General features: G+C 36.7%; 1 pseudogene; it reads right to left on the bottom strand.

Moving 5' to 3' along the window:
- Window positions 1-20,844: 20,844 nt before the first annotated feature.
- On the bottom strand, window positions 20,845-57,519 carry LOC140509252 (myosin regulatory light polypeptide 9 pseudogene; annotated as a pseudogene).
- Window positions 57,520-72,089: the final 14,570 nt, after the last annotated feature.

Here is a 72,089-nt window from a genome sequence, read left to right as displayed (position 1 = left end):
GTTTGTGATATCTAGGACCTTAGATGGAAGGCACTGCAGGAAGTAGAAACAAGAGCAGTTTAGGAGGCATGAATAAGCATGTGTATGAAGCACGATCATGAAACCCTGTGAAAAGACTGGCCCAAATGGAATGGAGACTGTAAAGTGGCAAATAAAACAGGATTGACAGGGCAGGGTCAGATAAGCAATGACTCTGAATGCAGGGCATGGAGATAAATGAGTTGTTTTTGCTTATGTTAAGAAAAATACAAGAGAACATGTCTTGTGCTCTTTTGGATGGTTCCAGGCTTTGCAGCTATTGTTATCATTAAAATGATTTAACTGTAATCTATGCTTAAAAGTGTTTTAGGTGACAGGTTCACGATCTGCTGTGTCCAAAAAAAGACTATCTCTAGTCACTGAATAAACAATTTCAAGGCACAATTTGCAGGGAATTTATTATATATAACCTGTTCCATTCTCATGGGAGCTGTCCAAGTTTTACGTGTTACTGAGCACAGAAAAGTGTTTTCTTTCAACCTGATGGTAGAGGAGATGGAGCATAGGCAGAATGAATATTCACAATATGCAGGAGATCATAGGATCATCAATTTAGAGAGATATGACCTTAGACGTCACCCAACATAATCTCTTCATTTTACAGATGAGAAAATTGAGGTCCAGGGAGAAGGTAATGAGATTATAATATCTAAGTTATAAAGGACTTGGGAGATTTTTTAGCACAGCCTGACATTTTATAGATGAGGCATATCATTCACAGAGAGATTTTTATGTTACTAGGTAATACAGGCACCAAGCAACTTAGGTTCTCTGAAGTCCAATCTAGTATTCTTTTCATTATAAAATAGTGGGAATCTAGCTCTATAACATTTGAAATATTGTATATTAAAACAACAGAGTTATATTTTTGCCCAGTGAATTCTTCGGGGCTAGTTGTTAAATATGTAATAAAGTCTATTACTTATATTATATACTCTCCCCTGACAAGAATGGCCTGAGGACACTAAGTACCCATCTCATTTTTCTGGTTTATTGCTGCCACTTAGATGATCTGGAAATCCAAATGTCTTTTACATCAGTTCAAAAACGTGATGGAAAAGGAGTCCCGAAGGACTTCAAATTCTACCTGAGATATTCACTAGTCATGTAATTCTTTATAAATCATTTAACCCACTCTCCATCTTAATTTCTGCATCAACAAAATGAGTGTAATATGGCTACCTTACAGGGTTGTGATAATCAAACAAAAGATTGTTCAAGTGCTTTGCAAACCCTAAATGCCAGTTCTTGTTATTATTGTTATTGCTGTTAAAACATAAACAGTTATTAGTTATGTATTAATGGAGATAAAATTCCTCAACCACAAAGTCTAAGAAAGTAGATGATACTAAGTATCCTGAAGGTAATCTTCCCCAAGGAGACCTGTATAATCTCAATGAGTTCAGTGATATCCTGGGTAGGGTTACAGGTGTTTGAAATTTGGTTATGTGTCCTTCATGCCACTAACATTACTTCAGATCTTTGATACAGCATATTTGAACTACATACTTCCCAAGAACTTTTTAATGCATGCTGAGTTAAGATGAATTTAAAACAATGCTCATATACTCCAACCCTTACACAGGAGAGGGATAATGTATAGACAGGGTCTGTGGTACTGACAGAAGCTCTCTTGCATTGAGGGACAGGGGAGAGATTTCAACGTGGACATTTTGCAGCAGGCAGGCTTTAGAGGTAAGGTAAAAGAAGAGGTAATCAGTAACACAAGGTGGAGAATAGAAAGAACCAGGTAGTTGTCTTGTCTCTAGCAAAAGCCAAATTTGATAGCCAGGCTTGTCAATTGCAGAGCTCAAAGGACCAAAGGTAATAGTGGTTTCTAGAAAGAAAGATCCATCAAAACCAGGAGCATATCCAAGTCCAGTAGAAATTGTCAATCAATTATAATTTATTAATCTCCTCTTATGTATCATGCATTGTGATAAGCTCTTGAGAATACAAAGAACGATGAAAAAAATAAAAACAATCCTGTTCTCAAGGAGCTTATGGTCTAATGAGGTTGACAATATCCAAGCAACTATGTACAAGCAAAATGCATGCAGAATAAACTGAGGGTAGCCTCACAGGGAAGATGTTAAGACTCAAAGATTTCTTGCAGAAGATGGCACTTACAATGAAACTTCAAGGAAGCAAGGGAAGCCAGGAAGCAGATATGAGTAAGGAGAGCATTCCAGGATTAGGGAACAGCCAGTGGAATTTTCTGGAGTCATATCATGTAGTGTCTGAATGTAGTCACTGAATCACAACTATGTGGAGCAAAGGACCATTTTATGAAGGGCTATAAAAGATAAACAGAGGGTTTTATTTGATCCGAAAGGTGAAAGGATGCCACTGGAATTGATTGAATGGCGTAGGAGAAAGAACAGTGATATGCTCAGATTTGTACTCCTGGAAGATCAGTTTAGCAGATGAGTGGATAGATGGGAGTGGAAAGATATTTGAGGCAAAGCCCAGGATTTATTAACCAAGGTTTCAGTACCAGGTACGATAGAGGCTTTTGAGCTTAGACAAGTAAAATTCCAATGTGTTAAACTTGAAGTTCTCTGCAGTCAAATGCAAGATTTTAGCACCAGTCTTGCAAATCATCCTAGCACTCCTCTTCTTCCTATAGTTTTCCCTCTAATCCCTTCAGGTAGAGAGCTCCCAGCACTGATGCCAGCTGTTACCATCTTCTATGCAATTTCTTTCATGGTAATCAAGAATTTATCTAGTGGTGGACAACCCATCAAAATAATTTGTACATATTTTGTCATAATTCTCATTTCCTTGAAAATCATAGAATTTTTAAGCCACAACAGACCTTAAACTTAAGCTAGTCCAACTCTCTCATTTTAGAAAGGAGGAAGACAGCCATCCTGGTCCCCATTCCTACTTCTGTTTCAGTGTATCACTCAAATCCAGAGGATTCAGATAAAAACATTTAGAAACACAGGAAAAAGTAGCCCTTAAAAGCAGCTAAAATCCGTCAATAAGACAAAAAGTAAAAGTAGATATAAGCAACTGGCAAGGAGATGAAAAACAATCATCATGGAAGTTCCCTGGGGTCTCAAGAACACCCTCCACAAAGATCTAATATTATTTTTGCAATCCCCTTGTCCAAGGGCCCGCATCTGGGTTCCACATCAACTTACCCAGGGGCAAATTTACTCAAAATGCCCCAAATCTGTCCACAAAGTCTGAGCTCACAATAGTGTGGAAGTATCCAGGTGAACTCAAGCCAGCTGTCCCGGCCCACAAAAATAATCTTACGTTTTCATGGGATTTACGATTTTATTGGTAAAGGGAGTTCCTGGTGGAAAATTTCCCTCTACCAATGGAGATTGTCATGTGCTCTACAAAGTAGTCCTAGACAATTGCCTGGTGAAACTGAGAGATTAAGTAACCTGGCCAGGACTACGCAGAGGGCATGGGTCAGCAGTAGGACTTAAATCCAAGTCTTCCTGACTCCAAGGAGGCTGCTCACTATTCGTTACTTCATGTTTTCTACTTCCTGTCATTTCTCATGTCACCAAAGATATTCACTATTTCTCTGAAGAATATAGGAAATGAATTTTAGGATGAAGTTTTACACAGTAAAGAAAAAACAACAAAAGAACAGCACACACAGTAAGCTATGCGTTTGGAGACAACTTTAAATGGTAACAAAATTCAGATCAAATACAGTGGAATTTTTTTTTAATGTTCAAGTATGCTAATATATTAAAGTTTGATTTTCCATCTTTCTCTTCATTTAACATTCAGTAAACCACTAAGGTGTGAGATTCCACATACCATTAATTGAAATTTTATTTTTCATACTGTTTTGCGTAGACATTGTCAGGGATATTTTATAGGGGGTTCAGTTGTGAGTTGTTAGGTTTGTACAATATATTAAGCGGAAATAAAACGTTTACTATTAGTGAAGCAATTTTTCTTTAAAGAGAGGCAGCATGGAATAGTGGGTGGAAAATTTGCTTTGGATCTAGGGAGAACTAGGTTCTGAGCTACCTTTGACCTACTGCCTGTATGACCCTAGACAAGTCACTTAGCCTCTGTATTCTAGGTAACTCTCTAAAATAGTAAGTTGCAGAGAAAGTGCCAGCCAGCTTTGAGAGACAGAATTCCATCACCTGGAATTCTCTATTCTAATGAAATGGCAGGTCCAGTCCCTACCCCTGTCTTCCTCAGTAACTCAACTTGACTAAGCATCTGTAACATGCACTATCATGAAAAAGGTTTGTACTGTAATAATGTGAGTACATGTCTTATTTTTCTAGTAGAATATAAACTTCTTGAAGGCTCTTCTAGTGAGTTAAGAAATAATCAAAAGTCTGTTTCTTCTTTTTTTCCTCTGTTCTCTGTCTTCTCACTTTGTGTTAAACCTTGGGAATTCCACTTGACCTCATGTTCAAGTGGACTTCATAGAGCCAAGGGAAAGTATTGACCTATTAAGAACTATTCATTTTATGTGTTTAGGATTATCACTAAATTTTTACTTTTTTTCAATAAGAAAATGATTGTTGATTAATGTATATGTTGGTTACTGGAGTAAAATCTCTCTTCTGGTCAATACACTCATGTTCCCAAGTGGCGAAACATTGGCTCTGGTGTTTTAATCTCTACTTCTGATTCTTAATACATGTGTGACTTTGAGGAAGTCACCAAGTCACCTAAAGCCTCTGTTTCCTCATCTATAAAATGAGGCAGTTGGACTAGGTGACCTCTGAGGTCTCTTTCAGTTATAGGTCTATGCTCCTCCGAAATACTGGAGAACATAATTGTGTGGTAACTGTATGAAGGTTCCCATTTCCACAAGTGCGGTTCCCAAGACCTAAAAACAAAATCACAAGAGAACTGTTCCCCAGCAAATTCAAAGTTATGGCAAAATTATAGCTGCTATAACTCAGAGTTTTGTCTCTTCCAGCAGACTTTCCAACAACTCTATGCATGTCTAACAATGGGAAGGGGATACAGCTCTAGATAAAACATAAGGAACATATTACCATGGCCTCTAAGTCTTTTGTACATCTTATAAGGCAATGGAGGAGATAATCTGTGTTTTGTTAGGTAATTTAGATGTACCTATCTTCCCAAACTGGGTAGTATTTTACTTGCCTTTTTATATATTTAGATTACAAAGTCATTGATTAAGCAGTTATATCCTCTGTTATTTGTCCTAGAGAGTATATTTCTGGGGTTTTATCGGAAAACATCACCAATAGAAAGACTGGTAAAATGAATTCCCCTGCAATTACTGGAGCATCAGTAGGAGCTAAAGTGAACATTCCTGCCTTCCATAGGAAGAGACACAAAAGCTTATCGTCCTGTAAGGTTATCATGTTAGGCTTGGATTAGCCCCTACACATTAATTCCCATAAATGAGATAGAGGTAGGCAAGAGATTGAGTTAAGGGCAGAGGTGTGCTGGAGCCAGTGCCTATCATCTTTTGAGAACTGATTAAATTTTAGGTATTAATATTTATTTAAGTATTAATATTTATTTCACTGAAATTTGCAAATGCTGCATATCAGGGCTTGATTTATTATTTTGATGATGACTAAGTAAAGTGATGGAGGAAATGGTAATGCAGATTAAACTTAAAAATATGCCAGGTATACACATTTTATTCAAAGAGTAGCATTTTCTAGCATGTTCCTTGGTAAGGGTGCAAGTGAAAGGAGGAGATATTTGAAAAAATAGCAATATAATAGAATGAGAACTAGAAGGAAAGTGGGAGAGCAGCTAGTTTTCCAACTTCTTTGTAGTAGAAAAAAAATCAGACCCCCAAATGTCATTAGATGATTTGCCCAAAATCACACTGAAGGGAGAAATGAACCAGCTCCTCCCACACCAGGATTAGTATGCGTTTGAATACGGTACAGCTTTTCTCTTGATTTCCTAGGAAATGAAAGAGTCCTTTGAAGTCTAGTAATCACCTATCTTTATAAAATTATATTTTCTCCTGCTGATATTTTTCACATTATCTCTAATAACCTTGGTGTGTTTTTTACCTATTTTTTATGAAAATGGAGAAATTCCTCTCTGAAATCAAATTAGCTTTTAGAACAGATACAGCACCAAGAATGCTTGAAGTCAGAGCTTTGAAAACACACATAGACTTTGTAAGAACGATTTATAATTCCAAAACATTTGTAATTCATTTTCCTAAATCAGGACATAGTTCACAGAACTGCAATCTGGGTCATAAACATGTGCAAAATTATGAAACAAGTGGAGTTTTTTCTTAGTTCTCCTTGATTGCCCCTTTCCTAAGGATGACCAAGCACTTCTGCATCACTTAAATCCAACTCACATACAAGTCAAGACATCACCCTCATTGCTCCTCTTCGAGAACGAATGACAAACAACAATTTTCCCTGTGCTAAGTTCTTAATAAATGCTTGATAGACTTCCTTCCACTAGTGTTAAACTACCTTCTCCCTCTCCTCTACACCACAAGGTGTTAGGCATTTTAATGTATTGTCACTCCGAGGAATATTTTCACTCAGTGAGGGTGGGAGGACTGGCAAAGATTCTAAAATCCCAAATTACTATTTGCTAGTTAATAGTGAAATTTTAGAAATTCTTGAATATTGTTTGGACCAGCCTTCTCTTGCACCCCTCAATTCATATTGTTTAGGTGGCTGCCCCCAACAACAAAAACAGCAATAATAAATGAAATTGAACAGTTTTCAATGACAAAAAAAGTCTTTAACATACCTTATTTGAACTTCACAACAACCCCATGCACTAAGGTTTCTCAAATAGTAACCCTTTTCTACCAATAAAGTAATTTAATCTCAGGGAGTTTATGTTACTTGCCAAAAGTCACAAACTTCATTTAGCACAGAAGTGGCAAAGTCAGGATTTAAATACTGGTGGTCTGATTTTAAGTGCAGTATTCTTTCCACTACAATGGACTGCCTCTATTATGCATACAACTTTAAAAAGGAAAGCAGCCACCACAAGGAATAGGTTCTTTCCATGGAGGGACCATTCACCTGAGCTGCAACTAGTGGAATGTGTGCTGACATGGTAAAGAACCTTCCGCTGGGGACAAGATGCCTAGATTCAAGGTCCAGACCCAGTATGGTACAATCTATTGATTGAGTTCTCCAGATCTTTAAGACAAATCTAATGGTAGATCAGACAAAAGGCATGTTATATATCCTTTACTATTCCCACACAATTTTGATTTTCCCAGCCAGGTTTCTGTATTTTTATAGTTTTTCATCTTATAACTTTGACATGATGAATATTTGGAATGGTACCACATATTAGAACATTCTAAAAATTTTATGAATTAATATTAGTGCAGTTGTGGACAACATTTTGATATGTAATAATGATCTACTTCAAGTACCATTTGTTGGATGAATTCTCCAGAATATTTTGAGATCTATATTCATAAAATGTGAATTTATCATCTATTGATCCATGAAAAATAATTAATTTCCAATGAGTAATTTTGTTCACCAAGTCTTTGCCAGGTGGTCAGCAGGTGCTATACTTTTATTACCTGTAGTGATGTATTACATTGCCTCTGTTAATTCCTTGAAAAATCTATGTTAATTACCATCTGTGTTGGGTCTTTTTTTAAGCACAACTCTCTTATAGTTTCTGGTGGCAATAACCTGATCTGCAGCTAGATGGCATAATGGATAAAACATTAAGCTTAGAGTTTGGAATTAGGTGGCGCAAGGGATAGAGTGATGGACTTGGGGTCAGGAAGACCTAAGTTCAAATATGACCTCAGGCATTTACTAGCTGTGAGACTTTGGGCAAGTCACGTAACCCAGTTTGCTCTAGTTCCCACAACTGTAAAATGAGCTGGAGAAGAAAATGTCAAACCACTCCAGTATCTTTGCCAAGAAAACCTCAAATGAGGTCATGAAGAGTTGGACATGACTGAAACAACTGCACAACAATAAAAAGAGAGTTTCAGAAGACCCAAGTTCAAATTTTGCCTCTAACGTTTGTGTGACCTTACATAAATCATCATCTATTTCAGTTTGTTCAATTATCAGATTGATAGCAAGTTATTCTTTAAAACCTTAGGACTTTTTAAGCACAGCTTTTTAAATTCTGCAGGGGATATTTGGTTTTCTTGTATAGGAAATGTATTTCTCTATATACAAATAATGTATATATATGTATTGTATGTCAAAGTTGTGTACTATGTATATGATATATCAACACGTAATTGGTCTGTATTTGGAAGAGTCATTAGACTTTTTACCCTTTGGTAATAGATGTGATACTTTCTGTTAAGAAAGGTAGGATAAGACTTAAACCTAAGAGGAAACTAGCATGATCCTTGTTAGTAATTTGTTCATTCCTCATTATCATCATCACCACCAACGTCATCATCCCTTCCATTTTAGCTGTTAAGCATTTATTTAAAGAGAAGATGAATCACAAAAATAAATATAGCACATTCTTAGAGATTGTTTTTAAAGGTAATCTAGCTTGAGAGTCCAGTGATTTTTTTAAGTAGCTATGGAAATAGCTAGTGGGCAATTAATTACCTAGTTGTAACATAACTGTGAGTAACCTGCTTCTTATTTTAAGAGTCTAGAGCAAATGTGTTTTCATTAAAGGGTAATGGAGAAGGTGTAAAAGTGAAAGGCTTCGTAGAGGTCTAGTGGAAAGTTGGTCTGAAAATTGTGATCAAAATCTGTTTTTCCATCAAGGCTAAATGACTCAGTGGGGAAGACCATGTGGTGATATATTGGCTTTTTATACATGTTAATATCATTACTGCTGGATAGACTAATTCAGACCTTCTCATTTTAGTGACTGTTGCCTCTATTGGTCCAGGAGATGAAAATCCTTCTTTTCTTCTTTCAGCAAATGTACCAAGATCTGCTTATATCATTCCAAGTCAGCATTGTCTTTAAATTCCCAACCCAGAGCTGCATTATGTAAATTTCCCAGTTTGTAAATATTAATATGTATATATTTACACATATGCACACATGCATATATAATAATACATTATATATACTTGCATTTACACATGTATATTCATATATACCTATACATACATATGTGTATGTATTATATATATATATGTATGTATATAAAAATATACACATTGTTGGTTTCTTTTCTGCTACCTTTTTTCCATATGATAGCCAAAAGTGGGCAAAGCTGTGACACAGGTGAAATCTGTCACCAGTTTATTAAATTTCCTTGATTCATGGCAGACATTCTCCATTCCCACCAATATATCAGTGTCCTTTGCTCTGTATATTTTCTGCTTATAAAAGAATAATCATTCCCCTAAAAATATATTTGTCTATTGCACACAAGTCACAGTTACATTAAGTCATGAAGGAAAGGGAAAGAAGGGGTGTGATCAACCTACCATCATTCCAGCATAGGTAAGTGCAAATGTAGATGAAACATTAATTTAGCTAAAGTATCTTTGACTTTGATTTTGCTCTAATTTGCAAATATTTGCAAATTTCTTATTGAAGGGTTCTGCTTCAATTTTGTTAATTGATTTTCTTGTACTTTGTTATTGAAATTCTAGCTGCTTGTCTTTTCCTGGAAGGGAATCTCATGTGCCCAACTCTGCTCTTGGATTGGGGTTACATCTGTGATTATTTTGATTGGATCTGGCAGGTATGTGTCTGATTGCTCTGCACTCCTTTCCTTTTGTTTTTCTTTTCCATGCTGTATATATCAGTGGAAAGTATATATCACTGGATTGTAGTCAGGGTCCCTGGATTCAAATGCCAGTTTTACCACTGTGTGACATTGGGCAAATTACTTAACTTTTGTGAATCTTAGTTTTCTTTATTTATAAAATAATAAGATTGTTCTCAATGATTTTTAAGGTCCCTGATAGCTTTTAACATATTGTTCACTTATTCAGGATTAAAAGAAAATCCTTCTAATGGGTCTGTAGGTAAACTGCTGGGCACCTGTCCCTCTGATTCTGCCTTCTCTCAATAGCACCAAACCTCAACTTACCATAAATTTTCTTTTGAGGTTTAGTATTACTAGAATCCACCATCTTGGTTACATTTCCTTTGGAGGATCCACCCTGTCCTATTCAAGAAATTCAAGATTTATAAGTCACCCACTATGTGCCAGGTACTGTGCTAAGTGTTAGGTTTACAAAGAAAAAAGTAATAAAACCATCCCTGCCCTCAAAGAACTTAGATTATACTGAGGGAAGATGCATTATGTAAACAGATAAGCAAATACAAAATTATTCAAAATAATTTCAAAGGGAAGAGAACATTAATAACTGGCAAAGTCAAGAGGAAAGGCTTGGCATAGGAAATGGCTCAAGCAGCTGATGGGCACAGGGCACCAAGTACACAAAGGTAGAGAGCCCAGAAATGGAATGGGAGAGGTATCTAGAAGGGAAGGAAATCCTAAATGATGGGGGTTTCTCCTTGTTATCATTTTCTTTGATAAAATGTTTATTTTTCTGTGATTTATTCCTTGAACCACTCACTCTTTAGGATGACATAATTTGGACTCCAGTTTAATCTTCCTTTCGATTTTCCTTATTGATTTTAATTTTTATTGTGGTCTATAAATAATGAGTTTAATATGCCCTCTTTTCTTTTTCTTTGCTGACTTAGCAAAGCAACAGCTGGATAGTTTTGAGGTCAGCTCTACTTGGAAGCCCTGAAAAAGTACAAAGGGGAACTAACAGGACACAAAAGGAGTAGAACAAGGTTTGATGAGCTTGGCCTAATGAAAAGACTGCGCTGGTAGTCAGGACAGATCTTGAAACTTAGTAGTACTAGCAGCATGAAGAATTCTGTTAAGTAATTTGAGGTTCAGTTTCTCGTATATAAAATGGGAACAATTATGTCCTTAGGAACTACCTCACAGATGTTTTGTGAGGATCATCAAATAAGATGGTGCACAGAAAACCATGGGAACTTTAAAGCCCTAAGTATATTGTAACTATTATTATGAGGCAAAGGTCATGTGCTCTCTTACTGTCACCACGTTGTCATTACTATCTCTAGTGCTTATGACATGATCTAGCAATTATTATTCAGGTTGGATATATGACAGGGAAATATCTTTTAGAAAAAGATAACCTCCCCTTTCTATCACTAAAAGATCAACGTATGATTATAGGTTGGATCAATGTTTTTTCCTTCAGCTTGACCCAAGTGAAATTTTATCCAAGTAGAAAACTCTTGTTAACTTTTTTTTCAAATTCTCAAAACTATCCTTTATACATAGCACTGATTATAACATAATCAGTTAGAAGTATAGAATATAAATTAATATATAAGAATAGAATATAAATGAAAATATAAGTTAGAATATAAATAGCATAAGCCATTTCTGGCAGGTGACTGATAGCCGCAAAATGTTGCAACACAAAAGAGAAACTAAGATGAAGACAGTTCACAGGAAAGCAAGTCAAAAAACAAACGAACTGCCACAAAACATCTGCAATATAATGAAATACGATAAACTTTACATTTGTTTCACTGAAAGAACTAAAAGTGGGAAAAATTATGTATTTTTAATGGTTCCAGAAATTAGGAGATTTTTTAGGACACAAGATACTTGAAGATCTTAATAAGATTGGAGAAAGGCAGTAGTAGCCTGCTGTGGGTAGTGAGCTGACTTCATAATCAAGAAACCTGGGTTCAAGTCTTGCCTGTAACATAATCTGGATGTGAGTTTACTGGCAAGCCACACGATCATACTTAAAACTGAAAAGGACCATAGAGATCATCCAGTTCAACCTTCTTATTTTTTATAGATCAGAAAACCAAAATCCAGAGAGGCCAAATCCATTGGCCACAGTCACACAAATAGTAAGTGACAAAGTTGGCATATGAACTCCTGTCTTTTGAACCAAGTAACTCTTAACGATCATATGTTGCATTCCTTGTACAACCCAGATGGTGCAGCAAATAGAGTTTTGTGCCTGGAGACAGGAAGACTCATCTTCCTGAGTTCAAATCTGGCCTCAGACACTTACTAGCTGTGATTCTGGGCTAGTCACTTAAACCTGTTTACCTCAGTTCCTTATTTATAAAATGAACTGGAGAAGGAAAGGGCAGACTATTCTAGCATCCTTGCCAAGAAAACTACAAATAGTGTCACAAAGAGTTGGATATGACTTAAAAACAACTGAACAACAATAAATTGCATGCCTGGATAGAGTTTTGTACTTTTTATCTGGTATGTATACTTTATATCTGGTGTGTATGTGTGTATATATATATATATGACATGATCTAGCAATGACGTAATGCTAATGGGCCATCTATTACAAGCTCCTTCATTTATAGATAGGGAAACTGAAGCCTAGTGAAGTTAAGAAACTAGCCCAATTTTATCTAACTGAATGTCAGGCTCAAAATTTGAACCCAGGACCTTTGTCTCCAAATATAGTACATTTTCTCCAAACCACACTTCCAACATAATTATCCTTCCAGAGAAAAATGCAAAACAATGACATGAAGAGGTTTTTAAGGGCTCAGGTTACTTTATATTGTTCTGGGACTGGAGACTTGACTGTCCCCACAATGATTATGGGTCCCCTTTGCCATTACCCTACTACAAGTGGCCCTGCCCATAACTCCAGACCCCACACTCAGGATAAAAGGAATGAATCACAGGTGTCCTATTAAGCAGAGGAATCTAAAAAGCAGTTAGAAATCTGTTGCATATTAATGTGACTCTCCAATGGAAATTACTCCCTGCCCCAGAATCTGCTCTATTATTTTAAGAGCTTGGCTTTTCTTTATTTCTGGTCTGCCCTGGGTCCTTTCTGGTGTAGTTGGAATGGTTTCTTGTGGTATTTGAACATTCTATCTTTGGTCCTAGGAGGAATCTATTGGTACAAAAGTACACAAGAGGCTAATAATGGCCCCATAATTTGCCGAGCCTTTTGGACTGTCTTCAAAAGTTAGAGTGGGTCCACTCCAAAAGAGAAAGAACAAATCTGAGGTTATTATCAGTAAAGGCATTCACTATGACCTGCCACGTATGAACGTGAGGAGGGTAGGCAGTAATGTGACCTTTTGTCTTTGGTCTCCTTAGCTCTCTCTGTATGTTGTGGAGCCACAACTATTTTGAACAAAATATTGAATTTTGACATTCCCATGCCTTCTAACTAGCCAGCAGATCTTACCTTTCTAGTTGTCTTACAACTTGTACCCTGCCACATTCTCTGTGATTCAGTGTCATTTCAAGAAATATTCCATCTCCTGACTCCAGGAATTTTCGTTGGTTGTCCTTCATGCCTGGAATGCTCTCCTTCCTCATCTCTACCCCCTGGCTTCCCTGGTTTTCTTCTTATCTCAGCAAAAGTCCCACCTTCCTCCTGTAGCCTTTCCCAATACTTCTTAATGGTAGTACATTTCCTCTGAGATTAACTGTAATTGTGCATATGTTCTCTATCTTGTTTGGTTATAACTTCTTCCTTTCTCCATAGATCTGACAGATAGATCATTCTGTGCTCTTCTAATTTGTTTATGGAATCACCTTTTATGGCTAAATCCTATATACCCATTTTGACCTTAGTGTGTGGGTTCACTTCCTTTGAGTGTCTGCAATTAAGCCGTGGGGTATTCCCTTTGTGTTTTAAAGCTACTAATCCAATTCACACACTTATGAGTCAGATCCCTGGACTCTGGCTATTATGTCCTCTGAAGGCTCTAAGGGCAGCCTTGAAGGGTTTAGTGTACATTTTCTGGGACTATATAAATCATAAGTTGTCATCAGTGTGCATCTTTCCAAGATTTTCTGTTGAGAATCAGCTGGCCTCAATAACTTTTATGAAGTGGTATTTACTAAAGTGGGCAGTTAGGTGGTGCAGTGGATAGAATGCTAGGCCTCAAGTCAGGAAGACTCTATCTTTCTGAATTCAAATCCAACCATAGACACTCACTAGCTGAATGACCTTGGTAAGTCACTTAGACCTGTTTGCCTCAGTTTTCCCATCTGGAAAATGATCTGGAGAAGGAAGTGGCCAACCACTCCAGTATCTCTGTCAAGAAAACCCTAAATAGAGTCACAGAGAGTCAGACAGGACTGAAAAGTAACTTAACAACTAAGATGGTACAAGTCAGAACAGTTGGTGCAAAATATCTCATAAAGTCTATGAGATACTTTCCTATTTCTATGTATATAATTCAGAATAAAGTGGGCTCAAGCTTAGAGAGCACACTTTTTTCTGTGTAATAGTGGGAGAGTATGTCACAGACTTTGTACCAGATATTCCTACTCAATTTGTTAGAATGTGGGATTCATGAAACATCAATTACAAGTTCACTCTTTGTATAGTGAAAAATGATTCCAAAATCCCAGACTTCATTTTCTCCATTTATGGAGAATTTGCCCATTTAAGAAAAAGCAGGCAGGAACAAGAGGGAACACCTCAGGAAATCCTTTGATCCCCTTCAGAAGGTGCCTCTTTTTCGAGACATGAAGCTGTATCCATTATGTCCTTGGCTTCTGATGCAAACTCTGCCGCTACTCTGTTTGTCCAGGGGAATGATGCTAGGATGGGCAGATGGGAGGTCCAAAATCCTGTAGGTACTCTAAAAGTTACATCCTTTTTCTATGGTGGGGAAGGGTGCACTACTTAAACACTTAGACTGAGGTCAAAGTTGAGGCCTCTCCTCCTCCCTTTCCTCAGGGATTTTTCTAGAATGCTACACTCCCTCCAATCTCTGGGATAACTCCAGTTCTTAACTAGTTTGATATGTTACAGAAGACCCCTATAGTATGACCAAATTTCCTCATCCAAACTGAATACTATTCCTTTGCAATTCCAGGTCCAAGGCTTTTTGTTGGTATTGTTCAGTTGTTTCAGCTGTGTCCAACTGTTTGTGATTCCATTTGGGGTTTTCTTATAGTGGTTTGCCATTTCCTCCTCTAGCTCATTTGACAGATGAGGAAACTGAGGCAAACATGGTTAAGTGACTTGCCCCAGGTCACACCCTTAGTAAGTGTCTGAGGCCAGATTTGAACTCAGGTAGATTAGTCTTACTGACTCCAGGCCCAACATTCTATCCACCTAGCTACTACATTTTCACTTAGTCCAAAGATTGTGATTGATTGAAACTGAAGTCTAAGATTGAGATTGATTGAGACTTTGTCTCAGAGACTTCTTATCACTTAATTTAAGTGGAGTTGGATGACATGATTGATCTACTCTATCAATACGCCACCCTTACATATATAAACAAGCATATATGAGATAAATATAGAATAGATGTAAGGTGGCCTTAGAGGAAAAGGCACTAGTATCTAGGGAATTGAGACAGGGCTCCTGAAGGAGGTGGAATTTGAACAGGTCTTAAGGAAGCCAAGGATTCTGAGAGGCAGAGGTGAGGAGGGGGAACATTCCAGGATGAAGTCCAGCAGGTGCAAAGGTGGAAAGACTTGAGATTGAGTGAATAGTAACTAGGCTGGGATGACTATAAATAAACCATGGAAAGGAGTGTTGTGTTAGGTGAACAGCACTGGGAGAGGTGATAATTGGACCAATTATTTTTTTCAACCATATGAAGATGGAAAGGACCTCCTTAAAAAAATCTTAGCTATCATGACCATGCAGTTGTTATTTTGCTGACACTTCAGAAACCCACACAAAATATTATAATATTCAGTTTCCATGAATCTGTTACTTTTGAGAGATCACATACTTCATTGACCTGAGCAGCAATAAAAATTCAAGGGCCACATACCTCTGCTCAAGTGATTTAACCTCCGATTTCTTCCTATTAAGCCATTCTTGTAACATACCTCTCAATGTATGTGTGTGTGTGTGTATGTGTACGAGAGACAGAGAGAGAGAGAGAGAGAGAGAGAGAGAGAGAGAGAGAGAGAGAGAGAGAGAGAGAATGGTGAATAAAAGTCCTTTCAATACACTTTAAAAGATGCAAAAGTAATAAAAGGCAAGTGATTTGATTTCTAAAAGCAAAAGAGAGGTAGTGAACAGAATGAACGTCCCTTCTAGATTCTTGAGTCCTTTGGTCGTGGTAACCCCATGCCATGATTCATTATTTTGTGTTTATATCCTCAGTGTAAGCCACAGTACCTTGCACATAATAGGCACTTAAATGCATGTCAAATTGAATTGTTCCAGGAGAAAACTAGTTTGGAGTGTTCTTACATTGTGCCATTGTCCTTTTCTTACAGATTTCACAAATCATCCAAGCCACAAGAAAACTCTTCTAAGAGGCAGAACTCTATATGCCAATGAATAGAAAGGCTAGTGTTTATTTCTCCAGAGTGACACATTATAAAATAAACCACCAGTTTTGTAGACAGCACACCTGTGTTTTCTGAACTTCTGTTCTCAAGAGACTGTTGAGTCAGTTTGAATGCCTCGTTTTGCAATCTCAAGAAATATAAAGGGTGCTACAGAAACAACCCTAACCCATCATTTCCCCAAAACCTCAATGCAAAGATCCAACTCTCACTTCACTCGTGCTACTCATAGACACTGACAGTTTCCTCTCACCACAAGAAGCTGAGCCAAGGCAAATGCAGATGAAGCCTCTTCATATGTATAACATTTTTCTTTAAAAAAATAACTAATGAAAATCCACATGATGCAACTTTTACAGGCAAAGCCCCAGAGAGTGTACCTGCCTTCAAGGAACGGACCACCTGTGATCAAACAATAGATCTTTTATATTATTTACTCTGTCAGAGAAACAGACGCAGAGAGAAAGAGATACAGATAGAATGAGACAAAAACAGAGAGACAGAGACAGATAAACGTAAATGAACACTGATATCTCAAGGTTGATGGAAAGATGGGGTGATAGGAATGTCTTCTAACCCCTGCATGACCAACCCTTGGCCAATTTTTATCAGTCTACAAAACTCTTAGTATTACAGATCTTTCTTCAATTTTTAAAATGTATACATTTAAAAAATTAGCTGTTCCTCTTCTTTGACTATTTCTCCTCCCACCACTGATGTTCAGTCCCCTCTCCATGATCCCTCAAGAGTAGTTGAACTAAGGCTACAGAGAGTGAGTCAATCTCAGGTAGAAAATGTACATGATTTTACCTAGCAACAGCAGCATAGTTCAATGAAAAGCATCCCCAATTCTCCTTCTCTCTTACTTCCCTTGTGGTCTTCACCTTCTTGTGCCACCATGTTCTCCCCTATAATATCAAGGGGATGGATTTACATACCCTCTGAGGACCCTTTCAGCTATTTGGAAAACAATGGACTAGAGCTGTTCTCCCTAGATTATTTTTTGGTCGGGAGAGGGAGTCAATGTGGGTTAAGTAAATTTCCCAGGGTCACACAGCTAGTAAGTGTCTGTGCTTGGATTTGAACTCAGTCCTTCTGATTCCAGGCCTGGTGTTGTTTCCACTTCACCATTTAGTTGCCTCTTCTGCTAAATTATTTTTTTAAGAAAAGAAAACATTGTCCTACCAGGAGTGGGGAACCTGTGGCAGATTGTAACCTCTGTTAGGCTACAAACTTTACATCCTCTTTCCACAAGATATTTCAATTTGACAGTTCAGCATTGGGGCTTTATGGTTGAGGCTAGGGTGACAAAGAAAAGCAGGTGACCCTTTCATCTGGTCCTAAAACATAGTGATAGCATTTCCCCCTTCATCATTTCATGTCCCTTCTTCAAGCTTCACATTTCTTTTGGGAGCTTTTGCCCTTAAAATATCTTAAGATTAATAAGCTTTCACCAATATAAAAATATTGCATTGTGCTGTAGGAATAAGAGCTCTGTTCTTGGAGTCAGAGAATTAGAGTACCAAACCCAACTAATTTTGTGATCTTGGACAAAGCACCTAATTTCCTTGGGCCTCAGTTTCCTCATATGTAAAAGAAGAGGTTTGATCATCCACAATTTCAGAGGATCAATGATGAAACATACTATCTACTCCCTGAGAGATGATCCACTCAGGATATAGAAAGAGACATATATTTTTTGGATGCAACCTTTGAGACAATTTGCTTTACAAGACTATGCATGTCTGTTACAAGGAATTTGGTTTTTTCTCCTCTTCTCCCCACCTCCCATCATGAGAGAAGTTGGAGGGAGAACAAATAGATTTCTACAAATTAAAATATAATTTAAAAAATTAAAAATAAAAGAGGGCTAAACTAGATGACTTAAAACGTCGCTCTTAATTAGTGACCCTAGGTAAAGGTAAGACAGTAGGATTTTTTCCCTGCTACTAATCACTACCAGTAGATATAGGTCTCTGACCGCACTACATACAACCCACAAAATATATTGATGAAAAAATTGAATTGGGAAAGATATGAGGATCAGAGATTTAAAGCTGGAAGAGAACTTGGAGGCATCAAGACAAATGCCCTCATTTTACAAATGGAGAAACTGAGGGTGAGAGAGGTTAACTGAATTGTTCAAAGTCACAGAGCTAATAAGTAACTGAAGCAGGATTTGCCCTCAGATTTTCCTGACTCAAAGTCCACTGAACCACTTTGCTACCCAGGAATTTGGGGAAAATCTTAGATTGGGGGAAGAGGCCAATACAGCATAATTCCTATGGAAGTGGGAATGAGGATACCTGGGATTCCTTATCCTGGCTTTGCCACTTAGAAATCATGTGGCCTTAGGTAAGTCATCATAATCATGACCATCACAATGACAATAAGAACTTATATATAATAATATCTACTCAAAGGTTTGCAAAGCATTTTACATATATTCTCTCATCAGATTTTCTCATCTATAAAATGAGAGAGTAAATACTTCTAAAGAGAGAGTAAATGACCTCTAAAGTTCCTTCCAGCTCTGAGGGCAGGATTTTAGTCCAATAGCTCATAACTCCCTGTTACGAGCCTTGGGTGTTTGGGTAGTTCTTTACTATAGCTCACTCAAGAAATTGACCCAATTTATTTTTCAAACTAATCTCAATTAAGTCTATTAATATACTAAATCTAAAACTGAACTTGTAGTTGCACCTAGAGACCTCAACAAAGTACTGCATTTATTGGAAGAATTTTGAAGTAAAAAAAAAGGCTTTCATAAATTAGTGTGAAGCAAATAATCCTTTATTCTATAAGACAGTAGTCCCTCAGGGAAAAGCCTAAGCTTGGTATTATTAATGTAGCAGTTTTGGAATTTAGCCAGTTACACTTGAAACCTTTCCAGGGGAGATCAATTAAAAAGGAAATGTATTGATTGGTTACAGTGCTCAGACAGCTGCCTGTTATTGCTTTCATCAGCTATGTCTGCAGCAGATTAATACAGATGAATTTGAGTCATTGAGTACTTAGGTTCTGTGCTTGGATCAGCACGCTCAAAAATAAATTTCTAATTAATTTGTGCATGCAAATTGTTGCTAAATAAATAAGTCCACATTCCTGTGTATGGCTATAATGCCAATTCTATTGCAAACATTTCAAATCTGGTCCAGAATTGAGGCAATGCCTTTGGTCAAACTTTACAAATAATTTATGTGTAGTTTCAGTAGTACACATAAATAATCAGCCTTTGGAAGTATGAGCTTAAAGGCTGTTTCCATTTAACTAGACCAATCATTCAGGCTGCTCCTCTACCAGTTTCAATAGGTCTTCAAACTATTAGGAGCACAAAAGGCCATTATGAAGGTGGTAGAATACCTCATTCTTAGAATACGCAGTTTCTAAAGTTGGGTTATATGATTGTGGTGGGATATTATTGTGCTGCAAGACATGGTAAGCTGGATGATTTCTGAAAAAATTTAGAAAGACTTAAATGAACTGATGCAAAATGAAGTGAGGAGAAACAGAACGTTGTGCACACTAACAACAATATTATAAGATGAAAAACTGTGAATGACTTAGCTCTTCTCAGCAATACAGCGATCCAAGACAATCCGCAAGGACTCATGATGAAGCATGCTGTCTCCAGAGAAAGAACAGATATTGTCTGAATATAGACTGAAGCATACTATTTTTCTTCTTTCTTCCTACTTTGTTTCTTTTTTTTCTTTCTTCTTTTGAGTCTACTTATACAAGTAATATATACAAATAGTATACTCCAGCTATGGAAATGTTTTACAATATTTCACATGCATAACCTATATCTGATTGCTTACTATCTCAGGGAAGAGGGAGGGATAGAATTTGGGACTCAAAACTTTAAAAAGAAAACAAATGTTAAAAATTGTTTTAACATGTAATTGGGGGAAAGTAACTTTTTTTGAAAAGTAAATTATTAAAAAATAAATTTTAAAAAAAGAGTACCCAGTTTCTTTCAAAATGCTGTACCATCAGATGCCTTTTTATGATATCTCTCCTAAATACATTGCTGGTGGTGGAGCTCTCCCACCAAAAGAAATTACCTTACATTTGGTTTGCATATATCCAGTGGACATGAAAGGCAGCACAGTGTACAAGAATAAACGATGATTTCAGATGCAGGAGGAACTGAGTTCAAGTTCTGCCTTTTACACAAACTGGCTTGACCATGGGCAAGTCATTAACCCCCTAGCAATCTGGGCCACACTTTAAGAGTATAAGTTGCAGAAAAGGTGTTGAGTTGTTTGTCTAGGGAGTTTCAACTAGGGGTTTCCCTCAACCAATAAAATCACAGGGCCAGTCTTTGTCTTTTTTTTAATTTTAAAAGTATTTATTACAAAAAGTGTAAAAAAAATTCAGCTAAACCAGAAATTTGATATTTTTTTCCCTTTAGACTTTCGCAAATCCATGATCATTTCTCCAATTCTATTTTAAAAAGTGATAACCTTTTTCCAGTCAGATTACAGAGGTGCAAGTGTACCTCAAATGGCTTGGAATAAATACATGAGAGGCAAAAGAAGTAAAGCTGAGTGCATGTAAGCAGTATCAGAAAGTCTCAGTAATAAACAAAGTGAAAATAAGAACTGTTGACATGAATTTGACATTTCCTTTTAGCCATCTTTGTCTTTTGTTCCATGTTTAAGAATGCGTGTGAACTCTATATAACTGAAATTTCCCTTTTTGTCAATAGACGTCTCTCTATACAGCTCATCTACTTCTTCATCTGTGAACCTGTCTCCCATTGTTTTTTTCAGCAATTCTCTCAAGTAATCTTCCTGAATGGTACCTGTAGCTTCTTCATCACAGCAAGCAAAAGCATTTCTGATGACGTCTTCGGAATCTGTTCCATTTAATTTTTCCCCAAACATTGTGAGGAACATAGTAAAATATACAGGACCTGGAGCTTCATTCATCATGGCATCTAGGTACTCATCAGTTGGATCCTTTCCTAAGGGAACAAGCATATCATGTAAATCTTCTTGTCAATGAAACTATCTCTGTTCTGATCAGTCATATTGAAGGTTTCTTTGAATTCCTCAATCTGTGATTGATACAAATACATTTGAAGTTGTGCGCTGAGTGCTTCTTGGTAGTCTTTGTCTTTGCCCTTTTGCTCGACCTGTGGCAGCTGAGAACCTGAGAACAACGGTGGCAACAAATGATGACGCCCCCCAAACACGGCTGGAGATGAGGGAGGAGGAGGTGGCTACCCTACCCTACAATACACTCAGCTCCCTTTGACCCAGGCTGAGCCCGGCACTTCTGGCCCCAACTCGCAGTCCTTGTCTTTATCCACTGTTTTCTACGTTCTTATGTGCATGCTGTCTCCCCTGATAGAATGTATTCCTTGAGTAAAGTTGGAAGGACTGTCTCCTTTTTGTCTTTGTATACCCAGTACCCTGCACATTTCCTGTCACAGAAGAAGTGTTTAATAAATATCTGTTGAGTGATGGAGTAATAAGTCTGTAATAAGCATTGGGTGAACTGAGCTTTGCCATAGGATGTTGATTGGGGAGGGGGGAGAAGGAGAGTGAGTTCCCACCCCATTAGGTCATGTTAAGGGTGATTGGCAAGCATATGACACCAGCTGGAAATAGTTCTATTGGGTAACTAGTCCTTGAGGTGTGGGTTCATAGAGTGTAAGAGGTAGGGATGGTAGTATAGTCAGAAAATGCTCAGCACAATGCTCGACAAAGTGTAAGTGCTATATAAAATGTTTATTATTGTTGTTGTTGTCAGAAGTGAGGTGACTCAAGAATAAACAGCACCTAACAATTCTTTCTTTACCACCCAGGATCCTACTCTAGCTAGCCATGGGGTAAAATTGTATCTGGATGGCTTCTCTCACCTTCTTGTGTTCTCCCTCTCCCCTTCCTTACTCCATTTCCATTCCTTCTTTGGTTCTTGACCATTGTGTTTATCCCTGTACTCCAGCAACAAAGCCCCAAATGGTCAATGGGACCAACTAGCATGGAGAAAGCTCTAGTTGACGAACATCTATGGACTTAAATCATTGTACATGGTGAAACCAGTTAAAGTCAGATTGGGGGTGAGTTTGTATTTCTTAATTTGAATCCATTCAGGGATATCAGTAGGGATATTGTACTTCTTGGGGCTCCTAAAATAGTCATAGAGCATAAAAAAATGTAAATAATTAGCGGTTAGAGGAGTTTCTCATTAAGACCCAGGAATTCCCAAATTACTCAGCGTAATTGAAATCTGGAACCTAATGAGATACAACAAAACTCTGTGGAGCACAAGACCTTCCTACTACCCCACTCATCCTCTGATAGACAACTGGAAGGTTCTTGCAGGCACCCAGGCTCTATGTCAATTGGTGGGTATTGTTTCTTATTAAAAAGAATTTTTTTAAGGAGCAAAGGTAATTTATGTTCATATTTCTTCAGTATACTGTGTAAATACTGTACAAATAAAAACGTTTCATTTCTGAGGTGGTTGATACTCCCAGATTTTGGGGTCCCCTTGCACATTTATGGGAGCAATTGCTTTAGTCCATTTGCTCAGCATTCTGGAATTTTAAATTGAAGCTGACAGCTGGAAAAGTGATATTTCACAGGGGAAAAAAGTTTCTCGAGAGTTCTCCAGACCTCAAAAAATGCTTTTGGTTTTCCCATCCCTAATTAGGACAATTAATAATACCTGACATTTAAAGAACTTTTCACAGAACAAAGAAGTCCAGAGTGGTTTGTGCATTGTATTGTGCAAAAGAGTAATCATTTCAGCTGTCAGTGGAATGGCATTACCTCTGGAATGTGACAGCTGTCACACAGCTGGAGAGTAGTACAGCCACAACAGCCTAGAACAGGAAGGGAAAAGGAATCCTGCATCCAATTGAAACTTCAAGGAGAACATAAGGAGGCAGCATGAAATGATGTGTTGGCATTTGGCCAGGACACAAGGGCAGCATAATCCTCTAGCTGGAGAAGAGGGAGGAAATCTATGTTCTATCATTGGTGATTATAAAAGATCAGGAGCTTGCTTCCTGGATCCTTTCTATCTTAATACCAAATAGCCTATAGGCCTAAAGAAAGAGTACAATGACCTGAAAAGACATTAAGAGAAAACAAAGGGGGCCTTCTTCTAGGTGGTTTCTGCCTCCAGTGATGGAAAATGACAATGAAAAATTTCTCTGCAATTATGCCTTGTCTGAACTATTTTGTATCCAAAACACAAGATCTGCATTGTAAAACTGTTAGGGATAAAAATAAGGGGATGTCATCATTTCCAAATTTTCTATCAGGCACAGACAAGTTTCCTTCCCCCTTCTTCTAGAGCTTATTAGAAGTCCTAAAAAAATTATGTTTTTGTTTTTTAATAAGATTTTATCTTCTTCTGGAAGGACTGGATCACTATTTTCAGGCTGTTTAGTTTTATCATTCTTGGTACATCTGTTGAAATTAAATTCAGACAGTGAAATAAATGAGAAGTGAGCTCTGGGACTCCCTGTTTGTATCAGAAAGGCCTTTGAAGAAAGAAGAAAAAAGAACTTGGATTCATGGAGACCTGCTGAGCCATTTTTGCTGACGTGAAATTAAAAGTGACTGAGGTTAAATGAATCCAACTATGACAAGTGCATACGGAGTTAGATAACCCACAACTCATTGCTCCAAGATGAAAAATTCTGGATATGGTGTGATGGCAAATCTGGGTGTTAGACTCAAGACTCACATCCCATTTGAGGGGAAAAGACAGTTCATTAACTGATAGATGAAGTGAGAAAGTAAGAGTTAGACTAGTCAGGAAATTTGTAATAAAGAATTGTTGGGTCTTTAAAAAGGACAGTCTCACAATAACATCTCTGGATCAAACAGCATGGGATCATACTGAAAAATGAGACAACAGCTGGCCAAAGTCCTTCTAAGTTTTTTTTGAGTAAGATTAAGGGACATTTGTCCAATGCTGAATTTCATCTTATAGATGGTAGTGTTATATTGAAGCTTCAGTTTGTGAATATTACCAATTAATAATATTGTACAATATTACCAAAGATGAGAGGCAGCATAATTTAGTGCAGAGGTGTCAAACTGTAGGCCCCCAACATCCTTTTGTCCTGTGGAAACCATATTAAAATGACAAAATAAATAACATTTAAAAAAATATATTAGATAGATAATGCTAATTTATGGATTTTTAAAAATCAATATGCATCTTACCAGGATCTGTTTATATTTTAATTTAACCCTGGTTCAATGGAAAAAGGGTCAAACATAGAACCAGAAAGACCTGGGCTACTTATTCTTCTCTCTTGAGGAAATATATTTTTTCCCCATTTCCCTAAGTCATTTAACTGTGAAATCTTATCTAGCACGTCCAAAAGTAGTGTCAGAATTAGGTGTTTATAAGCAGGAGAAGCAGATTTCACTATTATATTCCTGAGGAACGCTTAAGGGAGTTCTTTGATAAGCACCAGCATCTCTCACCATTATTGACATTTTCATAACCTCTTCCTTTAATTTTCTTATACAGTCTCTAAGCGAATACCAAGGTCTATCTCCACTAGGCTATATAGAGTCAGTGAAATACTGCTTACTGCATCCCTCAGCAACTAAAGCTAACAGATTAATTCCATTGTTACCTCCTTGAATATGATAATCCCTAAAAGCTTGTTGTACAAAAAAACTCTAATACCTATAAATTTCAAACAATCTATGTTATCTATCCATACTCCTCAGACCCCTTTATCACGGATTCTCACCATCCAAGATACTAATGATTCTTCCATTATTTGGGTGAATCAACCTAAAATATCAGTGTCTTCCTGCTGAATAAAGCCTTCAGTTACTTCCTTAGACACTGTGTGCTCCCCCTGCCTGGTTCTCCTGCTTCCTTTTTAGTATTCGAAGTTTGCCCACATTCTTAGAAGTCTCATCATCTACATTTGTTTCATTCTCCTTCCACATGTCTTCCTCCCAGGTATCTAGGCCCCAATCAGGCCCCACAAATGCAAGGGTTGAATCCACTTTCCCATTGTTAACTTTCCCTGTATTTTTATTTCTGAACCATTCTCAAAAATGCCTTTTGTATTACCACCTGATACTTTTTAGCTTGATCTTATAAAGGAAAGTTTGGAGGCTGTAGCATAGAAAGCTCCTCTTGTAAATCAGCTAACTCCTTTTTCAGCTGAACCTTTTCCTCCAGCAGTTTGTCTCTACTTTAACATATGGTAGTTTATTAACAATGCCCATCCTCTCTATATTTCCCTGCCATTTCTTTCCCCCATTCTATTGATATTCCTTGCAAACATCTTTCCAAATCTCTGGTTGCTCCTTTCTCTAGCCTTGATTCCCAGTTTTCAAAAAGTCCAGTGCTTTTAGCCCATTCTCTCACCAGGGAGGAATAAGGTAAATCCTCCCATCCCAGGATACCCATCTCCCTCCCTAGAGTATTCCTGTCTCCAAGTAAAAACTTTATATTTCAAGATTCTATCCTAGCTTTCATTTGTAGCACCAGTGAGATACCCATAGCAGCTGCTATGGATATGTAGGCATATTTCCAGAGTAAATTCGCAAAATATAAACTCTCTTCTTCAAAAGTGAAATATTTATTCAGATACCAGAAAGCCAATGTCATCATGGTAACAATGAAGCTTGTACACATTACTAATGGAGGGAAGGCTTCCATCCCCAAGCCTTTGCTTCATCAATTCTCCCCACCATCAAGTCTTCTCACAAACGAGCTTCTGTAGGCAAAATACCCCTCTCTCGCCCAGGCTCACCACTCTGCCTCTGCTCTGCCTGCTCCCTCTCTTTCAGTTCCACCTCACTCTCTTCCTGCTCCACCCATTTGGCAAGCTCCTCCCACCATCAGTTCCATGTGACTCAAGCTATGGTCTGGGTCAAAGCTGAAAGCAGGTCACATGGGCCTATTAAGGGGCAGAGAAGATCTTCAAATTACCTTAGCATTAGAAGGTCCTTTTCCCTTTTTTTCATGATCTCTTTGGGATACAGACCTAGTAGTGGTATTGCTGGGTCAGAGGGTATGTATATTTTGGTTGCCCTCTGGGCATAGTTCCAAATTACTCTGCAGAATGGTTGGATCAGTTCACAACTCCACCAACACTTCATTAGTGTCCCAATTTTCCCACATCCTCTCCAATATCCAACCTTTTCCTTTTTTGCCATATTAATCAATCTGATAGATGTGAGGTAGTACCTCACATAATCAAAAGTGATTTAGAACATTTCTTCATATGCCTGTAAGCTAGCTTTGATTTCTTCATCCAAAAACTCCTTGTTTTTCCCTCTACTGCAATAGATATTTGTTACCACTTCATGTGAAATAATATACCCCATTCTACTTCTTCCTTCCTTCTACACCCAGGGTATTCTTCTGTCTCATCCCTTAATTATTTTTAGGTCATTCCTTCAAATTCTACTTATACTCATGCCCTTTGTCTATGCATATTCCTTCTAGCTGTACTATTAGTGATATAATTTTTAAGAATTATAAGTATCATCTTCCCATGTAGGGAAGCCCAAATAGGGAAACTGTTTAACTCCATTGAACCCCTTATATTTTCTTTTCCCTTTTTACCTTTTTAGGCTTCTCTTGAGTCTTGATATTGGAAGTCAGTTTTTTTCTTCAATTTTAGGTTTCCCTCATGAAAGCTTGAAATCTTTCTAATTCACTGAATGACTAAATTTGATGTATCATGCTTAATTTCTCCACATCATTCTAGGTTGTAGACTGAAGATTGCTGTAAGATGGCTTTAGTTTTACTGGCTTTGAAAATTCTATAAAGTATGCATTATATCGCTGTTTAGCAACAAGACAAAACCCCTTACTCAAAAGTCCTGACAGTTTGGCAAAGGCAGAAATTCAGAGTGATTGGTATTAGTAACTAATGTTGTATACACATGGATTAAACAGGGAGTTAATTAATCCACTAATTAGGTACTTATGGGCCAGAACTGATTCCTGCTTGATAGCGGAGGACCCTCAACATACTACCAAGTGATCTGATTTAGGATGGAGAGAACTGAATGGGAGAAAACTATCACAAATTTATGAGGATTGAGTGGAGAAGTAAGGTCTAAGCAAAGCTGGGATGAACCAAGCAGGGTAGAAAAGATTGAAAAGAAAAGGTTAGGAAGGAGGGAATAAAGAAACTTACTTAAGTTCCAAAACTGACTATGACTAACTATCCATGTCATCTTGGGTAAGGCACCTATAATAGGGATTACATTTTTCTTTTTAGTTTCTTGGAGCTTTTGTTTGTTCCATTTGTGTATAAAATGGAGGAGGGGAGGGTTGGGCTAGATAAAAATTAAGATTCTATCAGCTCTAATGCTCTATAATTCTATGAAACCAGCCAAGTAATGGCAAAAAAGGGAACCCAGGATGTATTAATGGAAATGAGTAGGTAATTAAGATAAATTGAATAAAGGGCTGAATATTCACAATGAGAGATTTCTATTGTACAAAGTTCAAGGGATGCCAGCCATATTAATGAATCATGTGGCTACTTGGAAAAGCAGTTTTGATTTGAAGGGAACATGGGGTAAACCTGGAGCTCATGCAGGGAAATATTTTTATTCTTCAGGAGCCTTGAAAATGGAAATAGCTGAACCTAGCTCTGCATTGGGAGACCTCACAAGAAAAGAGAGTGAAATAATGGATTGGAGCTAGAGTGGGAATATTTAAAGGAAACTGGAATAGTAAAATGGAAGCTGAGTTGAGCATGAACTAGAGTGGAGAAAGGCACTCTGGAGAGTAATTAGAGGAGGACAAGCAAGTTAGTGAAGGTCCTTGCAACCATGCCAGGAAGGAGGAACATTAAATCTGTGTCTAAACAATTGAATAATGTCAGATTTTATAACTTTCAGTTGTATAATCTCAAGATTTTCATCATGACCATTAGCTATACACTTGAATGGGCTTTGAAGATAGTACATTGCAGTGGACGTGTGGGAAAAAGATACTGCCAGGGAAGAAGAAAAAGCATAGGAATGAATTTAAGTCAGGGCATAGACTTGAGAGGGGGATATATATATGTGTGTATATATATATATATATACATATATATATACACATATATATACACATATATGTGTGTATTAACTATATATATACATATGTATACAAATATACTTATATATATAAACTATATGTATATATATGTATATATAGATAGATATCTATATCTATCTATATATCTATGTCTACATCTCTCTCTCTCTCTATATATATATATATGTATATGTATATATATATGTATATATATATATATGCATGTACCCCAGATGGTGGCAGCAAAAATGAATTTGAGAAAGAGTGTCATGAGAGCTTTCCATTTTAATGTTATTTTGGCAAAGGAAATCAAGAACAATGAATTTGAAGTCAGAGGCCCAAGTTCAACTATTATCTCAGTCAATAACAAGTTGTGCGGCTTTGGGTAATTTAACCTGTCTTTACCTTAGTTTCTTCATCTACATAATAGTGGTCATAATACCTCTATTTCCTTTCTCACAGGGTGGTTGTGAGAAAAGTGCTCTCTATAAATCTTAAAGTTCAATTAAAAAAAAAGTGAGTCACCATTACCACCAACAACCAAGGACACACAATGAGTCATTTGAAGACTTTGTAATAACACTCAAATTTCCCTATCCTAACCAAATCTATCTTAATTTCAATTATCCCCTTCCTGTGTATGATTGCTATAAGACTCCAGACCTATATTTGGGAATCTTCTATTATCTTCTCTGCTGACAATTAGTAGACATTTATTGGAAGGTGAACTATATCCAGGAGTGGTGAAGTGTATTAAAAGGATAGAAACTACTGTTTCTGCCCTTAAGGAGATCACAACCTTGCCAGGTCCTCTTAGAGTCCCTGGATTGTAGACCTTCTATTCTCTGTAATAGTTTGGAAAAGTCTGGAGTGTTTAATGAACTACATATTCAGCAAGTCAAAAGTGAGACATGAACACTATAAAATCTAATGTGCTCTTTGGGCTACTTTAAGAGATGCAAGGCTTCCAGAAACTGGAGGTGATAGTTCCAACTTACTACCCTGCCTTCATCAGAGCTCATGGGGAGTATCCCATTCCTTTCTGGGTGCCACAGTTAAAGACATTGCTAAGCAAGAGAGTTGGTTGACATTCATTTATTAAGAGCCTGAAATGTGTCAGGAGGTAACAGGGTACCACTGGAATTTACTGAATGGGAAGGCAGTAGGTGGGAAGGAAGGGTGACATGGTTAGACTTAACTTTTAGGAATATTTCTTTGGTAGTTGAGTGGTAGATAGACCAGAGTGGGGATGGACACTCTGAAGAGTATCTGGAGGACAACAAGAATGGTGAAGGGCTTTGAGCCTATGTCATAACAGAATTATTTGAAGACATTAGAATTCTTTAGCTTGAAAAAGACATGACTTGTGTGGGGAGGAGTAAGGGAACTGCTAGCTGTCTTTAAGTAGATGAAGGACTGTCATATGGAGACAAGATTAGACTCATTTTTTTTTTTTTTTGGTTCCAGAAGGTGAAACCAGAGTTAATGGGTAGAAGATTTTTGTTTGATTCTTCACTCATTTCAATCCTATCTCACTCATCATTACCCCTTGTAGGGTTTTCTTGGCAAAGATACTAGAGTAGTTTGTCATTTCCTTCTTTTGTTTATTTTATAGATGAGAAAACTGAGGCAAACAGGTTCCTGCTGCTATTAAGTGTCTGAGGCCAGATTTGACCTCAGGAACATGAGTATTCCTGACTCTAGACCATGGAATCTATCCACTATGACAGCCTAGCTGCCTCTGAGTACAATTTACAAAGAATGTAGGTTAAATGTCAGAACAAACTTTCTATTAGAATTATTCCAAATATGACAAAGGGTACCTCAAGAGCTAGTCATTTCCTTCTCCTTATCTATCCACACATAGAGACTGGATGGGTACTTGTCATGTATGTTGTAGTTGGGATTCTTTTTGTGTATGGATTGGATGAGAAGGTCCTTTACAGCTCTCAAATTCTGTGATTCCATAATATTCTAGGCAGAGTCAAAATAAGTAATTTTGTAACACTGGAAAAGGATCTAAGATATATCCAGGAGAAACAGTATGAATGAGGTACCACTTCTCTAATTTCATTGGTATAGAGAACTTCCAAATGAAGAAACTCCCTTCGTTAATATAGATCGCTATCTTCTCTACAGTTTATAAGCTTAGTAGCCCACAGCTCTCAGAGTTTAATTGATATCCTCAGGGTTAATGCAGCCTGTGTTTGCCAGAAGATGGAGTTATACCCATATATCCCTGAATCACGTTAGAGTCTACCAACTGTGCAATGAGGCTTCTCAAGCAGTATGAAGTGAAACCTTAAGTTATCTTTTAAAGACAAATTCTCTAGGAAGTGGAGAGAGACCCTGTGCCACTGACCTGTAGGAAACAAAATATAAAAAGATCCCAAGATGTTTCATGGAGACCATTGTTACGGAAGGGGCAGTAGGCTGGGATTAGGACAGGATCACAGAGGAGTTTGCCTAGGATGTAGCATCTGGGGGTAAGAATTTCTCAGTAAGCATTTAAGTATTTATTCGATGCCAAGAACTGGCTCCCTCAATTTATCCTCAATCAGTGGCAAGCCTGCTTCTAGAGCAGTGCTTTCTATATCCTGTGGTGGCCCCCCACCAGGAATGCTTCCTCTCCACAATATTTTTCCTCTTAAAAAACAGCCTTTGTTTCATGACACAGTCTCATCTGCAGATGACAAACGTAAAAGTTCATGACCCTTGTTCCAATAGGAAGCTATTTTTTCTAGATTTTTGATATTTTTATTTAAGGTTTTGAGTTCCAAATTCTATCCCTCCCTCCCCCATCCCTGAGATGATAGTCAGATAGAGGTAAAACATTTCCATATTAGTCATTTTGTACAAGAAGACTCAAGTAAAGAAAAAGATGAAAGAAAGTGAAAAATAGCATGCTTCAGTCTGTATTTTATCAATGTTTTATCAATATCTGTATTCCAGAGGTGGATATTATGCTTCATCAGTAGTCTTTGGAATCATCTTGGATCATTGTTTTGCTGAGAATAGCTAAGTCATTCAAAGCTCTTCACTGATCCATATTGCTGTTAATGTGTAGAATGTTCTCCTTGTTCTGCTCACTTCACTATGTATCAGTTCTTGTAAGTCTTTCCAGGTTTTTCTGAAATCATCCTGCTTGTCATTTCCTATAGCACAAGAGTATTCCATTATAATCATATACCACAACTTGGTTAGCCACTCCCCAGTTGATGGGCATCCCTTTGGTTGGCAATTCTTAGCCACCACAAACAGAGCTGCTATAAGTATTTTTGTACAAATAGGTCCTTTTCCCTTTTTTGGATGTCTTTGAGGTATAGACCTAGCAGTAGTATTGTTTGATTAAAGGGTATGCACAGTTTTATGGCCTTTATAGCCTTTGGGCATAGTTCCAAAATGCTCTTCAGAAAGGTTGGATCAGTTCACAACTCTACCAATAGCGCATTAGTGTCCCAGTTTCCCCATATCCTTTTCAACACTAAACATTTTCCTTTTTATCATATTAACCTCTCTGCTGGTTATGACACAGGACCTCAGTTGTTTTAATTTGCTTATCTCTGATCAACAGTGACTTAGAGGATTTTTTCTTATGACTATAGATAGCTTTGTTCAATGTGAAGTCATTTTAATTTGTTGGATCTGGCACAAATTGTGCTCTGCCTTTAAAACCCAGGCTCACTCCCATTCCATAATGACTTTTTTTAGAAATAGAACTTTTGGCTGAAGGCCCACAGGTTCATTATAGGCTAGCTGGGCTTTTATGACCTACTTTGGAAACTTTAGGCACCAGGTTTAACATTTTCCCTTCACAGGGAGAAGTATTCCAAGTTCTAAATAAGTGACATAAATTGACTTTAGAAAACAATTTATTCACAAATGAAGGACTGTTGAAATATGATTTTTATGGTATAAATAATAAGTTGTAAGGCCTTTAAAAGCTGGATAGTCAGTCAACAAGCATTTATTAAGTGCTTACTAGGTGTCAGACAGCTATATTAAGCACTGGGGATAAAAGAAAGGCAATAAATTGCCTTCCCTCTCAAGACAGGCAAGCTAACCTATCTTATGTTAACAAGACACCTTGAGGGAGAGACAGGAGACATCATATCCTAGAAAAATCAAACCACCAAACACCACCAGCACCTTGAACATTCTGTCCCCTCAGGTCTGGATGGAGATAGCCTAAGACATTGAATCCAATACATTGGGAATAGGAATAGACATTGTCCTATTTCAGTTGCCTGTTGATGGGTCTCCCTGCCTCAAATTACTCCTCAATTCAATCTATCCTTCATTTAGCTATCATTCATTTATTTAATAAACATATATCAAGCTCCTACTATGTGCCAGACACTGTACATTGTTTGGGAATACAAAAAGAGGCCAAAAATAGTCCCTGTCCTCAAGCATGACAAGTTGATCCTCTAAAGTACAAGCCTACCCGTGTTACAATATTCCCAACATCCCCACCATTCCGTGAACTCCAGTGGCTTCCCGTCACCTAAAATCAGATACACAATGCTCTGATTGGAGTTTTATGTGCTCCATAACCTGATCCCCTTCTACCTTTCTACTCTTCCTACACTTTGCTCCTTTGCCCTTAATATCTGGTCCTCTGAGGCAGATCTCTTTGCATTTCCTCGAACACAATCATCCATCTTCTGACTTTTTGCATTTTCACTGGCTGTTCATATGCATGGAATACTCTTCCTCCTTATCTCCATCTGCTGACTTTTAGGCTTTCTTTAAGTCCTGGCTAAAACCTCACCCTTTCCTTCTAAGTCTCTTAAAACTGCCTTCCTTCTGTTGATTATCTCCATTATTTTCCTTTCTAAATGATTTAATACATAATTTACATTTTCTTTTCCCCATTACATTCTAAGAACATGGAGAGCAAGGACTAGTGTGTGTGTGTGTGTGTGTGTGTGTGTGTGTGCGTGCACGTGTGTGTGTGTGTGTGTGTGTGTGTGTGTGTATTTGTGTTTCCTCAAATGCTAAGCAGAGTGACTGGCACATGGAAGGTACTTCATGAATGCCTATTGACAGACTGGAGGCAGTGTCTGGAAGATGTGGGTTCAAATTCAGCCTCAGATATTTACTAGATATGTGATCCTGGGTAGGTCCCTTAAATCCTCTCTACCTCAATTTCCTCACCTATAAAATGAGATAATAAGAGTACCTACTTCACAAAGACATATTGAGAACCAAATTAGATAACATCTATGAAGCACTTGGCCAACCTTAAATTGCTATATCAATTCTAGTAAGCCAGCCGGATAGCAGCAGAAGTAGTATCCCCACCCCCACCCCCCACCCCCAGTAGTGTTGCCATAACTCAAGCTTGTGTTGCTTATGGTAACTAGGCAGATCGAGGGGCAATCTTGTGGTGTGGCAATAGGATATAGGTGACATATTAGATGTATGGGTGTGCACAAGTGTGAGTGTGTGTGTGTGTGTGTGAGGGAGAGAGAGAGAAAGAGAGAGAGGGAGAGAGAGAGAGGAGTAAAATGGAAGTTGAATAAAGAGGAATTTTTGGTTGGTTGATTGGGTTTTTCCCTTCTCTGCCTGGTTTGCACTTGTCTATACCCTTCCTTCTTGAGGATGTATTAGCCACAGTGAAAAGAAATTAGAGGTTGTTTCCTGTGACAAGATAGCTGAACCTGAGACACATACTGGCCATGGAAATTTCTCTCTTATCCTGAGTTTATGCCCCATGTATCAATTTCAAGGACCTAAGTTACTGAGTCTACAAGATGAAGATGAACTTTGAATCATGTAGACAGAGGGACAGTAAATAAGTTGACCTATGCATTTTCTGTTGTGAGAAACTTCTGTATTGTCTTAGAGAAGTTGACAAGGGTGTGTGGAAAATTAGGGGAAGGAGATGAAATTTTGCAATAAGTGGTTTATTTTTCATGTCTTGTTGCTTCTTTGTCAAGCAAAGTAACTATAAAATTGCACACGTTCTTTCTGAAAGGAGTAACACCATTTTGCTAAGATCAAATGCTTAGAGTTCAGGAAAATACACTAAAAGTGTAGAAGAGGTAAAGTTTATCAAAGGTAAGGTATCAAAGCTCATTCTGACTGTTAAGATAGCAAGTTGACCTGATCACCAGAGAGATAGAACCAGGAATAGATGACAAACTTCTCTCTGATGACTATGGAGGTTATGGGACTTCCTTAACAATTGCAGCCAGCAAGTCTAATTGCATACTCATCAGAGTGAATTTATTTGCCACTTATTAAATCTTTTAGGTTAGGAATAGTTTAGTGATGATCAGCTTGAACTAAGGACTGAAAGCATATGTCCTAGTGTCAGGGATACCAGTCTGGCTGGAGTAAAGGTTTTGATAGAAGTAGAAGGTGACATGATTGAGAAATCAGAAAATTTAAAAAAAAAGGAAATCAGTTAGAAACCAGATTGTTGTGAATTATCTTCAATTCCAGGCCAAGGGAAGCCAATGAAGATTTTTGAGTGGGGGAATCTTGACAAAAGTTACGCTTCAGGAAGATATTTCAGGTGACCATGTTCAGGATGGATTTGGAGAGAGTGGAAAAAATAAGAAAAAAGAAATTGCTTGACTGATATTTAAAAAACGAATGCTCTATTTACCACCAGACCCAGCTCAGAGTCCCAAATTTGTCTGACTCCAAGGTAGCAAGATGTCATCCAAGACATCACTTTCAATACCACTTAAAGAACAGAAAGTCTTACTGTCAAACAGAACCAGCTACCAGCCTGGATGATGAAGCAGGGTTTTCCCCTAGTGGGATTGCAAAAGCTTTTCATGGAGGCATATTTTTCATAGATGCATATTTTAATAAGTGCATCCATGTGAGGAGGGACAGGATTGGTGGTGTTTCTATGGTACTTGCTGCTTACATCCTTTTCAGCTATTTTCCTGCTTGCAAGGAGCTTAAACATGAATGGAGACCAAAATTCACTGAAAATTCAAGACATCTTGGGTGATGAATTTTATCCCTAAACTGAGAGAATTTTTGCAGTTATAACTTTTCTTGGGGAACATCACTTGATGTGCTAACTAGGACCAAGCACCCAATATTAAAGGGTATTTCAGTGAGATCATTCATTTTCCATTCATGCTCCCACTTCTGGTCACAAAGAACCAGGTGTAATAAAATGACCATTCTGCATTAACTCCCTCGCTCTGATATTCTGGCTTAGCTCTAGGTTCACCAACTCCCCAGTCCTACTACTAAAGTTTTGGGCTTTTTTTTTTTCCATAAAAGGCAAGAATTTATCAACAGTAATAGTCTGCATGGAGTTTGCATGGTTCTACCCTCAGAACAGCAGGCAACAAAATAATTCACTCTACAGATGCTCGGTGATTATAAGAGAGTTTAAGCAAAATCGCATTTATGGAAATAAAATGAAGACATCTCAAACAGTTATTTAAGACTTGAATTGAGGATTAAAAACTGTAGCCAACAGAACTGGGAGACAGAGTCAAAAAAATGAAACTACTTTGAAAATCTTAAAGACCCTTCCAAAGATGATATCTTCCTTTGTACAAACAAAAAGATGATTAAATTGGCTTCAGTGGATTGAATATGTATAATATCCCCCTTTATTTTTCTATATAATTACAAATTTCACATAATTAAATATGTACTTATAAAAATGTATGTATAAATTTACATAAAACTAAAAGAAGGGATATGAGGGTTTTACTTTTAATAAGGAAAATGAATTCCAGGCAATTGACCACTCCTAGACCAGATGACCATGATAAATCAACTGTAGGCCTGACCCTGTTGGCATAAGTAACCACCCCTCCCTAACCCTACTCCCCCCCAAGCACAGCTATAATAACAAACCAAAACAGTCACAGCCCAATCATTAGTTCTAGTGGCAAGAACCCAGACTGACAAAATCATTTTAAGTTGCAGAATTCAGTGAGTTCCCTTTCTGATTCTGACAATTAATAGCCCTGTGACTGTGAACAAGTTGCTTAACTCCCTCTGAATCTCATTTTCCCATCTGTAGATGGGGAGGCAATATTACTTCTTCAATCTCCCTCCTAAAGTGGCTGAACGGAGAAAGTTTTTGTAAGCCACCAAAAGGTCAAACAAATGTGCATTCTCACTATGGGGGCAGCTAAGTGACACAGAGGATAGAATGCTGGGCCTGCAGTAAGAAGGCTCATTTTCTTGAGTTCAGATCTGACTTTAGACACTTACTAGCTGTGAAACCCTGGGCAAGTCACTTAACCCTGTTTGCCTCAGTTTCCTCACTTGTAAAATGAGCTGGAGAAGGAAATGGGAAACAGCTTCAATATCTTTGCCAAAAAAACCCCAAATGAGATCACTAAGAGTCAGACACAACTGAGCAACAGCACTGTTACTATATTGCAAGAAAAGAACCGGGAGGGCGTCAGAAGAAAGCAAGCCGGTGTACTTCCCGGCAAGGATTCCTTATAAGAAGCGAGGGCAACAGTTTGCAACAGTTTCCAACAGAATCCTTTTCGGTTACATAAGCATCCCAGCCTTTTGGAAACATTACTTCTTCATTGCGTTAGAAGGGAGATTGTGCCTTTCCAACTCCATGGAGAAGGTAGATACAGAGGTACCCTGTGTACCCTGGATTTAAGAGGACAGCCTTATCCTAAGTAAATAGGGTTGCCTGCAGTTTTTACTTGCCAGGCCGTTGGCACATCTTGTAGATTAGCCAAAGTTAACAACAATACATTTCATAAGGCAGGGAAAGGAGCCAGGGTGACCTTAACCACAGCGCCTCAAACTCAAGGGCTGGTCGGCTACATTCTCCTGTCTGCTTTAGCTTTGCGTATGTTTCATAATCTGCACAATAATCAAATTCACGGCATTTACAGACAGTAAATTACTCTGCTCTGGCACCACACCCTTCGAGGAGGGTTAGAGCCAGGCTCCAAACCGAGTTCGGCTGGTAATTTCACTACAAATTGCTGCAAGTGTTAAACCTCCTGGGAACTGATTTAATAGCTCCACCACCGCTCCCCCTTGGGCTAGGCAGACTGGAGCTTGATAGGGAGGGGAGGAGAAGGGAAGAGAAAAGAGGGACAGGGAGCGGCAGGATGGGTGGAAGGCTGGGTTGCAGGGTTCACTTTTTTAAAAATCAAATGTAGTTGGCACTTGTTATTTGGAATCCTGTGATTCATACCCATAAGCCCAACCCACATGTGTGTAAGGGAGAAAGATTCAGGCAATGAATGGTTTTTATTTAACAGACAAGGCTGGAGGACACAGGCGAGTCTTACTGCCTCTCCCCACTCCTCATTCCCTCCTTCCACCCACCTCCCTATTTTCAAAAAAGGTGTGCGTGGTGGAGAGGGGGGGAGGGAGAAATCAATCATTTTTGCTACTTGGTGTGAAATTCTTGTGACCACATAAAAACAACTAGATTTTTGCCTTTAAGGAAGAAATAAGAACTTACTTTACCCTAGCCTTGAATTTCAAATGACAGCTGTGCTATGTATGCTATGAAGTGCCAATTTAGCAAAATAGTTTTCTGTTGGGGAAATAATATCAAACCTTATTCCCCAACAGGGTGCCTGTGTATGAAGTCCAAGCACATTAATTAGGAGAGAAGAGATACTCTTCCTGTCTCAGATCTGTGATCTGGAGTGCTTGAGCATTCTGTAAACAGAAAAGAATGAGTAACATCTCCCTTTTTAGAGATTAATGTAAGGATGTAAGAAGTTGGAGGCTTAAGTAGATTCTACCTCTTCTGGCAAAGAACAAGTGTAGATCACATTAACAAAAGCAGCAAAGAAATGGCCAGATATGGAAATGTGCCTTAGGAATAGTACTGACTTATCCTGCTGTTGTCATGTCACCCTTGGACTGTATAGGCATGGGAGTAAGAGGAGCGGATGATTTTCCACAGTTTGCCCCGATGGTGGAAAGCAAGGTATTTGGTTGAACTTGTTTGTTTGTTTTTTATTGCTCAGGTGGAGGTTCACATTAAAACAAGGCTAATGGTGGGACTTTCCAGAGGTAGCCACATAATAAGCAAGAACTGTTTTATAGAAAAATAGAAATAGAAAATAGAAAACAAATAATCACTTCCTGACAGTGTCACATAAAGGACATAGAGCTGGTTTCTAATCCAGGGAGATCTGAGTTCAAGTCAGACCTCTGTCATTCTATTGGCTTTATGATCCAGGGAAATTCACCTTACCTCTTAGTGCCTCAGGTAATTCTGCAAGACTACATTGCTTAGGAGGTGCTACCCTTTACCTTAAAGGGAGTTTCCTGACCTGGAAGTTTCTTATTCTAGTGAAATTCGTGGTCCATTCCCTATCCGTGATAATCCCTATCCTTGATAATGTCCCCAATTGAAAGGTGAGTTGTAATGTCACAACACTCTAAAAAAACCAAACAATACTGTGTTTGGATAGGCAGAGATACCTACAGAGGTGTATAAACTCACACCAAATCAATTCCCTACTAATGGAGAGTCCCTGACTTAGGGGAGCAGTGTTGTGTAGCAGGGGGAGAAGATCACTCACCTGGATTCCACTTTTGCCTCTGATTCTTACCTGAGTGACCTGGAGCAAATCCTTTATTCTTAATGGGTCCCAATTTATTCATCTGTAAAATGAGGACTCTGGACTACAGGGCCCCTTCTCGCTCTAGCTCTATGATTCATTCATGTCTTTAAATGTGTATGTTAGATTTTGTGTTTGGAATTCAACATGGGTATTACAAGGCCTATCCCTGTAATGCTGAGGGACTTGAGGCAATCATTTTATCATCTAGAAAGAGGAACATATGGAGGAATTCAGAATTTAGGGAATACTTCTTCCATTTGAATATTTCTCAGTCGCAGTGATGAATATTTTTGGCAAGCCCTTTTTTCTATGTTTTATGGCTATAGTGGAAAGTGCTAGATTTAGAATTAGATGAGCTGCATTCAAATCATGACCTTGTTTTCTTCCTATGTGACTTTGCACTATTCATTCAACCTCTTCCAGATTCAGTTTCCTAACTATAAAAGGAAGGGATTGGATAGGATGACCACAAAGGTCTGTCCTAGCTCCAATTCTGTAATTCTCACCTGACATTAGTAACTAAAAGATCATTGTATAGTTTTCTAAATAGAATTATGTTTGATATGAACATGTGTGTAAAATTATCCTTAACAAAGAACCTTTAAGACTACTTTGCTCTACTGAGTTATATTTTTGGAATTGGCATAGAATAACCACAATGAGAATTCTTATTCTCTGTCTCAGTCAGTTTTATGACTAAAGATGGGCCTATGTTAATAAAATCACAGTTCCAGGTCTATCCTTATCTTTATTCCTAGTGCTACCATGTGCTAAGCGCTGTACTAGGAATACAAATGTAAGTGATAACAAGAACGTATATAACTACATGTAGAATTAATATAAAGAGAATATATTAAAAAGTGAGAATAGGGAAAGACTCATTGAAGGTAGTACTGTAACTGCATGTGAAGGAAACATTCATCCATGAAGCTTTTGGACACCTTAAGTATGGAAGCTCATGTAATTGTTCAATAGATAATCATTTTATCTTTAACCTTTCATATAATTTTACATTGATTTTGAGCCTTAATCTAACTAATTGATGGTCTGACTAAACACATCAAGCTCATCTGGATATTACTTACACATCAGTAACAAGTTGTTTCCTGTCTATTAGCTATAGTCAATTTCATGCTTTGCTACTTTTTTCAAAACTTGACATGTACAATACCAGCTCACTCTGCTGAAAGAAAGCATTATGACATATAAATATGAGATTACTGAGTAGTCTACGGATCTTTTTCTTCTCTTTATGCCCACTTTCCCACAGAAGTTCCCAAGTATCAAGCTATATTCGGTTTAAAACATTTCATTAACTTCCCTATAGAATTTCTCTATCTATTACCTATTCATCTCCTGCAACAGATGTTGGAAATGAGCTGCAATTATCTTCATGGTGTTCCTTTTCCTATGTTCATTGCAAGCAATGCAAGATGAGATGACCCATAAAATGACATTTCTTATTGCCTTTGGGCATGTGATGAAATCAACTCTATGAAATCCTTTATTTGCCTCTCTAAGGAGAACCTGACAATGATTCTACTTAGCAGCAATTTTCTTTTTCCTAATTTCATTTATCATGAGACCATCAATACTAATATTCAGTTCCCCCCAAAGTATATTAATTCGTTGGTTATTAGACAAAGATCTCATGCTCAGAATATCAACTGTGAATAGTTATACAATCTAAAAGCTATGATTTTAAAAAAATACCCTCTACCCCTTTTCTACCATTCTACAATCATCATTGTGCCACAGAGGACTCATGACTTACAAGGAGACATCTACTACAATAGTATCCAAAGAATTAAAAAGGAATATTACACAGAGGGCAATAGAGAGGTGAATGTGAGCAGGCTGCAACCAAAAAAAAAAAATACCTAGGAAATCTAAATGGAGAAAGGGAAGATAAACGATGTCACTAAGGAATTATATGTTAAGAGAATGTGAGTTGATCTCATGGTGAGGGCAGACAGAGTGCTCAGCTCAGGGGAGGAAGGACAAGGGGAAGAGAAAGAGAATAGGCATTTACATAGCACCTACTATGGGCCAGACACTGTGCTAAGTACTTTACAAATATCTCATTGGATCCTCATAGAAACTCTGGAAGGTAGATGTTATCTCCATATTGCAAGAAAATTGAGACAAGCAGATATTAAATGACATGCTCCACATCACACAACTAGAAAGTATCTGAAAGTGGCTTTGCACTCGGGTCTTTCTGACTCTGGGCAGCTAGTTGACAAAGTGTCTAGGGCACTGTAACCTGGAGTCAGGAAGATCTGAGTGCAACCTAGCTGTGTTTCCTCATCAGTAAAATGAGCTGCAGAAGGAAATGGCAACCCACTTTACGATCTTTGCCCAGAAGACCCCAAAGGCGGTCTTGGTTCCAAAAAGTCAAATAGAGCTGAAATGACTGAACAACACCAAAACAACTTTGTGTCTCCAGGCACAACACTTTTTCCACTGTGCTAACTAGATAGTGACCTCAAAATGTTAGAAGAAGTTAAGGAAGCTATCAAAACATTATTTAAACTCCCTGTCTATGGAAGGACATGGACACAATCATACAGGAAGGATAGGCATGGACAGAGTATGATCTGCTTTATTGTAGGAAACATGAATTGAGGAGATGACAGACCAGTCTGAGTATCATGAGTTGTTATGACCAAAGAATTAATCACCTAATATTCAGCCTATTTGAAATGAGCCTCCCTTTACTTGGGTTGGTCCTCAAAGAGTACTCTTCTCATCATGGTATAAACTGCCATACCATATGTTTAGAGAACCCAGAGTAGGACTCTATTTACAACTTAGTTCTATGTCTGTCATCTGATTCCACAAGAATACCACTGAAATCTAGGAAAAGAGAAGGGAAAGGAATGGGAATACGGTTATTTACCCCAAATTATGTGATTCTGTGACTTACTCTTTTACACATATATTATGCTATCTTGTGGATGTTTCCAAAGAGTCACACCTACCTTTTGTTCCTATCAAAACTCTATGACATTATATTGGCAGCACTCTTCTTCCTCATCTTTATCTATTTCCTATGACTTCCCTCCTTTTTTCCTTATTCTTCTTTATTTGCATTGACCTTGGCAGAATCCTGATTTCACTGCTATGCTATGAAATTTCTTTCCTTCAGTCCAGTCGCTTGTCCCTCTGTCCCCTTATAATCCTGTATAATATTTCTTTATGTTTCCCCAAAAATCCATCATAGGTGATATATCCAATTTACTGAAGAGAAGGTACACACACACACACAAACACAATAATATATGGCCTGATATTTCTGAAGATTTTAAAATAATTTATTTCAAATTAATTTAGGAGTTAAGGTAGAAAAATATGGTATATGTAGTATAGCATATATATGTATATATATGTGCGATATACTATGGTGTATGGTGGTTCATTGAGAGGCACTATGGTATAGCAGATAGACCAACAGACCACCTGGAAGTCTAGAAGATTGAGAATGAAGCCCCATTTCCAACACATACTGGTTGTTGTATATGAGAAAGTCATCTAACCTTTCAATACACCGGTCAACTCTAAGACTATGAAGTATGAAGCAGCTGTTAATTTGAATTAAGGGACTTTTCTGTACCAGAGTATCACAGGCCAAAAGAAAGTTAATTAAACACACTATACTGAATTAAACATGAACAGCTCCTCAATTATTCAGAAATCTACAGTACAATACGAAATGATATTACTGAATTTATTCTGACTACTAGTTGAACTTGAAAGGAATTGCTGGTAAATGAAGGAAAATGAAAGACATTTTGTAACCAAGTCAAGGGAAGAAATGTCTGTCTGGGTTAGGTGAAACATTCTTCTTTATTTCATGCTCATTAAATTCCAGTGAGTCTACATCATCTCTAGGATCAAATACAAAATCTTCTGTTTAGCATTCAAAGCCTTTCATAACCTAGTTCTCCCACTATTATCACTTTTCCAGTCTTCTTATATTTTACCCCCCCCCCCCACATACTCTTTGATCTAGTGACATGGACCTCTCTGCTCTTCCATGACCAAGACACTCTCGCTCTTTGCTCTAGTCATTTTCTCTGGCTATCAGTCTTACCTGGAATGCTCTCTCTTCTCATCTCTTTCTCCTGGACTGACTGGCTGCCTTCAAGTTCCAGCTAAAAATCCCACTGTCTATAATGACGCTTTTTCAATTCTACTTAATTACCTTCCTTCTGTTAATTATTTCCTATTTTATTCTGTATATAACTTATTTGTACATATCTGGTTGTTTATTGTCTCCTCCATTAGATTACAAGCTTCTTAAGGACAGTGACTGTTTTTTGCCTTTCACTGTAGCCTCAGCACATAGCACAGTGCCTGGAATATAGTGGATGCTTAATAAATGCTTATTGACTCACTGACTTTAACCTCAAAGTTATTATGAAATGCACCAGCAGGTTTCCAACATTTGCCAGTATACATACATATATATATATATATATATATATACATATATATATATGTGCATGTGTATATATATGTATGTGTATAATCTATGTATATACATTGGCACATATATGTATGTATATACATATATGTGTATAGTATATATGTACATGGATTTGTATGTATACATACAAATATACATATATGTGTGCTAAAAAATTCATCTTTTTCTCATTGTATATATTCTCAGCTTGTATATACATATTTACCAATATTTATAAATAATAGTGGAATCTTCTTCCAATAACAATGTGCTCAATAGAAAATTGTACTCATCTTTGTTTTACCCTACATAGCCAGCTCCATATCTTGTATGTAGTAGGATCTTAATAAATATCTGAGCAACCTTAACAAATACCCAAAGCATGTTATTTTATAATAATCTAAAATGTAATACCAAAATAAAATCTTCCAAAATGATATCATCCATCCTGAAACCAAGGGTAGTAGCACCCAGATAACTGTCTCAACTTTTTACGCATTCTCATTGGGCTGATTGTCCTTCATATTGTAAGAAGTTACTACTTCCACTAAGCAGTGTGTGTGATTGTGTGTGTGTGTGTGTGTGTGTGTGTGTGTGTGTGCATGTGTGGCAGGGTGAGCAACATGTAGTCAGTTACGCTATGGACCCATCTAAACTAGTCTTTGGTTTGTGGCACTGGTAGAAGCTGGCACTGTTTGTTGCCTTTCCTCATTACTTCCCAGTCTACCACATGTCTCTCCTTAGGAAGAGTCATCTCTTCTTGGTTATTCACCAGGCTGGTGCCATGTCTAGGCCCTAAAACTTGTCTTGGTTTTACCATTTCTGAATACCATCAAAGAATCCTATTTCTATGTACTCCCCAAGTGAGTTATTCTCACACAAATGCCAAAATAACATCATCAATCAATCTGGTTTGTTGTTCTTTTTTTCTCTCTTTTTAAATATACTTCCAAGCAACTTGAATTAAAAGTGCTGTTATTGCCCCATACAGCACCACCCACAGAGCCCTCACCAGACCCACTAGGCTCCCTGGCTACTCAGAAAGACATGATTCAGCTGGGGATGCCAGTTGAGGGTAAAGATTTTTTTAAGGGCAATAATTCAGACTTTATGCAGCACCTCTAATTTATTATTTTTCCTTTCTTAGATAATAGACACTGGTTGGCTAAAATATCACTATGCTTATGTGTTTATGAGCCAATGACACAACTCTGTTCAACAGCTCTCATCGCCATCTTTTTCCCTCTTCTTAACCACCTCCAGTCCCAGGTACTTAACTGCTACCCTTTGGGACTGAGGCTATGTTGGACTGTTTTCCCTGGGACAATTGACATCTGAAAATAATTCTTCCACATGTGACAAAAGACCATGGTCCCAGGACAAATATCCAGGACACACTGTGGTGTGGTCTTCTGGTGCAACTTTGTAACAAATTCAGGTCTATCTAGGGCAGAAGGATGACTAAGATACAGGTAGATGTATACCTTTTGACTTCTTAATCCTACCAGTGCCTTAACACCAACCACTCTTTAGCAACAGTTCTAATGATCAACTATCCTACTACCAGTTCCAGAAAGATTTCTCTAGAAGCCTTGAAGTGTTTATAATTGTGCTAAATCTTTGTGAGCTTATAGTTAGTTTGCATATTTTTAAACCTATTTTTCTCTTCTTTTCCTCCTCCTCCTCCTCTTCCTCTTCCTTCTACAATCCAGTATAGAGGAGAATGGAAAAGCTATCAGTCTGAGTAATTAAAACGATATTCAGCTCAGTTCTGTACCATCCATTTTCTTTTTATTTAAATCTAAATCTATGGTTTCATGGGCAAAAAAGAGTGCTCCAGGCAAGAGACTTTCTCTACCAGCATAGATCAGTACTACTTAAGCAACTTAGAGCTCCGAAGAGATATCAGGGGCACTGGGAGGATGAAAGACTCACAATATACACCACAAACAAGGATGTGTCAAAAACAGGACTTTGAACCCAAGCCCACCTTATTCTGAGGCCAACTGATCCAACTATATATCCACTATGCCCTATTGTCTCTTTTGACATACTTTAATCTTCCAAAAATACAGTGCCCTGATTTTCTTTCATGTAAACCTAATTCTGTGTAAGCAAGCAAGAGCTCTCCTGATGCCTTGTATTTGTTGTCGATTTTTACAAATCTTTTCCTTTTAGTGGTGGTGTTGGGAACCATAGTTAGGTTGAGAACAAGTATTTTTGCAGCACTTCGTAAATGTTAATGAGTTCATTTGCATTACACTCCTTTAAGATATTTACAAAAGAAGAAAAGGATAATTTGTTTAATGCTGAATAGCACCATTATGAGAGAGATGGGATTGAAACCTGCCTAAAACATTGCAGTGTAGTGGAAGGAACATTGAAGTAAGAATCACAGGGTCTGGGTTCAAGTTCATTTATTTCTTTATGACCTTGAGTGAGTCATAACCTAGAGGCCCAACTTCATCAAGGGGAATTAGGAATAATAATATTTATACTGCTTTGCTCATAGGGTTGTTACGAAGAACAAATTAAATAAATATGAAAAGTACTTTGTAATCACTAATCAGTATATAATTGTGAGCAATTATTATAAATAATATCTTGCTTTGAGATAATACTATTAATGGAATAGTGAGATGTTGAGATCCAGAAGTAAAAAGTAAAATATTTATTATATTTTTTCTTCCAATGGTCTTTCTATTTCCCTCCATTAGAAGAGTGAACTTCTTAGATTATCAACTCTTCTTTAGAATAATAAATAAAATATTCATTTATTGTATATGTATATCACTCTCTGATCTTAATTACATGAAAATGCTACCTAGAAAACATTTAATGGAAATATTTTCATATGAACTATGAATCTTTAAACTTCTTACGTGTCCTTCTTAAGGACAAAGAGCAGTCACAAGTCCCAAATGTAATGGCAATGCAAATATCTCTAGGAGTCACTGCCACTTTCATGTAAGAAGGAAAATAACCTTCTGGATTTCTGGGCTTCGGGGACACCTTTGTTGATTATTTATAGTTATTACTTGCTAGTTATAGCAAGGATCACTAACAGGTTGGTCAAATAGTGATGAATTTGTTGGCCATGACAACACATGAAACTAGAAAAAAAATACAATTGGCCTTTAGTCTTGTATGCCTCCTTTTTTTTCTGTGATGAAAGTGGAAAAGTGGTAGAAAATGAAACTGAGAAAACAAAAAAAATCACACAATTATAGTATTTGTAAACATTAACTTAATTGCTAGCATTCTAAATTTAACATCTTTGTTTAGTAATTAGCAAATAGGCATTCTTCTGGAGAAACTGAAATATTCGAAGTGAGGTGTAAAACACTAAACAGAAAAAAGATGTCAAAGGAGTTGGTCAGTGTCATGGAAGATATTAAATATGGAATTCAAATAAAAAATGTTCTTTATAGAAATAACCCCTGTTATACTTTGTTAAAGACAACCTCCCCCAAAGAAAGAGTATAGCATAAAATAATATAAGATTATAGGAAACAAAAACAACAAAAGACAGAGAAGTCATTCTTCAAATTTTTGCTATAAAAATTATTATGGTTTCCCCCTTTCCCTGACCTGATGAGATCCTCTAGCTTAATGGTATCAAACTTGAGTAGAAATGGAGGTCACAATTCCATACCTAAGAATCCCTGTGAACCACATATTGAGTTAGTTTTAAAATGTGATATCTATGTTTTATTGAATTTTTATTTACTTTGTTAAACATTTCCCATGATCATATTAATCAGGTTCAGGCAGCAATGTGTGTGATACCTCTGCTCTAAATGCTCCAGTTACAGAAGACATTGAGCTGATTGCATGAGGCCACAGAACATTACTGAGCCTCCTAAATTATATCTGTACTTACTCTAAGAGTTTCTCCTTAACTTTTTACACAGGAAAAACCAAGGAAATGAAGAATGCAAATTGTCCAGACTCTTCTGCAGTTGGATGAACAACCATTAGAACTGGTCTATCAGTATATCTATCTCAGTCAGGCACTGAAGATGGACCATTAATTGGACCTTGAATTGAATAAAAAATGAGATGAGTCAGTTGGATTATCCTTGGGGAATTGTTCATCACGTTCAATGACTACACATTTCTCTCTAAAACAAAGGTCTATGGTTTGGGGAATTTTTTGAGCATCATTATTTTTCAGTGATTCTATACAGTTTCAAGGGATGAAGAATTAAAATTTTAGGTTATCAAAAGGTCAAGGGAAAGACACATAGAAGCCTTAAATCAATTGCAACATATTACCAATAAAGAATAGGGTAGAAAAAATGTTATTTCAATTATGAGAATAATGTAGATTTGGAGAAAAAAGTAACTGGAACAGTTCTCTAGTGAGAGGAAGAGATGGATGGCCTATATGCTCCATTGGTATCCATTCAATTTCAAGAGATGAATAAATGAAGGATGAATTAATTGATAGATAAATGAATGAAAAAGCATTAAGTATTTAATATATGCCAACGACTGTACTTAGTGATGGGGATAAGATACTAAAGGTACAAAAAGAGAGTCTGCATAAAGCTTTAGGCTTGGAAATGACTGGGATTTAAAGTCAAAAAAGGTTGTGAAGGATTAATATGGTGAGTCATTTGAGGCACTGACTAGGCACAATAATGCAGGTCACCTAGAATTGTAGTTTTTAGGAATTTAAAGATTTAATTTCCCCAAGGTATGGTCTCTGGTCTAAAGTATACAGTGGTAGGCCTCCCCCAGGAAGATGAGTTGACTCCCCACTCTCACAAAAGATTTTCAGGAGTTTGAGTAGCGTAGGATCAGAAAGTGTTATGATCTGTGACCCTGAAGGGAGAACTTGCATCAGTGAGATCAGAGTTCTATTAATATATCAAAAGAGCTATAAGGAGACAGAAGTCAAAAGAACTGAAAATCTGTATTTTCTTTGACAAAGCAGAATAATAATGTCCTTTAAAAGTTTACCCCCCCAAAAAAACCTTTCCAAGAAATAATGATATCTAAGGACATGAAAATTTATGGAATTTTGTTTTATGAGTTCAAGCAGAGCTCTCTGACAATCTTAAGATAATTTGTTTAGCAATTTTTTTTTGAGAGAAATGGTCTGGATTTGCGAATTCATCAATATGGGAAACTCCCTATGTGAATTGACTCTCTCTCTTTCTCTCTCTCTCTCTTTCTCTCTCTCTCTCTCTCTCTCTCTCTCTCTCTCTCTCTCTCTCTCTCTCTCTCTCATACATACACACACACACACACACACACACACACACATAAAACCACACATCTGAATGTTGGAAAGATGCTTCAGGAAAGAATATTTTTTGATTGCTTGTCCAAGAATGGACACTGGAATTCAATAAACATATTCCTCTTACAAGGTAGCCAGGCCCTTACACTTTGTAAAAGTGTAATATCTTTATATCTATTACTTAATATTATCTAAGTACAAGCCTGGTAAAATCAATCAGCAAACATTTGTTAGAACACTTACTATGTGCCAGGCACTGTGTTAGGCTCTTGGGACACAAAGGCTAAAATAAAACAACTGTCCTTGTGCTCAAGCGGTCTGAATTCTGTCAGAAATAAAAGTTTGATTTTTATCCTGTGCTTCTAAAACTCTTTTTCAAACCACTCCTTCCCCTTCACCAACTGAGCTGCTGTGTGAAAATATGAAATTAGTGGTACTAATATTTGAAAATAAAGATGTTCTCATCTATTGGTAATTCATCCTGTGAATACACTTTCCTATATTACAGTCCTGCTCTCAGACACCTATGGAAAGGCAGCAATATGAAAGTGTTTCCTTAGACAGGATGAGGATCCTGATATTGGTACTTGGATACATCCCAACAGAGGAGCCTGTAATAATGCTGGTTCATATGCATCAAAGACCCTATTTTGTCCACTCCAGATGTTCTCTATTTTATTGCAGCTGTCTTAGCTCTTTAGGTGTGATATTTGTAATGACAGACTTAGTACAAATCATGCAGCACATGTGGACAAAAGATTTGTTTCCATCTTAAATGAACAGCAGAAGGTTCTGTTCTTGTAGGGTCGCAGAACATGGAAAAGCCACACCTCTGTACAAAGTCGACACTGTAATCCATGCTGCCTACCATCCCCGTTATACAGCAGGGAGGTCTCTTAGTAGATGTTGCAGTGCCCTCTACAGACCATTGATAAGATCCAGAAGTGAGCCTCAGAAAGTACATCCCAGATATTAAGAAATGGGGAATAAAAAATGTTGTTTTATTATATTATAACTGTGTGCCCGTTTGTCACTAATAGAAAAAAGATGAGGAAAGAAGACTACAGTTCATAAAAAACCTGTCTAAAGGGTAAATTGACATTCCAGTCTTTAACACTGCCTAATCTGTCATACACATATGTCATATACCCAGTTCATAGATGGAAATATTGCAAGAGCTTCACTTCTAGAACAGCTCATTCTTGTGTCATCTTTGCCAAATTTAGCATCACTTATTCGTACCAATTTAAATAATTATTTATAGCCAGTGACCTAGAATAGAAAAGGGAGGACAGTTCCTAATAAGAGAGATTTCAAATAGTAATGTATATTTCTTTTCCCCTTTGGGAAGAAAAGCCGCTAATAATGGAAAAATATAAACACAGGTATTATCTTACTTTCAGAAAAGCAGATCCCATTAAAGAAGCAGGAGGAGACATGTTAATATTGTCAAATAATCTGGAAAGAAAAAAATGTATTGTGCACCCCAACCTACCTCACTTTCTCCTGATATGAAATTTTCTCCTTGAACTGTTCTCCTGGGATTTTCAACTCTAGTTGCTCTGAGATCACCTGTCTTCCCTCAGACATACTCCCAACTTCCCACACAATCTTTTCAGCTGCTGCAATATTCTCAAAATTTTCATCTGGTTGCTTCTCTGCCTTTACTTTCCCCTTCACAACTCTGACATTTCACTCCACCTTGGTTTTATCTCCCATTATTCCCAGTAACTGTGTTCCATCATGTAAACATTTTGAACACTGACAAATTAAAATGATTAAATGATAAACGATTAAATGATAAAATGATTAAAGCTTTTGAGCACCAACAAATTCCATCCCATCCCTTTCCCTAGAGCTCAGTGGCTACTAGAAATCATTGAATTTCCTACCATGTAAGGGTGGAATACAATAGACATTGTGTTTCCTATGAACAAGTATGGTATAAGCAGTGGACTGGAAATCAAAAAACCTGAATTCTAATCTCATCTCTACCACTTGATTAATATCTGTGACTTCAGGCAAACAAAAGAATCATAGATTTAGAACTTTATTGGGCAGTCTAAAGGTAGATGAGGAGGAAGATATCTGATGACTGTAAGCTATCATTAAATGATCAAACTGCTAACAGCATATGAAACACCCCATAGCTGCTTTTTCTCTCAATATGCAACTGAACAAACATATGTACATATACATAGAAATACATGTGTGTATGTATGTGTGTTCACATATACAATAGGGGACTGTTAAGCATATCTGGAAAGAGATAGCATGTGTGTATATGTGTAATAGCCCCCTATTCTTTACACAAAAACATTCTAGTTTTTTGTTTTGCTTCCCCCTGAAAAAAAAAACAACCTTCTTTTTCTTTTCTCTATCTGACATGCTGGGAAGTGTGTGTCATTAACAATGATGATCTTCAGTCATCAATAACTGTTTTGTTCAGTAACCTCTAATTAAGAGAACTGTATAAAACTACTATTAAAATTAGTTCTCATTTAAACAGTTCTGGTATTCAAGGGACCCAACTGGTCATCTGGGAAATTCACATATATAAAACAATGCGTTCCTGAAGATGTTGTGAGTACTAAAAGTGGTAAGCCTAGGTAAAAGTAAACACGGTAGTTGTTAGCTAGAATGAATAAAATGCCAAACAATGGACCAATGCTTTAAATAGTTGAATAGTGGAGTAAGCTATTTTTAATATAATTAACTTCCTTTTGCAACTGGATTTGACTTTTCTTTCTGCCTTTTTAAGGGAATTCATTATTCACTCTTTTTCTACCCAGAGATTCTGTATGTTCAGCACCCTGAGTTGTTGTTTGTTAAAACAACACATGAGTTTTACATTCCTGTGGCTGCTAAAAACTCACCACTTTCCATTTTATATTAATAATTATAAATATTTTTGAACGTAAATTATCCATGACATGAATCTTTCAGCCTCCTACATTTTATGTGAAGGAAACTTTAAAAAGAAAGTTTTAGCCCAACAAAGATTCTATTTGTCTTAATCAGGCCTGTGTTTCCTTTTCAAAGAGGGGTTTGTATATATGCCCCCATGAGACTGCACAGCTGTAGTGTGACAATTTGTCTCTGAGTGAAACCAGGATTTATGGTACTTAATGTAAAGTGTGGAGATAAAATGAACAGCAGCCATCATATGCCTCTTCTACATTTGGAAATCTCTCTCTCTCTCTCTCTCTCTCTCTCTCTCTCTCTCTCTCTCTCTCTCTCTCTCTTCTCTCCTCTCTCCTTTCCCTCTCTCTCTCTCCCTTTCTCCTCTCATATGGCACTTAATTGCTTTGGGGGAAATGGGGTATGCCTTTACAAATCCCATCTCAGTCATAGGTGAGACGTAAGGCAGCACATATGCTTACTTAAAAGGTACTTACTTTTTGAATTCATTCATCCTGCCTTGCCAGAAACCAGGTCTTCCTACTCCTTACCCCACCCCACCAAGAATAACACCAAAGGAAATAAAGGAAACCCACATAAAGGGTGAAAAGCATGCTAACTCAAGCCCAAATAACTGATGCTGTTTTTGTGTTTCGTGGAATCTGGCTCTCAGCTCCCTCGTTCTTTGACAACTGTATTATTCAATGGCTCCAACTGTGATGAAGGATGAACTTATAAGGAAAGATTAAAGGTAGTAAAATTGTAGAACTTGGGCTGAATAATGACTGACACGAAAATGAATTGGAGTAACAGTAATAGTCAATATAAATTCCAAAGGTGTAACTATCAGGATGGGGAAGGGTTGTTTAAGTCTAAAACAAGGAATTCTGCCTAAGGTTTTATTTTGTTTTGTGTTTAATATTTGAAGTGCCATCTGTGAATTATATACTGAGTACAATGGTCTCTGGTTACTCTCTAAGGCTGTGTATCTATGGGAGAGCTCCAGTATGGCTTAAAAGAGTTGGGAGGCATGATTTTGGGGGGTTGATAGACTCAATTTCAAGTTCTAATCCCATTGTTAATTTCCAACCATCTAGAATCAGAGGGTAGAGATTTGTTTTATTTTGATATATGATTTTGGGCTGGATCCACAATTTTGTCAGGTCTTAAAAATCCTTCTATCAATAAGCAACTCTTTTATACTTGATAGTGTTAAGATTTTCTGCGGGTGGTGGCTGTTAAACAAGTCACACAAGTGGTGTCTGCTGCAGGATTTAATTTGTCTTACTTTAAAAATGTTACAGTTCATTATATTTTTATTTTTCAACTAATAAGGTAACTAATTTTTTTTAATCTGTTTCTCTCATTATTGTACCCCCACTTAGCAAATTAAAAAAAAGAAACTCACTATGTGGTCAATACACATTTCTTAAGTATCTACTATATGCTAGGCATAGTACTAAGCTCTGAGGATACAAATACAAATTTTAAAAAATGCCAGTCCCTGACCTCCAAAGAAGTTCCAATCTAATGGGAGGAGACAATGTGGTGTGAGGGTAGGGGAAACACTTAGGGACATTAGTTCCAGAGAAGTCCTAAAGCAGGATAGATGATGGGAAATGGAGAGAAAAACTGTCCTGAGCTTCCTATTTAAGAGACCCTGTATCTCTTGACCCTGTCCTCCAATCATAGGGTCCAAGTAGAGGAGAAGAACATACTGAGAAGAGGTGAGAAACTGGCACATTAACAGAATTTCCCAATGACTCTTTGGGACTCCTTGTCTATCTTTGCACTGATCAGTCTAAAAGCTTTTAAGTGTGGGTAGGGGTGGCAGGACTGAACTGTGAGTCCAAGCCCTCTGACTTCAAATCCAGGGCTTAGTCCACTAAGCTAATCTACATGGATCCTACCAAATCCATATTTGTTTGGTTTTTAATTCTCTCTTTGTTTTCCCCTACAGTATTGTTATGTTATGAATTATTCTAATTCTACTCACTATGTTTGCACCAGTTTTCCTCTGAAATTGTCCATGTTATCATTTCTTATAGCCCAATGGTATTCTATTAAATTCCTATAACACATTTCTTTAACCATTCCAAAAGAGGAAGATAGCCCCTTTGTTCCTGATTTGGGCTCCCATTAAAAAAGTTGTTAACAATGATTATTATACATGCATATCCTTTTCCTCTTCCTTTGATTTCTTTGGGAGTATATGCCTAGATGTGACATTGCTGGGTCAAAAGGTTTACAAAATTCATAACTTTCTGGACATATTTCCAAATTTCTTTCCAAAATGGTTGAACCAATTCAATTTCAATAGTGTACCAGACTTGTTTTCCCACAATCCCTACTAACATTTGAAATTTTCTGCTTTTGTCATCTTTGCCAGTCTGATAGATAGACGTAGAACCTCAAAATTGCTTTAATTTGTTTTTTTTCAATTATTAGGACATTTAAAAATATGATTGAGAATAGCTTGTATTTCTCCCTTCAAAACTGCCTAATAAGGTCCTCTATTTCTTTATTTGAAAACGGCTCTTGGTCGTATAAATATGAATCAGTTCCGTATATATCTTAGAAATTATGCCTTTATAAGAGAAACATATTGTATATATTTTCCAATTAAACTGTTTCCCTTCTTATATTTAACGGTATTAGGCTTGTTTATGTAAAAACTTTAATTTTACAATTAAAATGCCTATTTTATCAAGTGTGATTCTCTTTATAACCTGTATACTCATGAACTCATCCCATGTCTATAAATCTGAAAGGGAATTTCTTCCTTGCTCCTATAATTTATGATATGATTTTTATAACTCAGTCTTTAATTCATCTGCAGCCATATCTTGGTATATTATGTGAAGTGTTAGTCTAAACCTAATTTTTGACAAATAGTAACCTACTTTATACTGCATTTTTAAGATCATATAATGAGTCCTTCCCTTAGTTTAAACCCAGTTTGGGGGGTTTAAAAAATATGATGCTTTTGTTTTGATTTTCTTCTGTATACTGTGTACCTAATCTCTTTCTCTCTTTCATAAAAAATGAAAAGCACTCAAACTTGTATGTTTCTTCAATTGTTTAAGTCTGTCTTTATTTCTGCAAAGAACATTTTATCATTTGAGTCATATAGTTCTTGGATAAATGTTTGTATGAACACTCCTTCTGTGGCAGGAGTCAACCCAGGTGCCTTGATTTTAAAGTAAGTCATCTTAACCATTTTTGTGTCCCACACCTCTTTGGTAGTCTAGTGAAACCTATGGCCCCATCACAGAATAATATTTGTAAATGCATAAAATAAAATATATAGGACTTAAAAGTAAACCTTCAGTCTTGAATCTCTAACTGCCTATTGAAGATCTTGAGCTGGATGTCCCTTGGATATCTTAAATTCACATGTCCAAAACTGGACTCATTATCTTTCCACTTTTCTAATTTCCTTATCATTGTTGAGGGTACCTTGATACTCCCAGTCACCCTAGATCTTAACCTAGGGGTCATCCTCAACCCTCACTCTCTTGTCTCCTCACATCCAATCTATTGCCAGCTCCTTTAGATGCTTTCTTGTTAACATCTCTCATATAATCCCCCTCTTTTTTCCACATTGATGAAAGCCCTCATCACTTCACGTTCACTCTATTGCAAAGAGCCTCCAGGTAGTTTCCCTGCCTCATCTCTACCTACTTCAGTCCTTCTTCCACTCAATAATAAAATGGATCTTCCTAAAGGGCAAGTTTTTCACCCACCACACCCCTCACCTAGGTCAATTCCAGTCATTTTATATTTCCTCCACAATCAAATATAAAATCCTTTGTTAGATTTTTAAAACCCTTCACTTAGGCAAGTCACTGAATTTTTCTGCCTCTGAGTTTCCTCAACCCTTAACAAAATATAAGAGCAACCAAAAGTTATTCCCCAATAGATAGTATTCAAAATGAATGAACAAATAGTTTTCAAAAAAATTTGCATGTGGTCCATAACATTATGGAAGATTGCTGTAAATTACTAGTAATAATGTCCGTGAAAATCAAAACCATTCTAAAGTTTTGCATTCAGTCTTCAAATAGCAAAATATAACAAAAGATAGAGTTAGCATTGGAGAATCTCAGTAATACACGATTGAAGGAGCTACAAATTGCTATTCTACTTTGGAAAATGATTTGGAATTATTACTGAAAAGTGATCAAAGTACTGAGGACTTATAGGTACTCCCAAGAAAATCTGTCAGAAGGAATGGTCTCCCATATATTGCGAAATATTCATAGCTACATGTTTTGTGGTACACTCTCCCCCTGCCAAAAAAGAAAAAAACCAGGAGAGAAAATGGGTAACACTTGACTAGGAGAATGTAAAAAATATTGCAATATATATATATATATATATATATACATATATATGATGTGTGTATACATGTGTACAAATGCATGTATTAATATTATATCCCCGTAAGAACCGACAAATATGAAAAATTCAGAGAAACATGGGCAAGCTTTATGAACTCATGCAGAGGGAAGTAAGAAGAAACAAAATATATACAATGACAATAATGTAAATAAATGAAAAAATAATAAAAAGCAAAATTAGTTCTCTATAATTGTAATAGCCAGTCTTGGCCACAGGGAAGAGATGACGAAATGTATTCTTTGTCTTGACCCCATAAGGGGATTATAGGTGAGAAATGTTGCACACACCACCAGATGGGGTCATTGGGGCATTTGGTTCTACATAATTTTTTTTCTTTGTTCATAAGGGAAGGCTCACTGGATAGAAATTTCTTCAGGAAATAACGGTGATCACAAGACAGAAAGCATCAATTAAATAAAAGAAACAAATGAACAAATTTAACAAGATATTTGAGAACACAAGATTTGATTGACAGGAGATACAGAGGAGGGACTGTAATTTTGCCAAAGAAATCAGATCTCAGGCAGGGGGCAAATGAGTAATATTTAAGGCTGATGAAAACACCTGCCAGGGTCTATATTGATTTTGGTTTTAGAAGTACAGATCATGACATGATCTTTGTTCTACAAGTAGAAAACTTAACCACCTACCTTGGGATTACAGGCAATGCCAAGGACAGATTCCAAAGGCAGAGAAATAAATTTGTCAGAAAATGAGGTGGCAATTCACAGCTATGAGGTTAGAGCCCAACAGAAATACAGAAATAAGGAGGGACATTGAAGTAGCACAAAGGAACTCCCTACTATATTTATTTTCTCAGAATACATTAGAGCTCTTTGGGAAACGTTCTGATAGACTTTGGGGAATTGGAATACATTACTGGTATCTTGATAAGAAAGAACATTATCTGGTAACTGAAATGCAGGTCTTTGGTATCAGAGCTAAGGCTGTATGAAACTATTCATTTTGAAGACAAATGGGACTGAGGACAATTGATACAAAGCAGATTTGAATGGTGTTTGGGTTGTCATGATTACAATAATACAATTGTGAGAATGAATGGAGAGTGACTTTACGGAATAAACACTGGATTTGAAGTCAGAGGACTTAAGTTCACAACCCTGGCCTGATATCTGCCACATACATTAATTTAGGCAACTGCTCAGATCTCTGACTCTGTTTCCATATATATAATGATGGATTTTTAATGAATATCTTCAAAAGTCAAATTTTTATATTTAGGTTCATATGACCTTAGGGTATAGTTTCCCCAGAAGTGTCTCTCTTAGTTGAAGTTGTAAAAACTTGAGAAAAGCTGCAACTAAAGGCCAAGTGGCCCAGATACACTTCTAGAATACCTTGATCTGAATTATGTGTTTGGCAAAGAGCATTACATTCCACTAGGATTATGGCAGCACCATAAACCTCCTTCCTGGGACTCTATAATCGTTCCCATCCTAAAAAACACGAAAAAGAGAAAAAGAAAAAACTCCACTTGATGCTGTCATCTCTTCTAGCTATTCTACATCCCTACTTTCTCATGCAAATTCTTTGGAAAACTGTCTGCACTTAATGCCTCTACTTACTTTCCGCACTATCTCTTCTCTACCCTCGGCCATCTAGGTTCGGATTTTATTGATGACAAGTAATAATGTTTTAATTGCTCAATCTAATGACTTTTTAAATTCTGCTCTTTCCTGGCCTCTCTGCAATATCTGACACTATTTATCACCTTCTCTTTATGGATATTTTCTTTTCTCTAGGTTTTCGTGATATTGTTCTCTCTCAGTTCTGCTTCTGCCTGTCTTATCCACCCTATCGCCCTACTGCTTACTGAATTGTAATCCATAACAGTCCAGTCAATTATGGGTACATCCCAAAGCTCTGTCCTGGACTTTATTTTCTTTTTTCCACTATATTCTTTATTTGGAAATTTTTATTTGGAAATCTTATCAGCCCCCATGCAGATGATTTCAACTCTATTTATTGAGATCTATATATCTAACCTTTGTTCCTGTATCACCAGCTGCCTCTTGGACATTACAAATTGCATGTTTCAAACTCAAAATGTCCAAAACAAACGATATTTCACCACCACCACCAAACATACCCTCTACTGAACTTCCTTATTATCGGTAAAGACACTTGCCTACTTTTTTTTCCCCTCAGAGGCAACCAAGTGGTGTAGTAGATAGAGTTCTGGGACTAGGGTAAGAGAGAAACGAATTCTGACCTTACAAACTTACTAGCCCTGTGATCATGGACAAGTTACTTAACCCCTGTTGATCTCACTTTCTTTAAATGTAAAATGGAAAGTGATAATAGCACCCACTTTTCAGGGTTGTTATGAGGATCAAATAAGGTAATATTTATAAAGCACTTAGCACAGTACTTGGCACATAGAGGTACTTAATAAATGCTTGTTTTCTTCATTTCTTCCTGTCACTCAATGTCACACTTAATCAATCTCAATTCCTTACTCTCAAAAACCTCACATATCCGATCAGATGCCAAATACTATCGTTTCTCACTCATATATAGGTATATATAACTTATACACATGCATAGATAGATGTACATATATATGTATACATATATTTATGTATCTACAAACAGATACAGATAAAGATTCTCTTTAACAATATACCGCCCTTGTTCTAGTAGTTCCAATGTATCATCTGGACTATTGCACTAACTTCATTATGGCTCTCTAACCCTTAGTATTCTCCCTATTTCAATTTATTCTCTAGAGAGCCAGCAAAGTGATTTTCCTAAGATGTGCTGACTGCTGAATAAACTTCATTGACTCATTATTGCTAGAATACTATAAAGTCCTCTCTTGGGCAGTTGGAACTCTTCACAACCTGGGCCCCTTCCTATTTTTCCATTCTTATCCATTGTTCCTCTCCAATAATTTTATGATCCAGCAATCCTGGCCAACCTGCTGTTCATCATATTCAATCCTCATCTCTCTCGTTGCCTCTGGACTTGTTGTTTCCTATGCCAGCAATGCTCTCCCTACCTATCTCGATGTCTTAGAATCCTTGACTTCCTTAAAGGTCAGTTTAAAAGTCACTTTCTAAAGGAAACCTTTCTTTGTCCTTCTGGTTACTAGTGCCTTTTCAACTAAGACCACTTTGCATCTTGTATAGATGTATTTATGTCCATTTTTTTCTCCCCCATTAGAATGTAAGGGACTTAAAGGTAGGAACTGTTTCTCCTTTTTTATTTATATTCCCAGCACATAAAAAGTACTTAATAAATACTTGACTGATGATCGGTATGTATGTTTGGGCTTGCATTTTTGAATGTATCATGTCATCCATGAGCAATATGTCAATTTGCTGGTTTTGAATTAGGATATATGTAACCAGGGAAATATGACCAAATAACTGTATTTCTGCTCTTCCACTACTGAACATCCCTTCTCATTGCAGAAGACTGCTCAATACTGTCCATGGATTGAAATGAAAATTAGAATTCTTTTTATTTATTTTATAATTTACATTTTTCTCTATCCAGACTGATTTTTTCCATCATAATTAAGGAGGTCTATGGAGATTTTACTATACTTGTCATCTGAACTATCCCAGCTACCTTGCTGTGAGAGAAAATTATTCAGTCCCATTGAAACAAGCCTGATAAAAACTCAATGACACCTTCAAATGAGAACATAGTGGCAGCCAGCCGAAGCCCCAGGGTATCATAAAGGTGATGGATCATTACCCATAGCCTAGGCTCCCTTTAGTGCTATATTCCAGTGCCAGATGCTGATTTGGCTTTCTCTTACATAAAGGTACAGAGTGCAAGACAGGGAGGGTATCACCTGTTAAAATGACTTATGAGCCACTTGACTGCCAAGACAAACTCACAGAAAATTAACCAATTTGCTACCTCAGTGTTATTGTACACCACCTACTATTTTTTTTCCAAAAAATCTCTTAGCCCCAGTGGCTTGAGGCAATTGTCTTTTGTTTATAATTATGATGTGGGATTCAAGTGTGTTAAGGTCAACATTTTTATTTCTAAGATGGCAAGTGCCTCCAAGGATTTAAACATAGAAATTCTTTTGCCTGTTTGTCCGAAGCATCATTCCAAAAAAAGTTTGCATCAGTCCTTACAAGTCAAAAGGACAGGAGTGAGGGACAACTTTTGTAGAGCTTTTATAGAAGTCTAGAGAATGGAATTAATGTTCATGTAGATTTTGGTGGGGGGAGGGGGACCATATGAGTATTTGTGTGGTTGGTGAAGGAAGAGGCAGTAAAATCAATTTACTTCCTATCCCCAAATAACAAGCTTTCACCTTCAAAAGAGCCAAAATAGAAAGGGTCTTCCTACACCAATTTAAAATATTTCACTAGGGTTCAAAAGACAGATTATACACTGCAGTTCAGCTTAGAAGTAGAGGATGATCCTAATACATTAGAATTCCTTTGCTTCTTAGGTTCTAATTTAATATTTCCAAAAATAATTGTAACCCTGATTACTACTTGGAAAATGCACTGGATGGCTTACGAGGGAGACTGCTTTCTGGCTTCTGCCTACACTTAATATTGCTAACTCGTTTAAGATAAATATTAAAATAGTAGGGCAAAGAGACAAAGGAGACAAAATTATAATGTTCTTTTGTTTCCTGTTAGATACAAAAAGCTTCACATGCATTTTGGAAAACACATATAGAGATGGTTGAAACTGCTGATTAAAATAAAATCTCAGTATTTTGAAGCTTCCAATTATCATGAGTTGGCTGCTTCTAGTGTAAGTACAAGAGGGAGAGTTAGGAGTTGTCATGGTCATTACAGTCCTTGGGATCTGGGGTTCCTTTTCTTAAAGATAAACTAAATATACTTAATTGAATCATTTCTCTGAAGTATGTCTTGTGTGTTGTCTGTGTCACAGCAACACCATCTATCTGAACTTATGGGGATTTGCAGAGAAGATCCATGGAAGTGAATATATCTGTCATAGAGGAATGCCTGTAGGCTCAAGAATCTGAAACTTCCTACCAAAACTGTTGCTATTACCTTGAAGTTGTATTCACTTGAAATATTTTTGTCCCTGACCAGTGAATTTTCTTCTTTAGTGATGCTTCTTTTATCACCTTTTTTTTGACTGCAGTGTAGTCTAGATAGATAGATAAGGTGCACATTTTAATCTTAACATAGTAAGAGAAAGTAGGCTCTAGGTTCATCTTTTTTAACTTCTGGAAGAAATTAGAATGACTTTACCAATTGGATTGGTTTTCACATGGATTCTACCAGGAAATCTTTTCTTTATTTATTGTATTCTCTCTGAAGTTATTCAATGTAATTTCTACAATGGATATCTTTAACTTCAGTGATTTCATCCCAGATTCACCTATACCCTTCTGTCTTTTCCTTTTCTGCTCTTGCCTTACCCTTCTCTTTTTTCTCCATAAATTCTCTTATTTTATGAATAATGATATTAACAATGAAAACAAAAATGTTTTCATTAGTTGTCACCATGCCAAATGCTCATAATCTTCAAGTTATACACAGCAAAACTACTTTCTAAAACACATGAGAGGAAACATAAAGTTTGCATTAAAAAGATGAGGTATATGCCATCTTCAGATCCTAACTGTTACTAGAGTTGTTTCAAGGATGCTTTCAGTGAATCTATGAGAAGAATTCATCTGTCAAAACTTTCGTCAAACAGCATTTATCTGGAGCCTCCTGGAGGGTGGAGTCAACATGGTGGAGTAGGGAAAGCAGTCGGCTGAACTCTCCTAATACTCCAAATAACTTTAAAATAATGTCTCAAATCAAGGTCTAGAGTGGCAGAGGCAACAAAAGTGTCAGAGTGAGACATTCTTCTAGTCCAGGACAACTTAAGAGGTCTGAAAGAGAGATCTGTGACATGAAGGTGGGGGATGACCCAGATTCTACATGAATGAAATGTCAATGGTAGGAACAGGAGATGGGAACAGAATTAACAGCACCTTTAGGAGATCTCAAGCCAGAGATGACAAGGGGACCTGGAAAATGATCAGAAAGAGATCACAGTTGACCCCTGTGCCAGACAGTTCTTGTCAACTCCATTGACTATACACATTTCTGGGTCATAGTTCAAGGGTAGAGAGGAGCATTTTTAGTCAAGAGATAGCAGAAGTCCTAAGAGGCAATATTGCTTTTGATCACAAAGAATCAGGAACCCTGAGAAACAGTAACAATTCTGGTTGCAAAGGAACAGGGTCTGTGAGGAGAAATGTAAATTACAATACTAGGGATCAGGGGCCCTTTCTGGGTAAGAACCGGGGTAAAGACCACAAGAGTCATGACAAACCATCTCCCCAGATCTTTGAAACACCAAAAACTTCAACTCCCCTCAAAACAGCTCTGAAAGCAGCAGTGTGGCAAAGATGTGTTTCACAACTCTCCATGCCAGGAACAGAGCCCAACTTTAACATAAAATCCAAAATAAAAAAATAGGGTAGAAAAATAAGCCAACAACAAAGCTGCTATGGTGACAGAGAAGATCAAGACACAAACTCAGAGGAAGACACTGAAATCAAACCAACTAGAAGCAAAGCCTTAAAAGGGAAAAAAAAGGTGAATTTGCCCCAAGCCCAAGAATAACTTCTGGAAGAGCTAAAAATTATTTTCAGAATCAAGTAAGATTAGTAAAAGAAAAACTGAGTAAAGAAATGAAAGCAATCTAGGAAAAGACAATTAACAGCTTGGTTTAATAAAAAGAGGCACAAAAGTACTGAAGAAAATAACACATTAAAAAATGGAATTGGTCAAATGGAAAGAAGCACACAAATTAAATGATAAAAATAGCTCCTTTAAAAGCAGAAATGGTCCAATGGAAAAAGAAGTACCAAAACTCAAGAAAACGATAATTTCTTAAACATTAGAATTGGGAAAGTGAGACATAAAGAGATGATAAAACAAAGTTAAAAGAATAAAAAATAGAAGAAAAGCTGAAATATCCCACTAGAAAAAACAATTGACCTGGAAAATAGATTGAGGAAAGATAATTTAAGAATTATTAGACTACCTGTAAGCCACGATCAAAGAAAGAGCCTAGACAACATATTTCAATAAAGTATCAAGGAAAATTTCTCTGATATACTAGAATCAGATAGGAATTGAAAGTACCCACTAACCACCACCTAAGAGAGTTCCTAAAAGGAAAACACCTGGTCACATTCCATAGCTCCATGGTCAAAGAGAAAATACTTCAACCAGCTAGGAAGAAACCATTCAAATACAGTCAAGATCACACAAGATTTAGCAGCTACCACATTAAAGGAGTAGAGGGCTTAGAATATGACATTCTGGAAGACAAAAGAGTTGAGATTCCAAGCAAGAATTACCTACCGTGCAAAATTGAGTATAATCCCTCAAGAAAAAATAGATAGTGAATTAAAGAACTTTTGAGTATTTCTGATGAAAAATGATGAAAAAGTATAAGACTCAAAATAAGCATAAAAGAAATGAAAAGAAATCATAAAGGATTCAAAAATGCTAAACTCTTTACCTTTGTATATGAGAAGATGATGCTTTTAACTTCTAAGAACTTTATTATTTTTGGTGAAGTTAGAAATGTTCTAAATACAAAGAGAGAATGATGTAAAAAAATGGATAAGTGAGAAAATGGGATGTCCTAAGGGAAAAGGGAAGGGAGAAGAAGAATGTGGGAAATTATCCCATAAAAAAAGGCATGCAAGGAAGAATTTTTATAATAAAGGGGGAAATGGTGGGGGGAGGGTGGCCAATGACTGAATTTCATTCACATCTACATTGGTTCAAAGAAGGAAAATACACACATATATACATTCACATGCATTATATATAGTGGAATTAAAAAAAACACAGGGGTAGAAATCTTGATCTCAGAAAAAAAGCAAAAATAGACCTAAGTAAAAGGAATAGTAAGCAGGGAAACTAAATCTTGCTAAAAAGACACCTTGGACAGTGAAATAATATTATTCCTAAGAATATATGGACCAAATGGTATAGGACCCAAATTCTTAAAGGCAAAGTTATCAATTACAGGAAGAAATAATAAAACTATACCAGTAGGAAATCTCAACTTTCCCCTCTCAGAGCTAGATAAATTGAACCACAAAATAAATAAGAAAGATAAGGAGATGAATGGAATCTTACAAAAGTTAGATATGTTAAACTTCTGGAGAAAACTGAATGAGAAAAAAGAGTATACCTTTTTTTCAACTGTACATGGCACCTTCACAAAAATTGACAATGTATTAAGAAACCAAATTCAGATGAGCAGAAGTATTAAATGTATCTTTTCCAGACCAAATGAAATAATAATTACATTTAATAAAGAGCTGTGGAAACAGAGATTAAAAAGTAACTGGAAACTAAGAAATCTAATCAAAAGAATGAATGCATCAAAGAACAAATAATAGAAAGAACACATAATTTCTTTAAAGAGAATGACAACAATGAGACAACATGCCAACATTGTACACATGTGGTATACAGCCAAAATAGTACTAAGGGGAAATTTTATATCTCTAAATGGGTGCAAAAATAAAAGAGAAAAAAGGAACATATCACTGAATTGGACATACAATTAAAAAAAACAGAAAAGGAGCAAATTAAATATCCTCAATTAAATAAAGTTGAAAATCCTGAAAATCAAAGGAGAGATTGATAAAAGCCATTAAACTAATAAATAAAATTAGAAATTAATTTTATGAAATTTAAAAAAACAAGAAAACAAGTAAATCATTGGTTAATTTGATTTTTTTTTTAAAAAAAGAAGAAAAGCAAATTTCCAGTATCAAAAATTAAATGGATGAATGTACCACCAAGGGAGATGAAATTAAAGCAATTATTAGAAGTTATTCTGCCTCAATTATATGCCAGTAAAACTGGCAATCTAAGTGAAATGGATGAATATTTACAAAAATATAAACTGCTCATATTAACAGAAGAGGAAAGAGAATACTTAAATAACCCTATCTTAGAAAAAAGAAATTGAACAAGGCATCAAAGACCTCCCCAAGGAAAAAAATCCCCAGGACCAGACGAATTTATAAGCTAATTGTCACAAACCTTTAAGGAATAATTAATTATAATACTATATAAAATATTGAAAAATAGGTAAAGAAGAAATCATACCCAATTCCTATTGTGACAAAGATATGGGATTTTGATACCTAAATCAGGGAGAGGAAAAACAGGGAATGAAAACTCTAGACCAATTTCTTTAATGAACATTGATGCAAAAATTTTAAATAAAATACTAGCAAGCAGATTACAACAACATATCATAAAGATTATACACTATGACCAAGTGGGATTTGCAACAGGCATGCAGAGGTGCTTCAATATTAGCAAAAATATCCATTTTCGATTGTTAATTGTGACCACATCAATAACAAAAACAGCAAAAATCATATGATTATATCCATAAATGAGGAAAAACCATTTATAAAATACAACACTCATACCTGTGAAAAACACTAGAAATCATAGGAATCAATGGAGTCTTTTTTAAAATGACAAGTGGCATCTATCTAAAACTGAGAGCAATCATTATCTCTAGTGGGTATAAATTGGAAGCTTTCCCAGTAAGATCAGGGTTGAAGTAAGATGCCCATTATAATCACTATTATTCAGTATTGTCCTAGAAATGCTAGCTATAGCATTAAGAAAGGAAAGAAAAATTGAAGGAATTAGAATAAACAACAAAGAGACAAAATTATCACTTTTTGCATATGTTATGATGATATATTTAGAGAACCCTAGAGAATCAACTTAAAAAAAATTAGTTGAAAGAATTAACAACTTCAACAAAGTTGCAGGCTATAAAATTTGTTGTTGTTCAGTCACATTCAATTCTTCATGAGTCCACAGATCATAGCATGCCAAGACTGTTCATGGGGTTTCTTTGGCAAAGATACTGGAGTGGTTTGCCATTTCCTTCTCCTGTGATTAAGTGGTTAAGTGACTTGTCCCAGTTCACATGGCTACTAAGTGTTTGAAGCTATATTTGAACTCAGGTCTTCCTGACTCTAGACCCAGTGCTTTATCCACTGAGCCACCTAGCTGTCTCCAGGATATAAAATAATCCCACATAAATTATCAGCATTTTTAAATACTACCATCAAAATCTAGCACCAAGAGATAGAAAGAGAAATTCCATTTAAGATAATGGTGGACAATATAAAATTCTAAGGAGTCTACCTGCCAAGACAAATGAGGGATTATGAACACAATAATAAGACAATTTCACACAAAGACAAATCTAAATAATTTGAAGAAATATCAATTGTTCATGGGTAGGCCAAGCAAATATAAGAAAAATGACAATTATATCTAAGTTAATTTACTTATTCTTTACTGTACCAATCAAACTACAAAAGAGTTACTTTATAGAGCAAGGAGAAAAAAAAATAAAATTCATTGGTGTATCACCAAGGTGATATTCGCGGCATGGGTTAATATGCCAGTACAGTTCTCAATCACAAAGTATAACAGACTCTCCATAAAGAAAACAGAAGAAAAACATTTATTCAGACACCAGAAAGCCAAGTCCCAAAACCAGAAAGCTAAATCAGTCATAGTGACTAAGAAGTTAATACACATTATCACTGCAGGGGGCAAAGCTATTCTTAGCCTCCCACCCCTGCTGGCATTTTCCCACAAACAAACAAATACTCAGGAACCTTGCTGTCTGCTTGCCTGTGTCCTTCCCAGCTCTGACTAGTCTGACCAACTTCCTCCCAGCTCTGCTCTACCCTTCCTATTCCACCCATTCAGCAAGCTCCTCCTATCACATGTGATTTAGGTTTCCATGTGATTTAAGCAGGTCACATGAGACTATTAATGAGTGGGAAAGAATTTCCCATTTAAATTACCATTACAATCTGGAAGAACAGAAAGTCAAGAATGTTGAAGGGATCAATGAAAAAATAATGTTCCAGAAGGTATCCTAGTAGTTCTAGATTCTTTTACAAGGTGATAATCATCAAGATAATCTGTACTTGCTAAGAAATAGAGTGGTACATCAGTGTAATAGATTAGATACATAATACACAGTAGTACATGCCCATAATAATTTAATGTTTAATACACAGAAAGATCCAAGGTTTGGGGATGAAAATTCAACTGTTTAACAAAAACTTCTGGGAAAACTAGAAAAACATTTGGCAAAAACTTGGCATAAATCAACATCTTACATCATATACCAACATAAGCTGAAAATGAACAAATGATTTAGACTTAAAGGGTGATATCACAATTAGGGGAACATGAAAAACACGTACCTTTCACATCTATGGAAAATGGATGAATTTATCACCAGTCAAAGGATAGAATCATGCAAAGTAAAATATATCATTTTGATTGCATGAAATTAAAAAGCTTTCACACAAATAAAATTATGGCAGCCAAAATTAGAAAGAAAACAGGAAACTTAGGAAAAAATTACAGTAAATTTCTCTGATAAAAGCCTTGTTTCTCAAATATATAAGGAATTGATGCAAATTTATTAAATGAAAGCCATTTCCCAGTTGATAAATGGGCAAAGAATACTAAGAGGCAGTTTTCAGAAGAAAAAATCAAAGCTCTCAGTCACATTAAAAAATGCTCTAAATCACTATTGATAAGAAAAATGCAAAGTAAAACACTTCTGCGATATAACCTTATACCTAATATGACAGAAAAGGAAAATGACAAATGTTGAGGGGGTATGGAAAAATTGGGATACTACTGCACTGTTAGTGGGGTTGTAAACTAGTCCAACTGTCCTGGAAAATATTGTAAGGCTGATTAACTGTGAAAGATTTAGCTACTCTGATCAAGACAATGATTTTTCTCAATAGAACTATGCTGAAGTACATACTCTTTTTATTGACCTTCAAAGTATTCACAGGGTCTCCAGCCTGTCATTTCAGGTTGATTACACATTGTTCCCTATCATGAGCTGTATGTACTATCCCAATTGGGCCAATTACCATCTCTTGTGTAAGACATCCTATAAACCAACCTTCCATCTCCTGCCTCTTTGCACCCTTTGCTGTCCACTTCATGCCTAGAATGCTCTTTAGTTCTTGGAACCTCTAGACCTCTTCAAGTACCATATCTGAGTAAAGTCCTTCAAGATGCCTTTTTAGCTTCCCACGGTTCTTAGCACCTGATCACTTTGTGTTTTTTTCTATGCCTAGCTAACTATATATCCTATTTACTTAGATAGATAGATAGATAGATAGATAGATAGATAGATAGATAGATAGATAGATAGATAGATAGATATCATGTATAGCAGAGGTGTCAGACTCCCAGGTCAGAAGCCTGAACTAAAATATAATTGGGAAATGCCTAATAAAATAAATAGAAATAGAATACAGCATAGAAAATTTTAATTTGAGGTTTCTAAATCCATATGCTCTTCTCAAGGATTGTTTCTTTTTGAGTTTGACAACATTGTCAAACAGCCCTTCCCTTTTGGGAGTGGTGAGTAGTGTGGAGGGATATAGACTGTTTGAGGAGAGGGAATATTTTATCTGAGTAACTAGAATAGTGCCTGTCACATAGCAGGTGCTTAACAAATGCTTGTTAATTGATAATGAGCGCAATCTCAATGATTGTTTCTACTTGAGTCTTAGTCTAGAACAGACAAGGTCATCTCTGAAAGATTATGTCAAAATTCATCATAAAGATGACCACTACGAGAAAATGTTCTCATCATGATGGAGCCTTCATGTTAGATCACATATGACACTGTGCTGTCAAATCTATCATCACCACTCAGATCCCCTCTGGAAAAGACTCTGGGAACTAGCTCCAACAATATGCCACCTAACCATGGACTATACCAATCTCCAGGGATATATAGACATAGAATACAAATACCTGGAAGATTTTTCTTCTCAGAAGTGAGGAATCATCACCACCACAGAATACAGGGAAGGAAAACCATAAGCCAATATAAACAAGATGCAATAATCTTCTTAACTTCTGCATACACATTTTCACTCTCATATATTGTAATGAATCACACACAAGGACTGGTGATTTACCCAGGGCATATTACCACTGAAATCATTCCAAATATCACCTAAAAATCTTTTCTTGCCTTATGGAACATGGACGAAATCCTTGATGCTCATCTCTAGTAATCTTCAGTGTCCAGTTCCAGCTGATTTTCTCCACTCTCAGGTTGTTGCTAACAGGATATGATATTTTTAGAGCATGCTTTGTGTGACATAAACAGGCTTGATTAGAGTCCCAACCTTTCAGAGTCAGACTTCAGATGGAGGTGACCAAAATTAGCAACTATGTGCCAGACGGTCCCTGGCTTGACCACATTTGACCCAACTCTTGCCAGTACCTTACTCAGCTCATAAAAGACCCACAATGAACACTTTTCTGGTCTGGAACAAGAGTTGTGTGTGGGAAAACTGTCTGCCAGAGGTTGAAACTGGGTTATTTGTTAGACAAAACTATTCATTTCTCATTCCCCAGAGTGTAAAAAAAATCAGGTTCTTCCAAAAAGAATAAACATAAGACATTCTGGATAAAACACAGGAATATTGGCACAGAAAGGATCCATATGTCCCCTAAACCAAGTGATATTAGAGCTGTAAGAAACTCAGAAGAATCTTCTGGGTTTTACTGTCTTCTGTCTTTTCCCATAGTTTCTATTTCTGGTATTTATCTTCCAGCTGCCAAGCAAGATCACTTTTTGAAACAGTATTAGAAATAACAGTAATATTGAGGTTCATGTACAGCAATCATATACTACTTAGCAGGAGTGCTACTTACTGAGAGTGAGGTATATATTGCGGTTAAGAATCCCACCATAAGAAAACTTTTGTGCTGGAGCTTTGTTATGATCAATTGTAGGAAATGATCCTAAAGACCTCATTCAGCCTGACTACTTTCATCTCAGCATCTACCAAGGGTGGGGAACCTGCCACCTGTGGCCCTCTAGGTCCTCAACTGCAGTCCTTTGACTAAATTAAAATGTCACAGAACAAATCCCCTTAATATAAGGATTTATTCTGTAAAACTTGAACTCAGTCCAAAGGATTCACTGAAGGACCTAGAAGGTTACTTAGGACTCTGTTCCCCACCCAAATCTAGCCTTTTATTTCTTGTGCTGTCCTGTACATGCTCAAGCAAAAGATTCAAATGATTCACATTGCCTGTCTATGTGTTATTTTCTTCCACTAGGTTAGCTGAATGAATGAATCTTTCCTACTTCTCTTTAGTAAAACAGGTAGAATGCATCATTTTGAGGGAACATCTTCCATTATTTTTAACCATTTGATCTTTTCTGCTTTATTTTTATTGTTATTTTTACTCAATGAACATTTATTAAATGATCATTCTTTGGTATTAGCTTCAAATATGATGATAGCATCTGCTTAGAATACATTTCCTTTTAATCAACTATTAAAAGACAAATATACAATATGCTTACCTGAGAGGTAAGTCATTTCAAGTTGTTTCTTCCCATTCCTGAAACATCATAATTTGAAAAAAGCAATGCATAATATTCCTATTTTAATGTTTTTATTGATACATTTCATGTCACCATAATTTCCTCCATTATATATCTCTCACCCTTCCCAGAGAGTCATTTCATATGACAAATAGTATTTTTAAAAATGAAAAAAAATCAGCATAAAAGTCTGAAAATATGACCAATGTGCAATCATTCTGGATTCCAGGATTGGTATAGAAATTTCTCACATTTTTTTTGAGCCATATTTATTCATTATAATTTTGCAACATTTACTTTGGAGCTTTTTTATTATCTTTGTATTGCTATATAATATTTTTATGGGTCTGCTTATTTCACTTTGTATCAGTTGAGGTCAACCTTTTCATGCTTCTCTATATTCATCAAATTTGTTATCCTACAGCACCACATTCATGTAAACAGTTTATTTAGCCATCCTCCAGTTGGTGGCCATTTATTTTGTTTCAAATTCTTTTTCATCACAAAAAGTACTGGTATAAATATTTAGGTGAAGATGGGGATTTTCTTCTTACTCATGGCTTCCTTGGGGTACAAGCCTAGTAATCGAATCTCTAAGGCAATGACTAATTTTTCAATGGTAGATAGAAACTAGATCCAAGAATGTAATGAAATAATACTGATTCATTGACCAGGAAGAGTTAGGTTCCTTGGACTTAACATGATGGTAATGCCCTTTTATGAGTGTGCTGTTTTTCATGATGAAATATGTAATCTTGTTGATGGCCTGATTAATAGCATCCTGGCTAGGGCAGATCAATCCCAGAATGAGTTCAAACAGAGAATGCCTGATTCATTAGATATTTTAGATCAAAGGTGGAAAGAACCTCTGGCCCTTATGCCCCAGTAATACTCCTGAGCACCAAGGGAACCAGATTAGAACGTAATTGGGAAATATTTAACTAAATAAAAAGAAAATGGAAAATGGTTGTTAATATATAGTTTTCTAAGTGAATATACTGCCCACAGGGATCCATTTGCAAATGGCCTCTTTTCTATTTGAGTCTGACACCGCTGCTGTGGACAGACAAGTTTGAAATTACCTTAGAAACTTGCTAAAGCAAGTACATGATGGTATTTCTATCTTTGCAGCAAAATCTCTTATGGAATTTCCCCACATAGTCCAATCTTCAAACCAGATCAGAGAACTATTTCAAAATGAAATGTGGCTCCAGATAATTCCAAGAAAAATAATATTTTACTTATTCAAGCTCTGTGCTTCTTATCTCAGTGAGTATAGATGGGTTTCATCACTTTTCCTCTTTTCATATTTTTCTGCGATTCCTTGTTTTCAACACATTTCTAGTGGGTTTGTTTTGCTAAGAACTCTGTTCTCATTTAAGTAATCCTGAAATTCCTCTTTGCTCCTCTTTTAGTTTAAAATTTCTTTGTCTCCCAAAGGCCACAGTGCCTCCCTTACTGAGAAATAGTTTAACTGGCTCCTTCTAGGGGCCCAATGGCCCCATTAGGAATTAACCATATTCCAGTATCTTGGTGCTAACTCACTTCTACCAAATATGCTATGAATATTTAAAATACATCTTCATTTAATCCAGCTGAACTTAATTAAATTTCAGTTTTCCTGGTTCCAAACAGGCTGGTCACCTCGGAGTTTACCGTACCTTTTGGCATATGAATATTTTCACCACAGAGGATATGTACAAACCTAGAGTAAAGAGACTAGTGACTTTGAAATTTA

The sequence above is a fragment of the Notamacropus eugenii genome, chromosome 1, assembly GCF_028372415.1.
Source record: "Notamacropus eugenii isolate mMacEug1 chromosome 1, mMacEug1.pri_v2, whole genome shotgun sequence".
Classification (NCBI taxonomy): domain Eukaryota; kingdom Metazoa; phylum Chordata; class Mammalia; order Diprotodontia; family Macropodidae; genus Notamacropus; species Notamacropus eugenii.
The sequence above is the reverse complement of the archived record's forward strand: the minus strand, read 5'-3'. Positions and strand labels throughout refer to the sequence as shown.